Here is a 72,089-nt window from a genome sequence, read left to right as displayed (position 1 = left end):
AAGAGGGAGTTAGATGTGGCCCTTGTGGCTAAAGGGATCAGGGGGTATGGAGAGAAGGCAGGTACAGGATACTGAGTTGGATGATCAGCCATGATCATATTGAATGGCGGTGCAGGCTCGAAGGGCCGAATGGCCTACTCCTGCACCTATTTTCTATGTTTCTAAATAGAGGCCTGATTTTGTACCCCTCGCACAACTAAATGAGCGCTGGGCCCACCACAATGTAGGGCACTTCTTGCGTCGCCTCCAACTCCGGGCCTTTTTCTGTAGGAAGGATTCTTCGCCTCCCAGTGACGAACTCTTCTCTCATCTCCAACATCCCTCCGCCTCTTGGACACTGCGTGCAAGGCTTAGTGCAACTGCCAATGCAACATCAATCGGCTTGACCTCTCCACTCCTCTCCCCCACTCCAATCTTACCCCAACCTCCTTTTACCTGACACGCATTGTCCTGCCTCCGCTCTGTTCCAGCTTTCTCACCACCCCACAACAATCAGTCTGAAGAAGGGTCCCAACCCAAAACATCACCTATCCATGTTCCCCAGTGACCTACTGAGTTACTCCAGCACTTGTTTTTTTAATTGCATCTGACCGATGAATACCAGTGTACAAAATGCCTTCTACACTTCCCTGAGGTGGTTCAGATCAGAAGGTAAACACAAGAAAATGCAGAACCTTGAGGAAGGGAGAAGCAAGCTAGAAGAGAGGAAAGGCAGGGTAAAGTGTGGCAGATAATAGGTGAACATTGGTGAGTAGAGTTTTTGATAGGCATAGAGTCATAGAGTAATGCAGTGTGGAAATGACATGGAAACAGAGAAAAAAGGTGCAGGAGTAGGTCATTTGGCCATTATGCCATTCGGCCCTTTGAGCCAGCACCGCCATTCAATATGATCATGGCTGATCATCCTAAATCAGTACCCCGTTCTGGCTTTTTCCCCATGACTTCAGCCCAACTTGCCCACACTGGTCAACATGTCCAAGCTACACTAGTCCCACCTGACTGCATTTGGCCCATATCCCTCTAAACCTGCTCTGTCCACGTACCTATCTAATTGTTTCTTAAATGTTGTGATAATCCCTGCCTCAACTATCTCCTCTGGCAGCTCACTGTGTGAAAAAGTTACCCCTCCAATTCCTATTAAATCTTTTCCCCTTCACCTTGAATCTATGTCCTCTGGTCCTCGATTCCCCTACTCTGGGCAAGAGACTCTGTGCATCTACCCGATCTATTCCACTCATGATTTTATACACATCCATACGATCACTCCTCATCTTCCTGAACTCCAAGATATAGAGTCCCAGCCTGCTCAACCTCTCCCTATAGCGCAGGCCCTAAATTGAACTGTATGGGGCCCAAAACCGCTCACAATCGTTTTCCATTTCCTGTGATAAAGTGTAGTCGGCAAAAAGAAATGAACCGGTTGTCTGAGAGATGCACATGAAGATTATGTGTAGGAAAGGACTGCAGATGCTGATTTACACCGACGATAGACACAAAATGCTCGGGTAACTCAACAGGACAGGCAGCATCTCTGGATAGAATGAATAGGTAACATTTCGGGTCAAGACCCATCTTCAGTCTGATGAAGATTATGATGAAGGTTGTCTTCAAAAAATCTCACATAGACCAAAGAAGAGTTACCAAGTGGTTCATCGACTGCTAGAAGTGGAGGGATTTTATTTGAAATAGGTTTCAGGGTGACATTCGTGAATAATCATTCAAAGAAAATATATAAAAGTCCTACCTGGCTTTGAATCCAATCCCATTTTGTTTTCAGGTCGTGAAGCAGAACGGCAATTTGGATGCAATTGGTCTTGATGAACGTCAATTCCAATCTGAGGCAAAAAAATGTTAAATACATTCCAAATAACATTCACGCACAATATGTGCTATTGTTAGATACTTCAACTGACTTCATGTTACAGCTGTCAAGCAATGCAAGTAGTCAAAGAAATGAATCAGATATTAGGAGTTTACAAATGTCTATGTAGGTTATGCATACTCCAGATAACTTTGAAATAGCAGTTGTTTTAAGAAGCAGTTGAGTCGGTGGAATGGAATGGTGGGAGATAGATGCAGAGAACCAGGAAACAGAAACCTCCGCCCACTGAGTCCACGCAAACCATCGATCTACTCACACCCATAACGATGAGACAGAGTAAAGGAAGGAAACATAGAAAATAGGTGCAGGAGTAGGCCATTCGGCCCTTCGAGCCAGCGCCCCAGTTTGCATTGACGGTGCCTAAGTAGAGATGGTTCAAATTCCTAGGAGTCACTATCACCAATGACTTCTCCTGGACCACCCGTATTGAACCAACGACCAAGAAACACACCAAAGCCTGTATTTCCTGAGAAGGCTTTGGACAAGAAGTCTTAATGACAAAGAACAGCTGTGAGCTCAAGGTTGCAGCTGTTTAGGTGCTTGGTACATCCTCATCAACCTAAATAAAAGTTAGGGGAATCGAGGTTCTATAAGGTTCTATATAGGTTGATGAGGATGTACCAAGCACCCAAACAGTTGCAACCTTGAGCTCACAGCTGCTCTTTGTCACTGTGTTGAGTAGACATGTTCCCCAACAGTTAACGGCCTATTTTAATAACCTGACCCCATCATTGCTCCCTACACAGTGTTTCCTAGCATTGTGTCAAACAACAATCTCTCCATCAATATGAGCAAGATTCAGACACAGTTTCTTCCCAGCTGTTATCAGGCAACCGAATCATCCTACCACAACCAGAGAGTGGTCCTGACTTACTATCTACTTCATCGGGTACCCTCAGACTATCTTTGATCGGACTTTACTGGATTTACCTTACACTAAACGTTTTTATTGTTTTTAGTGTTTAGTTTTAGTTTTGGAGATACAGCACGGAAACAGGCATTTCGGCCCACCATGACCGCCAACCAGTGATCCCCGCACGTTAACACTACCCTACACATACTAGGGGCAATTTACACTTGTACCAAGCCAATTTACCTACTCACTGTACCTGTATGTCTTTGGAATGTGGGAGGAAACCGAACATCTCGGAGAAAACCCACACGGTCACGGGGAGAACGTACAAACTCCGTACAGACAGCACCCGTAGTCATGATCGAACCCGGAACTCCGGCGCTGCAAGCGCTGTACGGCAGCAACCCTACCACTACCGCCCTTTATAATAATAATAATAATGCATTTTATTTATATAGCGCTTTTCTTTTTAAAAAAAAAATATTTTATTTAAGTTTTAACAGAACCCATACGTTATACATTTTACATTCCTTAGTAAACAATAGTCACTGACCTATAACTTCGATTATACACGTATTGTTCTGTATTTTCTCCCCTCCCCCCCACCCCCCAGTTCAAAAGAAGGAAAAAGAAAAAGCAGAAGAAAGAAAGAAAAAGAAAAACCTGGAGTCCCGAGGGAGTCACTTCCGAGTAATTTCTTTTTAAATTCTTGTTAGGTATCAAAGCAATCCTGAATTTAACTACTTCCTATTCTTAATCCTAGCTTTGCCATGAATGGGTTCCACACCTTCAAAAAGAAGTCATATCCATTTCTCAGATTATACATTGCTTTTTCTAATGGGATACAACTCCGCATTTCTGCATGCCATCTTTCAAATCTTATTTCATTTTGTTCTTTCCATGTGACTGCAACACATTTTTTTGCTACTGCTAATGATATTTTGAGAAATCTTTCCTGATGTTTATCAGGCAGTGTTGAAAATAAATACTGTATCCTCGGAAAAATATTCATCTTAATACAATTCACTCTCCCTATCAATGTAATTGGAAGATTCATCCATTTCTTCAGGTCCTCATCTATTTTTTTTATTAGTGGTTTATAATTTAATTTATACAAATTATTTAACTTATTATCTACATTAACTCCTAAAAACTTAATGCCTTCTTTTTGCCATTTAAACTGACTTTCTCTTTTACATTGATCATAATTGCCTTCAACAAGAGGCATTATTTCAGTTTTATCTTTATTAATTTTATATCCTGATACTTTCCCATATTCTTCCAGTCTGAAATATAATTTTCTTAAGGATTCCAATGGTCTAGTAAGACAAATTAAGACATCATCAGCAAATAAAGTAATTTTGTGATCTTCCTGATTAACTTTAAATCCTTTAATATCTAAATCTGCTCTTATTAGCTCTGCCAGAGGTTCAATGGCCAATACAAATAAAGCCGGTGACAAGGGACATCCCTGTCTACTAGATCTTTCCAAATTAAATGATTGAGAAGATTGGCCATTTGTCACCACTTTGGCTTTAGGTTGTTTATAAAGAGCTTTTACCCAGTTAATAAAACCATTTCCTAATCGGTACTTCTCTAATACTTTAAATAAAAAATCCCATTCTAACCTGTCAAACGCCTTTTCAGCATCTAAAGCAACTGCTACGCTCAATTCCTTTCTTTTCTGTGCTAAATGTAAAATACTTATAAATCTTGCTACATTATCAGATATTTTCCTTTTTTTGACAAATCCAGTTTGGTCCTCTTTAACCAGCTTCGGTAAATATTCTGCCAATCTCCTTGCTAAAAGTTTAGCAACTATTTTATAATCTGCATTCAACAATGATATTGGTCTATAAGAAGGTGCATTTAAAGGGTCTTTCCCTTTTTTTTTAATTACAGTTATAATTGCCAATGAGAAGGAGTCTGGTAATGTAGAAGTTTTTTCCGCTTGATGTATCACTTCCATAAATAGTGGTAACAACAAATCTTTAAATTTTTTATAGAACTCAGGCGGAAAACCATCTTCCCCTGGAGATTTATTACTTGGTAGAGAATATAATACTTCCTCCACCTCTCTCAAAGTAAAGGAGGCATTTAGTCCCATCTGCTCCTCATTAGAGATTGTTGGTAATTGTATCTTGGATAAAAAATTATTTATCTTAATTTCATCCTTTTCAGATTCAGAATGGTACAGATTAGTGTAGAATTGCTTAAATACCTCATTGATTTTTCTAGGTTTATAAGTAATAATGTTCTGATCTGTTCTAATTGAATTTATTGTTCTTGATATTTGTTCTTCTTTCAGTTGCCATGCCAATACCTTGTGCGCTCTTTCTCCTAATTCATAATATCTTTGGTTAGTTCGTAATATTAGTTTTTCTGTTCTGTGAGTATGTAAAGTATTGTATTGAAATTTTTTATTTGCAAGTTGTGTTTTTTTTGTATCTGAAGAAGTTTTCTGTAAGTCTTTTTCTAATACGGTGATTTCTTTTTCTAATCTTTCAGATTCCTTCCTATAGTCTTTCTTTATCTTAGATGAGTAGCTTATAATTTGGCCTCTCAAATAAGCCTTCATTGCATCCCATACAATAAATTTATCATCCACTGAATTTAAATTTGTCTCCAAATATAATTCAATTTGTCCTCGAATAAAATTACAGAAGTCTTGTCTTTTCAATAGTAAAGAGTTGAGTCTCCATCTATACACTGACTGTTCTTTATCTGGCATCGTAATTTTCATTAATAATGGTGAGTGATCCGATAACAATCTAGCCTTGTAATCTATTTGTATTATTCTACCGCTTAATTGAGCTGAAATCAAAAATAGATCTATTCTAGAATATGTATCATGTCTATTGGAATAAAAAGAGTAATCTCTTTCCTTGGGATGGCTTTTCCTCCAAACATCTATTAAATTTAAACTTTCCATTAAATTCAAGGTTGTCTTCGCTGCTCTTGTCCTTGTCGTTGACCTTGATGATCTATCCATTACTGGATTTAAACAAAAATTAAAATCTCCCCCTATCAATATATTTTCATGTGCTTCCGCTAGATTTAGAAAAGTATCCTGCACAAACTTCTCATCATCTGTATTTGGTGCATATATATTCATTAAAGTCCACAATTCTGAGAAAATTTGACAATGTACAATTATAAATCTACCTACTGGGTCACTTACAATATTTTGTATCTTAATTGGTAGCGTTTTCTTAAATAGAATAGCAACCCCTCTTGCTTTTGAGTTAAAAGAAGATGCGACCATACTTCCTACCCAATCTCTCTTTAACTTTTGATGCTCTTTTTCCGTTAGATGTGTTTCTTGCAAGAAAGCTATATCTACTTCCAATTTTTTCATCTGTGTTAAAATTCTCTTCCTTTTTATCAGTCCATTTAACCCATTCACATTATAGCTTAAAAAATTTAATGTGTTATCCATTCATTCCTTTTTTTTTTTGTTTCCTTACCTTGATACCTCTTCCGGTATTTACATTGTGCTGTATTTCAGTGTGCTCCCCTCCATAGTCTAGGTATAAAAACAGAAAAGAAATAAGAAAGATAGAGAAATAGACCCTCCCTCTAATGTTGTTAATAAATGTTGTTAACATTACCCCCCTCTATTATACGAGGTGTGTTCCGCACCACACTTGTGCCCATGATTATGGTGGAGCATCCACATTCTCCAACCCCCCCGATATATCAAGTACTTCTAAAAATTAACAATCCTTAATACAGTTAATCCCCTCTATAGTATACAGATATTATTAATAGTCAATCATTCATGAATCTTCTTAAGCATTTCTCGATGGCAATTCTTCCGCATACTCTTCTGCTTTGACAAAGTCTTTAAAAAATTTATTTTCTCCAGTGTTGATCATAATCTTCAAAGTAGCCGGATGCAGTAAAATAAACCTATAGCCTTTCTTCCATAGAATATTTTGTGCCTTATTAAATTCTTTTTTTCTGCTCAACAAGGCATTACTGATGTCTGGGTAAAAGATTATTTTAGTACCTTCATGTTCTATTGGTTTTCCCTCTCTTATATTATTCCCGACTGTTTTGAAAACCAATTCTCGATCTTGGTATCTTAAAAATTTAATCAACACAGATCTTGGCTTTTGATTAGCCGAGGGTTTCGGTCTTAGAGCCCTATGTGCTCTTTCTATTTCCATCGGACCTTGTTTATCTATTCCCAGAGTGGTCCCTATCCAATCTTGAAAAAAGTTAATTGGGTCTTCCCCCTCCACTCCCTCTGGCAAACCGACAATTTTAACATTATTTCTCCTGCTATAGTTTTCCAAGGCATCCAACTTCTCCGCCGTCTTTTTGCTTTCAATTGCTGCTGCAGTAATACTGTCTTCATTTTTTTCCACTCTAGATTTTAACATTTCATTTTCCATTTGCATATTATCCACTTTATTTGTCACTGTTTGAAATTTCTCCTCCATTTTTTTCAAAGCCATACGAAATTTCTTGTTATCTCTCCTCATTAATTTGTTATCTCCTTCAATTTTCTTCAGCCTGTTAATAATTTCTTGAAGCATCGTTTTCATATTAGTCTCTGTATCTTCTTGCTTTTCTTCCTCTTCTTCATTTCCACTTCCACTGCTAGTGGAGTCTCCCGTTACCTCATCGTCACTCGAGTCCGAAACTCCAGACAAAACAGACAAAACATCAGCAGCCTCTCGGCAAACAGTGGGCTTTTTTGATAACTCACGGCGACTCCCTCGTATTTTGACCCGAGTCAAAGAGCGCTTGCTGGGAGTAGTAGATTCCAGCTTCATACCGGAACCCTCCCCAGACTCACCGCCTGCCGAGGGGTCACCAAATCTAGTCCCCTGCTCCATCAGAGCTGTGGGCCTTCCTTCGATTTTTTTCCTTGATTCCTTTGCTTGCTTCTGTGGCAGTTGTACTCCTCCTTTTACTTTCTTGGAAGGCATCTGTACGTTCTGTATTCTTTCTGATTTAATTTAAAGTACTTGATTCCTTTAGTTCGTCTTTTTTTTAGCAGTTTAGGGCTTTGTTTTCGGGAGTGCTGAAAAGTTATGTCTACTCAGCCAAGCATTGGACACGCCCCCCCTTATATAGCGCTTTTCATATACTCAAAGACGCTTTACAGAGATTTTGAGAACATAGGGAAATGAATAAATAGATAAATAAGTAAATAAATAAATGAACAGAGAAAGGAGACAGAAGGTGAGGTGACCTTCAGTGGTTGAAGGCAGTACTGAACAGGTGAGACTTCAGCGATGTTTTGAATGTGGTGAGTGAGGAGGAGTCTCTAACGGTTTGGGGTAGTGAGTTCCATAGGTAGTGAGTTTCATTATCACCTTATTCCCTTATTCTGTATCTGTACACTGTGAATGGCTCGATTGTAATCATGTATTGTCTTTCCACTGGCTGGTTAGCACGCAACAAATGCTTTTCACTGTACCTCAGTACACGTGACAATAAACTAAACTAAATCTTATTCTTAACCAGATACCGACTTTTAAACAGGCGACACCTCTGCACCTCCTCCAACTTCTGATCGCCCCTCTGGAAATGAGATGTTACTTTACTACCCGCAGATCACTTCTTATATTGCCACTATTGTTCCTCCCCCTTGTTGCTAGCCTATCAGAACTTCCTTTCACAGAAGCTGCCCAACCAGCTGAGTTCCTTCAGCACTTTGTGTTTTGTCCAAATAAGGATAAAGTGAGATGTTGCAATCTGCGGGGTCATTTGAAAAAGGAAATGTGTCGGAAGAAACTGCAGATTTTTTTCTTTTTTTTAAATGACAAAAAATACTTTATTCAAGAAATAAAAATATACTAATCATGTTTCTTCCAAAAATCCATCCAACATTTTCGGAGGCTATACATACATTCAATACACCAATTACACAAAATTGATGTTGAACAAGATTTCAAGATCAATTTATTGTCATGTGTACCAATTAAGATACAGTGAAATTTGAGTTACCATACAGCCATAGTAAGTGAAAAGCAACAAAACACACAGCCACATAAAATAAAATTTACCATAAACATCCACCACAGCGGACTCCACATTTATCACTGTGATGGAAGGTAATAAAGTTCAATCAACTTCCTCTTTGTTCACCGGCGGTCGGGGCTGTTGAACCGTCCGCAGTCGCCGCTGCCGACTGTCCGAAGCCCTCGCGTCGGGATGATCCAAACTCCGGCGTCGGGACATTTGAAACTCTCTCCGCGGCATGGAGCTCCCGAGTCGGCCTCTTCTTACCAGAGACCGTGGGCTTCATGGTGTTAAAGACCACAGGCCCCGCGTTTGGATCTCTCCACAGTCGATCCCCGGAAAAGGATCGCAAGCTCCAAGATGTTAAAGTCCGCTCCGCACCCACGGCATGAAGTACCGGGCCGGTCTCCAGGAAAGGCCACAACACTCCACGATGTTAGACCGCAGTGGGGACGGAGATACGAGATGGAGAAAAACCGCAGCTCCGTCGAGGTCCACAATGAAGATAGGAAAAAGGAAAGTGTACAGTCAAACATTCAAATGATAACTGCTGTTTCACATCTTACTGGAGAGCTGAAGTTGATAAGCTGGCCACCATTCATTCTGCTTTGTTTGTTGTAAGATTCAGACAGTTTCATCCCAGAAGTTATCAGGCAAATGAATCATCCTCCCACAACCAGAGAGCAGCCCCGACTTACTATCTACCTCATGGGGACCCTTGGACTATCTTTGATCAGATTTTACTGGATTTACTTTGCATTCAACGTTTTTAGTTTTGTTTTAGTTTTAGAGATACAGCGCGGAAACAGACAATTCGACCCACTGTGTCAGCGTTGACCAGTGATCCTTGCATATTATCACTATCCTACACACACTGGGGAAAATTTACACTTGTACCAAGTCAATTAACCTACATGCCTGTAAGTCTATGGAGTGCGGGAGGAAACCGAAGATCTCGGAGAAACCCCACGCAGGTCTCAGGGAGAACATACAAACACCCGTAGTTGGGATCGAACACGGGTCTTTCACAAGAGTCTCTGTCTCCACTATCCTCTCAGGAGACTTGACATACATGTACAAAATCATGAAGGAACTATATAGAGTGAATGCACAGAATCTTTTACCCATAGTAGAAACATAGAAAATAGGTGCAGGAGGAGGCCATTTGGCCCTTTGAGCCAGCACCGCCATTCATTGTGATCATGGCTGATCATCCACAATCAGCACCCCATTCCTGCCTTCTCCCATATCCCTTGATTCCGTTAGCCGTAAGAGCTCAGTCTAACTCTCTTTTGAATAAATCCAGTGAATTGTCCTCCACTGCCTTCTGTGGCAGAGAATTGCACAGATTCACAACTCTGGGTGAAAAAGTTTTCCTCATCTCAGTCCTAAATGGCCTACCCCTTATTTTTAAACTACGGCCCCTGGTTCTGGACTCCCCCCAACATAGAGAACATGTTTCCTGCCTTTAGCGTGTCCAATTCTTTTAACAATTTTACGTGTTTCAATAAGGTCCCCTCTCATCCTTCTAAATGCCAGTGTCCAATCGCTCCATACAAGACCAAGCAGCACAGTTTCATTTTCTTGGAAATGCCGTGAGTTACAAGCAGATCGTTTTCAGTTTCGTCGAAACCTCATTAACTGCAGATCCAACTCTAGGTGGAAGAGGTGTGTCAGTGTCCAATGTAAACCTGACTATTGTACTCTCTTTACCTTCACACAGCGCAGTGACGCAGCGGGAGAGCTGCTGCCTTACAGCGCATACAACGCCGGTGACCCAGGTTCGTTCCCGGTCATGGGTGCTGTCTGTACGGAGTTTTCTCCTGGATAAAACCCACGCAGGTCACGGGGGAAACGTACGAACTCCGTGGAGACAGCACCCGTAGTCAGGATTGAACCCGGGTCTCTGGCGCTGTGAGGCAGCTACTCTACCGCTGTGCCACTGTTCAGCCCTGGACAGGGAGAATGTATTGGTAATTTGAAGATGTCAGAGATGATTTAATTGATTGATTTGATGGGGTAAAGATGTAGCTGGAAATTAAGTGGTTTTAATACAGGCAAATGTAAGGAATGTAGAACGGCAAGTTAGAGGTGATGTTGGCTCCTCGTCTTCACGATGCTTGGCTGACTTCTGCAGCTCATAAAATGTCCATGAGATTGAAAGGAAAACTGAAACCAAGGTGTTTCTGGCCACTCCCTCCTCCCTCTCTCATCAGCTTTGTTTGCTGCAAGATTCAGACAGTTTCTTCCCAGCTCTTGTCAGGCAACTGAACCATCCTACCACAACCCGAGAGCAGTGCTGAACTACTATCTACCTCATTGGTGACCCTCAGACTATCCTTGATCGGACTTTGCTGGCTTTACCTTGCACTAACTGCTATTCGTTTACCATGCAAATGGCTCGATTGTAATCATGTATTGTCTTTCCGTTGACAATAGACAATAGACAATAGGTGCAGGAGTAGGCCATTCGGCCCTTCGAGCCAGCACCGCCATTCAATGTGATCATGGCTGATCATTCTCAATCAGTACCCCGTTCCTGCTTTCTCCCCATACCCCCTGACTCCGCTATCCTTAAGAGCTCTATCCAGCTCTCTCTTGAATGTATTCAGAGAATTGGCCTCTACTGCCCTCTGAGGCAGAGAATTCCACAGATTCACAACTCTCTGACTAAAAAAGTTTTTCCTCATCTCTGTTCTAAATGGCCTACCCCTTATTCTTAAACTGTGGCCCCTGGTTCTGGACTCCCCCAACATTGGGAACATGTTTCCTGCCCCTAACATGTCCAACCCCTTAATAATCTTATACGTTTCGATAAGATCCCCTCTCATCCTTCTAAATTCCAGTGTATACAAACCTAGTCGCTCCAGTCTTTCAACATATGACATTCCGGGAATTAACCTAGTAAACCTATGCTGCACGCCCTCAATAGCAAGAATATCCTTCCTCAAATTTGAAGACCAAAACTGCACACAGTACTCCAGGTGTGGTCTCACTAGGGCCCTGTACAAATGCAGAAGGACCTCTTTGCTCCTATACTCAACTCCTCTTGTTATGAAGGCCAACATTCAATTGGCTTTCTCAAGATTCAAGATTCAAGATTCAAGATAGCTTTATTTGTCATCCAAATTGGACGAAATTCAGTCACCCACAGTCCAACAATAAAAGCATTAAATAGGCATTAAAATTACACAACCCCAAAAACACACAAAAAAAGAAACATCCATCACAGTGAGTCTCCTCCAGTCCTCTCCTCACTGTGATGGAAGGCCACAATGTCTTTCCCTTCTCCTGCCGTCTTCTCCCGCGGTCAGGCTGTTGTGGTTGCAGGCCGCGCCGGACGGTCCGCAGCGGCCCGAGCCTAAGGCGAGTCGCAGCCGCTCCCGCAGCCTCCGAAGACGGCCGGCTCCGCCGATGATAAGTCCGATCCGGGGCGGGCAAACACGCTGCTGCTGTTGCTGCACGTCGGGGCGGTCGTGGCTCCCGACATTGAAGCCCCCGCCCAGCTGAGAAAAATCCCGCGGCATATTTTAGGCCGCGCCGGACGGTGAAATGTCCGCGACCCAAGCCCCGCGAACCGGGGCGGGCGAACACGCTGCCGGAGCTCCCGATGTCGGCATCCACGCGGCCCGAGCCTAAGGCGAGTCGCAGCCGCTCCCGCAGCCTCCGAGGATGGCCGGCTCCGCTGATGGTTAGTCCGGTCTGCGGACTCTGCGAACCGGAGCCCTGGAGGCCGCCAGCTCCAGGAGTGGGCCGATGGTAGGCCGCAGCAGGAACGGAGACCCGACCCAGAAAACAAAGGTCGGGTCTCCGTTCGGAAGGGACACCTATTTACAATTTTACAGTTCCCCCCCTCCCCCCCACATACACACATAGTACACAAACACAAAAACACCACATCACAACTACAATTAAGACAAAAAAACAACAAAAACACAAAGACAAATGGACCGCAGGTAAGCCGCAGCTGCTAGGGCAGCGCCGCCATTTTGGGCTTCACTGCCTGCTGTACCTGCATGCTTCCTTTCAGTGACTGATGCACTAAGACACCCAGATCACGTTTCCTAACTTGACACCATTCAAATAATAATCTGCCTTCCTATTCTTATCACCAAAGTGGATAACCTCACACTTATCCACATTAAACTGCATCTGCCATGCATCCGCCCACTCACACAACTGGTTGACTGGTTAGCAAGCAGTAAACCTTATCACTGTACCTCAGTACACGTGACGATAAACTAAACTGTAAACAGTGATTTTCAAACATATCTATCCGTTGCCCATAGGTGCCAGGAAATTGCAGTCTAGGGATGTTGATGGGAATGTGGAGGGATAAACATAGAAATGCAGAGCATAGGGAGAGGCCCTTCAGCCCAGAATACCCCTGCTGTAAATGATGCCGTTATAGTAATACAGTCATAGTCATACAGCACGGATAGAGGCCTTTTGGCCCAACCCATCCATGCTGACCAATACACCCCATCTACCCCAGCCCCATTGGACTGCATTTGGCCCTTATGTCCACAGTCTACAGACACAGGATAAAGGGAATATTGTTTAGTGCAACATAAAGTCCATTAAAGTTCAATTAAAGATAGTGCGAGGTTCTTCAATGAGGTAGATGATAGGTCAGGAGCTCTCTCTTGTTGGTGAAAGGATGCTTCAGTTGCCTGATAAGGATGGAGAAACAAAATAATCTAATCTTTCCCCATCTATTCAATATTACCGCCTATTCCATCGATAGGGAAATGGGTCAAACGCAGGCAAATGCTTCGTTCTCACCTTCCCCCAGCTAACAACGATCTATTCTACATTTTGCTTGACCTTCATCCCTTTAAATTTCATGTTTTCACACCTTGCTGAGGCTCTATAAGATGCTGGTCAGGATGCATTTGGAATAGTGTTTGTGTGTGTAGGTGTGTGTGTGTGTGTGCGTGTGCGTGTGTGTGCGTGTGCATGCGTGAGTGTGTGTGTGTGTGTCTGCGTGTGTGTATGTGTGTGTGTGTGTGTGTGTGTGTGTGTGTGTGAATGTGTGCATGTGTGTATGTGTGTGTGTGTGAGTGTGTGCGTGTGTGTGTGTGTGTATGTGTGTGTGTGTGTGTGTGTGAGTGTGTGTGTGAATGTGTGCATGTGTGTATGTGTGTGTGTGTGTGTGTATGTGTGTGTGTGTGAGTGTGAGTGTGTGTGTGTATGTGTGTGAGTGTGTGCGTGTGTGTATGTGTGTGTGTTTGTGTGAGTGTGTGTGTGTAGAAACTAAAGTATAGGATTAAATTTCATGTTTTCACACCTTGATGAGGTTCTATAAGATGCTGGTCAGGATGCATTTGGAATAGTGTTTGTGCGTGTATGTGTGTGTGTGTGTGTGTGTGTGTGTATGTGTGTTTGTGTGTGCGTGTGTGTGTAGAAACTAAAGTATAGGATATTAAAATATATATATATGTATATATGCACATACTCACACATGTACTCGTTCTCATACACGTACATCTATTATAAACCCACTGACTCCCATTGTTATTTAGACTACGCTTCTTCCCACCCTGCTTCCTGTAAAGAGCCTACCACCTACCCCCAATTCCTCCGTCTATGCCGTATCTGGGCCCGGGATGAGGTTTTCCATACTAAATCATCGGAGGTGTCCTCATTCTTTCGGAAACGGGGGTTCCACTCTTCCATTATAGATGAGTCTCCTCGATATCCCGCAGCTCCACTCTTGCTCCCCCTCCCCCCATTCGTATCAGGGATCTTCACCTTCCACCCCACCAGCCGTCGCTTACAGCACATAATCCTCCGACATTTTCGCCACCTCCAACGGGATCCCACTACTGGCCTCATCTTCGCATCTCCACCCCTTTCCGCTTTCCGCAGAGACCGTTCCCTCCGTAACTCCCTGATCAACTCGTCCCACCTAAACCACCCCCTCCCCAGGTACTTTCCCCAGCAACCGCAGGAGTTGCAACACCTGTCCCTATACCTCCCCCCTCGGCTCCGTCCAAGGACCCCAACAGGTGAGGCAGAGGTTCACTTGCACCTCCTCCAACCTCATCTACTGTATCCGCTGTTCCAGGTGTGGACTCCTGTCCTGCGAGACCAAGCGCAGGCTCGGTGATCATTTCACTGAACACCTCCGCTCAATTCGCCTAAATCTACCTGATCTCCCAGTTGCTCAGCACATTAACTTCCCCTCCCATTCCCACACTGACCTTTCTGTCCTGGGCCTCCTCCGTTGACAGAGTGAGGCCCAGCACAAATTGGAGGAACAGCACCTCATATTTCACTTGGGTAGCTTACACCCCAGCAGTATAAATATTGGCTTCTCTAACTTCAAGTAACCCTTGCTTTCACTTTCTCTCCATCCCTCCCCTTCCCGGTTATCCCTCCATCCCTCCCCTTCCCGGTTATCCCACCAGTCTTACTGTCTCCGTCTACATTTTATCTCTGTTTATTTTGTTGTTACTTCTCCCAACTAACAACGATCTATTCTACAATCTCATTGATCTCCATTCCCTTTATCCTGTTTTCACACATTACACTACCTTATCTATAAACTTCCTTATCTATAAACATCCTTATCTATAAACGTCCTTATCTATAAACGTCCTTATCTATGCAAGGCCCACTCCCCAGACATCAGTCTAAAGAAGGGTCTCGACCCGAAACGTCACCATTCCTTCTCCCCAGAGATGCTGCCTGTCCCGCTGAGTTTCTCCAGCATTTTGTGCCTATCTTCGATTTAAACCAGCATCTGCAGTTACTTCCTACGCATGGTCACACATGCATGTACACACACACACGCACATATATGTATACATAAATGTATGTGTATGTATGTGTGTATATGTAAGTGTGGTATGTGTATATATACCAACAATGAACTTCTTGTTTATTATATTGTTTACAGTGTTTCTAGGGTTACCTGTACATATTCTGTTGTGCTGTTACAAGTAAGAATTTCATTGTTCTATGTGGGACATATGACAAGGAAACACTCTTGACTCTTGACTCAATGACATAAACAAAACTTACATACACAAGATACATTGCTTTCACCTCACCAAACGTCACAGTTTCACCTGTATGCTTGGAAACCCCGAGCAGGTCATTATCAGTTTTGTCCAAACCTAATGCCCTGCAAATCCCACTCTAGCTGTAAGAGGTGTGTCAGTGTCCAATTTAAACCTGACTATCGTAATCTCTTTACCTTCACACGGAGCGGTGGCGCAGTGGTAGAGTTGCTGCCTCACAGCACACACAGTGCCAGAGACTCGGGTTTGATCTCGACCAGGGATGCTGTCTGTATGCTCTTCTCTCCCGGAGAGAACCCACGCAGGTCACGGGGAGAATCTACAAACACTGTACAAGACAGCACCCGTAGTCAGGATCAAACCCGGGTCTCTGGCACTGTGAGGCAGCCATTCTATCACTGTGCCACTGTTGAATGTATTGGCAATTTGAAGATGTTAAGGATGATTTAATTGATTGATTTGCTGGGGTAAAGGTGTCGCTGGAAATTAAGTGGGTTTAATGCAGGCAAATGCAAGGAATGTAGAACGGCAAGTTAGAGGTGATGTTGGCTCCTCCTCTTCACGACGCTTGGCCGAATTCTGCACCTCATCAAATGTCCATGAGATTAAAAGGAAAACTGAAACCAAGGTGTTTCTGGCCACTTCCTCCTCTCTCCCATCAGGCAAAAGGTATGGAAGTGTGAAAATGCACTCCTGCAGATTCAGGGACAATTTCTTCCCAGCTGTTATCAGGTAACTGAACCATCCTACCACAACCAGAGAGCAGTGCTGAACTACTATCTACCTCAGTGACCCTCAGAACTTGATCGGACTTTGTTGGCTTTACCTTGTACTAAACATCATTCGATTTGAGTACAGGAGCAGGGAGGTCCTTGTGCAGTTGTATAGGGCCCAGCTGAGACCACATCTGGAGTATTGTGTGCAGTTTTGGTCTCCTAATTTGAGGAAGGATGTTCTTGCTATTGAGGCAGTAGGTTCACGAGGTTAATCCCTGGGATGGAGGGACTCTCATATGAAGAACGATTGGAACGACTGGGCTTGTATTCACTGGAATTTAGGATGAGAGGGGATCTTATAGAGATGTGTAAAATTATAAAAGGACTGGAAATGCTAGATGCAGGAAAAATGTTCCCAATGTTGGGTGAGTCCAGAACCAGAGGCCACAGTCTAAGAATAAAGGGGAGGCCATTTAAAACTGAGGTGGCCTCCTCCTGCACCTATTTTTTATGTTTCTATGTTTCCCTTACCATGTATACACTGTGAATAGCTCAATTGTAATCATATATTTGTTTCCGCTGACTGGTTAGCACGTAACAAAAGCTTTTCACTGCACCTCGCTACACGTGACAATTAACTGAACAGTAAACATATCTATCGGTTGCCCTTGGGTGCCGGGAAGTTGCAGTCTAGGGATGTTGATGGGAATGTGGAAAGGGTATACATAGAAATGCACACCATAGGGAGAGGCCCTTCAGCCCAGAATACCCGTGCTGTAAATGATGCCGTTAAAGTAATACAGTCATAGTCAAACAGCATGGATAGAGGCCTTTTGGCCCAATAGACAATATATCAATAGGTGCAGGAGTAGGCCATTTGGACCTTAGAGCCAGCTGATCATGGCTGATCATTCTCAATCGGTACCTCGTTCCTGGCTTCTCCCCATACGCCCTGACTCCGCTATCCTTAAGAGCTCTATCTAACTCTCTCTTGAATGCATTCAGAGAATTGGCCTCCACTGCCTTCTGAGGCAGAGAATTCCACAGATTCACAACTCTCTGACTGAAAAAGTTTTTCCTCATCTCCGTTCTAATGGCCTACCTCTTATTCTTAAACTGTGGCCCCTTGTTCTGGACTCCCCCAACATGTTTCCTGCCTCTAACGTGTCCATCCCCTTAATAATCTTATACGTTTCGATAAGATCCCCTCTCATCCTTCTAAATTCCAGTGTATACAAGCCTAGTCGCTCCAGTCTTTCAACATATGACAGTCCCGCCATTCCGGGAATTAACCTAGTAAACCTACACTGCACGTCCTCAATAGCAAGAATATCCTTCCTCAAATTTGGAGACCAAAACTGCACACAGTACTCCAGGTGCGGTGTCACTAGGGCCCTGTACAACTGCAGAAGGACCTCTTTGCTCCTATACTCAACTCCTCTTGTTATGAAGGCCAACATTCCATTGGCTTTCTTCACTGCCTGCTGTACCTGCATGCTTCCTTTCAGTGACTGATGCACTAGGACACCCAGATCTCATTGTACACCATTCAGATAATAATCTGCCTTCCTATTCTTATCACCAAAGTGGATAACCTCACACTTATCCACATTAAACTGCATCTGCCATGCATCCGCCCACTCACACAATCTGTCCAAGTCACCCTGCAGCCTCATAGCATCTTCCTCACAGTTCACACTACCACCCAGCTTTGTATCATCTGCAAATTTGCTAATGGTACTTTTAATCCCTCATCCAAGTCATTAATGTATATTTTAAATAGCTGCGGTCCCAGCACCGAGCCTTGCGGTACCCCACTAGTTACTGCCTGCCATTCTGAAAGGGACCCATTTATCCCCACTCTTTGCTTTCTGTCTGTCAACCAATTTTCTATCCATGTCAGTACCATACCTCCAATACCATGTGCTCTAATTTTCCCCACTAATCTCCTATGTGGAATCTTGTCAAAGGCTTTCTGAAAGTCTAGGTACACCACATCCACTGGCTCTCCCCTGTCAATTTTCCTAGTTACATCCTCAACGAATTCCAGAAGATTAGTCAAGCATGATTTCCCCTTCGTAAATCCATGCTGACTCGGAACAATCCTGTTACTACTATCCAAATGCTCCGCAATTTCGTCTTTTATAATTGACTCCAGCATCTTCCCCACCACTGATGTCGGACTAACTGGTCTATAATTTCCCGTTTTCTCTCTCCCTCCTTTCTTAAAAAGTGGGACAACATTAGCTACCCTCCAATCCACAGGAACTGATCCTGAATCGATAGAACATTGGAAAATGATCACCAATGTGTCCACAATTTCTAGCGCCATGTCCTTAAGTACTCTGGGATGCAGACCATCAGGCCCTGGGGATTTATCAGCCTTCAGTCCCATCAGTCTACCCAACACCATTTCCTGCCTAATGTGGATTTCCTTCAGTTCCTCCGTCACCCTAGGATCTCTGGAAACTAGAACATCTGGGAGATTGCTTGTATCTTCGTTAGTGAAGACAGATCCAAAGTTACGGTTCAACTCGTCTGCCATTTCCTTGTTCCTCATGATAAATTCCCCTACTTCTGTCTTCAAGGGACCCACATTTGCCTTGACTATTTTTTTCCTCTTTACATACCTAAAAAAGCTTTTACTATCCTCCTTTATATTATTGGCTAGTTTACCCGCGAACCTCATCTTTTCTCCCCGTATTGCCTTCTTAGTCATCTTCTGTTGCTCTTTAAAAGAGACCCAATCCTCTGGCTTCCCACCCTTCTTTGCTATGATATAGTTCTTCTCTTTTATTTTTATGCTGTCCTTGACTTCCCTTGTCAGCAACGGGTGCCACTTCCTCCCCTTGGAATCTTTCCTCCTCTTTGGGATAAATTGATTCTGCATTATTCCCAGGAATACCTGACATTGCTGTTCCACCGTCTTCCCTGCTAGGGCCTCCTCCTTCCAGTCAATTCTGGCCAGCTCCTGCCTCATGCCTCTGTAATCCCCTTTGCTATACTGTAATACTGACACTTCCGATTTTCCCTTCTCCCTCTCAATTTGTAGAGTAAAACTTATCATATTGTGATCACTGCATCCTAATGGCTCTTTTATCTCGAGTCCCCTTATCAGATCAGGTTCATTACACATCACTAAATCCAGAATTGCCTTCTTCCTAGTAGGTTCCAGTACAAGCTGTTCTAAGAATCCATCTCGGAGACACTCCACAAACTCTCTTTCCTGGGGTCCATTACCAACCTGATTTTCCCAGTCTACCTGCATCGTGAAATCTCCCATAACCACCGTAGCATTACATTTGTGACATGCCAATTTTAGCTCCTGATTCAACTTGCACCCTATGTCGAGGCTACTGTTTGGGGGCCTGTAGATGACTCCCATTAGGGTCTTTTTACCCTTACAATTCCTCATCTCTATCCATACTGATTCTACATCTCCTGATTCTATGTCACCCCTTGCAAGGGAGTGAATACCATTCCATTGGCTTTCTTCACTGCCTGCTGTACCTGCATGCTTCCTTTCAGTGACTGATGCACTAGGACACCCAGATCTTGTTGTACGTCCCCTTTAACCAACATGACACCATACAGAAAATAATCTGCCTTCCTATTCTTACCATCAAAGTGGATAACCTCACACTTATCCACATTAAAATGCATCTGCCATGCATCCGCCCACTCACACAACCTGTCCAAGTCACCCTGCAATCTCATAGCATCTTCCTCACAGTCCACACTGCCACCCAGCTTTGTATCATCTGCAAATTTGTTAATGGTACTTTTAATCCCTTCATCCAAGTCATTGATGTATATTATAAATAGCTGCATTCCCAGCATCGAGCCTTGCGGTACCCCACTAGTCACTGCCTGCCATTCTGAAAGGACCCATTTATCCCCACTCTTTGCTTTCTGTCTGTCAACCAATTTTCTATCCATGTCAGGATCCTACCTCCAATACCATGTGCTCTAATTTTGCCCACCAATCTCCAATGTGGAACCTTGTCAAGGTAAGTCAAGGTACACCACATCCACTGACTCTCCCCTGTCAATTTTCCTAGTTACATCCTCATATAATTCCAGTAGATTAGTCAAGCATGATTTCCCCTTCGTAAATCCATGCTGACTCGGAACGATCCTGTTACTACTATCCAAATGCTCCGCAATTTCATCCTTTATAATTGACTCCAGCATCTTCCCCACCACTGATGTCAGACTGACTGGTCTATAATTTCCCGTTTTCTCTCTTCCTCCTTTCTTAAAAACTGGGATAACATTAGCTACCCTCCAATCCACAGGAACTGACCCTGAATCTATAGAACATTGGAAAATGATCACCAATGCTTCCACAATTTCTCGAGCCACCTCCTGAAGTACCCGAGGATGCAGACCATCAGGCCCTGGGGATCAAGTCAAGTCAAATTTATTTGTCACATACACATACACGATGTGCAGTGAAATGAAAGTGGCAATCCCTGCGGATTGTGCACAAAAAAGAATTACAGTTACAGCATATAAATAAAGTTAATAAGTTACTACAGTGTAGACAAAAATTTAGTCTCTGGGGTTATAAAAATTGACAGTCCTGATGGCCTGTGGGAAGAAACTCCGTCTCATCCTCTCCGTTTTCACAGCGTGACAGCGGAGGCATTTGCCTGATCATAGCATCTGGAACAGTCCGTTACTGGGGTGGCTGGGGTCCCTCATGATCTTGCTTGCTCTGGATCTGCACCTCCTGATGTATAGGACCTGCAGGGGGACGAGTGTAGTTCCCATGGTGCGTTCTGCCGAACGCACTACTCTGCAGGGCCATCCTGTCCTGGGCAGAGCTGTTCCCAAACCAGACTGTAATGTTGCCGGACAGGATGCTCTCTACAGCCCCAGAGTAGAAGCAATGAAGGATCCTCAGAGACACTCTGAATTTCCTCAGTTGTCTAAGGTGGTAAAGGCGCTGCTTTGCCTTACCCACCAGTGCGGCAATGTGCGTTGCCCATGTCAGATCCTCTGCGATGTGGACTCCCAAGTATTTAAAACTGCTCACCCTATCCACAATAGACCCATTTATCTCCAGTGGCGTGTACGTCCTTGGATGTTTAGCCCTTCTGAAGTCCACAATCAGCTCCTTCGTTTTAGTGACATTCAAGAGGAGGCTATTGTCCTGACACCAGAGTGCCAGATCAGCCACCTCCTCCCGGTAGGCCTTCTCATCGTTGTTGGAGATCCGGCCCACCACCACAGTGTCATCAGCAAACTTGATGATGGAGTTTGAGCTGAACCTGGCCCCACAGTCATGTGTGTACAGGGAGTACAGTAGGGGGCTAAGGACGCAGCCCTGGGACGATCCTATGTTCAGGGTGAGGGAGCTAGATGTGTGTTCCCCCATCCTGACCACTTGGGGCCTGGCGGTGAGAAAGTCCAGGACCCAGGCACACAGAGGGGTGCTAAGCCCCAGTTCCAGCAGCTTCTCAACCAGTCTGCTGGGGATTATTGTGTTGAATGCTGAACTAAAGTCAATGAACAGTATCCTCACATAGCCTCCCTGGCTGTCCAGATGAGAGAGAGCGGTGTGTAGAACCTGGGAGACGGCATCATCCGTGGACCTGTTCGGACGGTATGTGAACTGTAGTGGGTCCATGTTGCGAGGAAGGAGGGCACAGATATGCTTCTTGACTAGCCTCTCAAAGCATTTCATGACAACCGAGGTGAGGGCCACCGGTCGGTAGTCATTTAAACACGCTGGAGAGGCATTCTTTGGCACCGGTACAATGATGAATCTTTTGAAGCATGCAGGGACCACGGACTTGGCCAAGGAGAGGTTGAATATTGTGGTGAGCACTGGAGCAAGCTGAGTAGCACAAGACTTTAGTACCCGCCCAAATATACCATCTGGACCTCCGGCTTTCCTCGTGTTCACACGCGTCAGAGCCCACCTCACCTCATGCTCGGACACCGAGAATGTGTGCACATCCCCGGCGGTGGATCCCCCTCCAGCCTCGCTAGCCAGCGCCCCCTCGGTGCTGTTTTTAGACGGCGAGCTGGTGGTGTTACCCGTCTCAAACCGTGCATAAAAAGAGTTCAGGTCATCAGCTAAGGAGGAGCCGGCACTTCCGGTTGAGGGGGTGCTGGACCTGTAGCTAGTTATTATCCGTAGCCCCTGCCAAAGGCGCCTGGTGTCCTGCTGCTCCATCTGTGACTCCATCCTGTCCCGGTACCTCCTTTTTGCATCCTTCACTGCCCTTCGCAGTCGGTAGGACTCTCCCTTGTAGTCGTCCATGTTGCCGGATGCCAGGCCGGAGTTGTAAGCATCGGTGCGAGCATTCAAGGCCACGCGAATAGACCTGTCCACCCAGGGTTTTTGGTTAAGGAAGATACTGACCCTTACCGTGGGGATGATGGTATCGGCTATTATGGCAATGAAGTCCGTAACCGCTTCCGCAAACTCACTGACGTCTCTGGAACTTGCTTGGAACATATTCCAGTCGATATCGCTCAGTGCATCTTGCAGCATGGCCTCTGAATGGTCAGCCCACCACTTTACGTCCCTCGTCACTGTCTCTTCCCGTACTATCCATTGTTTATACTCCGGCAGCAGGAAAATGGCAGCATGGTCAGATTTTCCAAAAGGAGGGAGAGAAACGGCCTTGTAGCCTTTCCTGAACGGCGTGTAGCAATGGTCCAAAGTTATTTCCCCTCTGGTGACACACGTGATGTGTTGGTAGAAGTTGGGCATGACCTTTTTGAGATTTCCCCTATTGAAATCTCCAGCCACCTGCACAGCCGCATCAGGGTTCTTGTTTTGGTGTTGACACAACACATCGTGTAGGGCCGACAGTGCCACGTCGGTGTCCGCGTGCGGTGGGATATAGACGGCTGTGATGATCACCGAGCTGAACTCCCGGGGTAGGTAGAATGGTCGGCATGAGATAGTTAGATGTTCCAGGTCCAGCGAGCAGGAACGAGAAAGCGTCTTAATATTCCCAGGATTACACCAGTTATTATTGGTCAGGAAGCAGACTCCTCCGCCCTTGGATTTCCCGGATTCTTCCGTTCTGTCCGCCCGGAAAACAATGAAGGACTCGGATGGGCAAATCACCTGGTCCGGCACCAGTGGGGTCAGCCATGTCATTTAACCCTGCACATACCTAATTTCATTGAAGACATACTTGCTCCAGTGGTCTTCACCAGCAAATCACAACAGCCCGGCGGGCGGCGAGGGGAGGACCGGCGGGTGGTGAGGCGAGGCAAGGCCCGGGGAGCAGCGAGGCGAGTCACAGGGGGTGGCGATGTGAGGCCCGGCGAGGCAAGGCCCGGTGAGCGGAGAGGCGCGGGCGGCGAGGCGAGGCCCGGACGGGCGGCGAGGCGAGGCCTGGGCGAGCAGCGAGGAGAGGCCTGGGCGGGCGGCGAGGCGAGGCCCGGATGGGCGGCGAGGCGAGGCCTGGGCGAGCGGCGAGGAGAGGCCTGGGCGGGCGGCGAGGCGAGGCCTGGGCGGGCAGCGAGGCGAGGCCTGGGCGGGCAGCGAGGCGAGGCCTGGATGGGCGGTGAGGCGAGGCCCGGGCGGGCGGCGAGGCGAGGCCCGGCGAGCAGCGAGGCGAGGCCCGGGCGGGGCGGCGAGGCGAGGCCCGGGTGGGCGGCGAGTCCTGGCGAGGGGCAAGGCGAGGCGAGGCCCGGGCGGGGCGGCGAGGCGAGGCCCGGGTGGGCGGCGAGGCCCGGGCGGGCGGCGAGTCCTGGCGAGGGGCAAGGCGAGGCCTGGCGAGCAGCGAGTGAGGCCCAGACGGGCGACGAGGTGAGGCCCGGACAGGCGGCGAGGCCTGGCGAGTGGCGAGGCTAAGCGAGGTGAGGCAAGGCCAGGGAGCGGCGAGGCGAGGCATGGCAAGTGGCGAGGCACAGTGAGCGGTAGAGTTGCTGCCTTACAGCGAATGCAGCGCCGAAGACCCAGGTTCGATCCTGACTACGGGCGCCGTCTGTACGGAGTTTGTACGTTCTCCCCGTGACCTGCGTGGGTTTTCTCCGAGATCTTCGGTTTCCTCCCACACTCCAAAGACGTACAGGTATGTAGGTTAATTGGCTGGGCAAATGTAAAAATTGTCCCGTGTGTGTAGGATAGTGTTAATGTGCGGGGATCGCTGGGCGGCGCGGACCTGGTGGGCCGAAGGGCCTGTTTCCGAGCTGTATCTCTGAATCTCTGAATCTCTGAATCTCCACACTCCTTCAGCTGTCCTCCTCTGACCAACTTCAAGGTTACTGAGTGGCTTCAGTAAAATTGTAAATTGTCCCCAGTGTGTGTAGGATAGTGTAAGTGAGCGGGGATCGCTGGCCGGTGCGGACTCGGTGGGCCGAAGGGCCTGTTTCCGCGCTGTATCTCTGAAATAATCTAAACAATAATACTTCAGGCTGGACGGCAAATTTAACTGGCAAGAACCAGCCTTGTGACTCTTGAGTTAAATTCCCTTTGGACCAGCACTACAATAACCATCTCGTTTCCCCATCCAGTCTCACTGGAATTTCTATTCAGATTTGTCCTTGAAGAAGACTGAGGCGCATTTGAATTTGCAAGATTTATTATCTGCTCATAAATGCGAAGCACAAAATTCCTATTAGCTTTTTTAATAAGCATTCACTCTGGTATAAAATTTGCATAAAATTGTGAGAGGAATAGATCGGGTAGACGCACAAAGTCTCTTGCCCAGAGTAGGGGAATTGCTTACTCTGGACATAGGTTTCAGGTGAAGGGGAAAAGATTTAATAAGAATCTGAGGGGTAACTTTTTCACAAGCTGCCAGAGGAGGTAGTTGAGGCTGGGACTATCCCAACATTGAAGAAACAGTTAGACAGATACATGGATAGGACAGGTTTGGAGGCATATGGACCAAATGCAGGCAGGTGGCACTAGTGTAGCTGGGAGATGTTGGGCGGTGTGGGCAAGTTGGACTGAAGGGCCTGTTTCCACACTGTATCACTCCATGATGACTCTGGTTGTGGGCTCATGCTTTATTCAGTGTCTTGTTAAACTGTCCCCGTGCATTCGTAATAATCAATCACAATCACAATAATACTTTATTAGCCAAGTATGTTTTGCAGCATACAATAGTCATAACAATAAAAAAGCAACAGGACGCACAAAATACATTTTAACATGAACATCAATCACAGTGACTCCTCCGCATTCCTCTGTGATGGAAGGTGGAAAATAGTTCAATCTCTCCCTTCTTTGTCCACCAGCGGTCGGGGGTCTCGAGCCTTCCGTTGACGGGACGATCATTTAAAACTGAGGTGAGAAGAAACTTTTTCACCCAGAGAGTTGTGAATTTGTGGAATTCTCTGCCACAGAGGGCAGTGGAAGCCAATTTATTGGATGAATTTAAAAGAGACTTAGATGGAGCTCTAGGAACTAGCGGAATCCAGGGAAATGGGGAGAAGGCAGGCACGGGTTACTGATTGTGGATGATCAGCCATGATCACAATGAATGGCAGTGCTGGCTCGAAGGGCCGAATGGCCTCCTCCTGCACCTGTTTCTATGTTTCTATGTCTGCCAACCCGTCGCAGTAATTTAAACCTGTGGAGAGACAAGACTGTCAGACCCTCTCTCTGTCTTCCTCTGCCCCCTCACTCCCCTCTACACCCATCAACCCACCACTCCCTCTCACTCCCCCATCTCTTTCCTCTCTTCCTCCCTCTCTCTCTCTCCCCTCTGACTTTCTCTCTCCCTCCCGCTTTCTTTCTCCCTCCCCTCTTTCTCTCCTCTCCCTCCCTTCGTTTTCCCTCCCTGTCTCTCTTCCTCTCCCTCTCTCTCTCTCTCTCTCCCTCTCCTTCTCTCCCTCCCTCTTTCTCTCAGTACCTTCCCTCTCTCCCTCTACCGCTCTTTGCTCTCCCTCTCTCCCCCTCCCCCTATCTATCCCACTCTCTCTCTGTTTGAGATCCTCTCCCCTCTCCCTTGATGGATTCAGAGAAAGGTACGGGGGAGAGAGATAAGAGAATAATAGAGAGGCCGTGAGAGAGATAGAGCGAGTTGGGAGAGAAAAAGAGGAATAGAGGGGAGAGAGAGAAGGGGAGAGAGACATGTGGGGAGAGTGAAAGGGGTGAATGGGGAGAAAGAGGAATAGAGAGAGAGAGAGAGAAGGGGGGAGAGAGAAAGAAGGACAGTGAGAGGGGGAGAGAAAGAGGGGAATAGAGAGAAAGGGGAAAGAAAGAGGAATAGAGAGAGAAGGGGGAGAGAAAGAGCAGAGAGGGGAGAGCGAGTGGGGAGCGAGAATTACCATTGTCCTGGGTCAGAGCCTGGGTTGGGTCCTGGGTCAGAGCCTGGGTTGGGTCCTGGGTTGAGGCCTGGGTTTGGTGGACCTGCGTGGACAATTCCCTGGGTTAGCAGTGTCGCTCCCATCATCACCAGTAGCAGCGCTCCCCACATCTCGTCCAGGCTCTGCTCAGTTTCTGAATCCTTCCGTCTGTGGCCGCCGGGGTGGGGACAGTTCTGTGTCTGGGGATGGGACGGGAGTCGGTATTTATGTCTGTCCCAGTCCCCACCCCCTCCCTCCCTCTCTCCCTCCCTCTCTCTCCCCTCTCTCTCTCCTGACTTACCTGACTTTGTTTATCACACAGTCCATCACTCCAGGCTTTGGCAGAGATTCAGCGCTGTGCAAATTCCTCTTGAACTTTGAATAATGTTGGGGACAGGGCTGCTGATCAAGTCTCCCTGAGGGGGAGAGGTCACGGGGAGAGTTTGTGAGTAACTGGGCAAGTGTGAGGTGTTGCACTTTGGGAGGTCGAATGTAAGGAGAAAGTCTACAGTGAACGGCAAGACCCTGAACAGCATCGATGGACAGAGGCATCTTGGGGTCCAAGTCCACAGCTCCATGAAAGTAGAGGAGAGGGATTCAGGAGCGCAGGTACACTGCTCCCTGAAAGTGGCGTCACAGGTAGACAGAGAGTGTTGTGGAGCAGAGGGATCTAGGAGCGCAGGTACACACACATGGGATTTAGTTTATTCTAGAGATACAGCGTGGATTCAGGCTCTTCGGTCCAATGAATCCGTGATGACCAGCGATCACCCTGTACACTAACACTATCCTACACACACGTTCAAACTTGTTCTATCCATGTACCCGTCCAACTGTTTCTTAAACTTTGGGATAGTCCCAGCCTCAACTACCTCCTCTGGCAGCTCGTTCCATACACCATACCAAAAAAGCAACAAGGCACACTACTACATAAAGATTTGACTTAAACATCCACCACAGTGACCCATCCACATTCTCCACAGTGATGGAAGACAATAAAGTCTTATCTCCTTCTTTCCTCTTTTGCAAGATAACAAGATAAGGATTTTCTTTCAAATACATTTGTGTTGCTGTGCAAGAGGGAACTGCAGATGCTGGTTTACACCGAAGATAGACACAAAAATGCTGGAGCAACTTAGTGGGACATGCAGCATCTCAGGAGAGAAGGAATGGGGCTTCTGAAGAAGGGTCTCGACCCGAAACCTCACCCATTCCTTCTCTCCAGAGATGCTGCCTGACCCGCTGAGTTACTCCAGCTTTTTGTGTCTAACATTTGAACTACTAGTCTTTCATTGCAAAATGTGTGCATATGAAAGGTCTAATGATGCCATTTCCTCAGGACATGTTGGATCATCCTAATCTGCCCAAGTAATTGTGTTCCACTGCACTTTTCTACATTAATTATAAATGGTTGTTATGCTTTCGGTGATTGAGAATTAAATGATTCATCTATCCTGTAAATTGCTGAAATAAATAAATATTCAACTTGATTGTGCAGAATTGTTTTTTAAGACTTAGGGCTTAGTTCTTGCATAGGGTGATCAGAATTCATAAGGGATAGGAGCAGAATTAGGCCATTCGGGCAAACAAATCTACACGGCCATTCAATCATGGCTGATCAACCTCTCCCTCCTAACCCCATTCTCCTGCCTTAGAGTGATAGAGTGATAGTGTGAAAATAGGCCCTTCGGCCCAACTTGCCCACACCAGCCAACAATGTCCCAGCTACACTAGTCCCACTTGTCTGCGCTTGGTCCATACCCCTCCAAACCTGTCCTATCCGTGTACCTATCTAACTGTTTCTTAAATGATGGGATAGTCCCAGCCTCAACTATCTCTTCTGGCAGCTTGCTCGATACATGCACCACCCTTTGTGTGAAAAATTTACCCCTCTGATTCCTATTAAATCTTTTCCCCTTCACCTTAAACCTATGTCCTCTGGTTCTCGATTCCTCTACTCTGGGCAAGAGACTCTGTGCGTCTACCCAACCTAATCCTCTCGTGATTATATGCAAATTTTATACAAGAGTGAATGCTTATTTAGAAAGCTAATAGGAATACTGTGCTTTGCATTTATTGTAGAAGTAGATAATAAAACTTGCAAATCGCAAGAGGATAAAAATTCAAATGTGGCTCAATCTTCTTCGAGAACAAATCTGAATAGAAATTCCGGTGAGACTGGATGGGGAAATGAGATGGTTATTGTAGTGTTGGTCCAAAGGGAATTTAACTCAGTCACAAGGCTGACACTTGCCAGTTAAATTTCTAGTCCAGCCTGAAGTATTATTGTTTAAATTAGTTCAGAGATACAGCGCAGAAACAGGCCCTTCGGCCCACTGAGTCCGCACCGGCCAGCAATCCCCACTCACTTACACTATCCTACACACACAGGGGACAATTTACAATTTTACTGATGCCAATCAGCCTACGAATCTGTACGTCTTTGGAATGTGGGAGGAAACCAGAGATCCTGGAGAAATCCCACGCAGGTCACGGGGAGAAAGTACATACACTGTACAGACAGTTCCCGTAGTCAGGATCGAACCTGGGTCTCTGGCGCTGCAAGGCAGAAATTCTACCGCTGCGCCACCGTGCTGCATGTGTTTCACTCTGGTAAATTCTACTTACAGTTGCAACTGAACCGTCTTCTCAACAAGGGCAACACAGTGGTACAGTGGTAGAGTTGCTGCCTTACAGCGCCAGAGACCCGGGTTTGATCCTGGTTACTTGATATCTCTGTACGGTTTGTACGTTCTCCCCGTGACCGCGTGGGTTTTCTCAGGGTGCTTCGGTTTCCTCCCACACTCCAAAGACGTACAAGTTTGTCAGTTAAGTCCGATCAAGGATAGTCTGAGGGTCACGAATGAGGTAGATTGTAGTTCAGGACTGCTCTCTGGTTGTGGTAGAATGATTCAGTTGGTTAAGAGGGAAAGATAGATCAGCCATGATTAAATGGCTGAATAGACTTGATGGGCAGAATGGCCTGATTCTACTCCTATCACTCATGAACATATGAATAGTTCAGCTACCAGCTTGGAGATACAGCTCACATTGTCCCACTCAGTAAAGGATAGTAAACAGAATGCATTCAATTTCATTCATTTAAAAGCATGTAATCTCAAAGTGAAAATGGCGGCGCAGTGGCGCAGCGGTAGAGTTACTGCCTTACAGCGCCAGAGAGCCAAGTTCGATCCTGACGACGGGTGCTGTCTGTATGGAGTTTGTCCGTTCTCCCCGTGACCTGCGTGGGTTTCTCCAGGATATCCGGTTTCCTCCAACACTCCAAAGATGTGCAGGTTTGTAGGTGAATTGGCTTGGTATAATTGTAAATTGTCCCTAGTGTGTCTAGGATAGTGTTAGTGTGCGGGGATCGCTGGTCGGTGCTGACTCAGTGGGCCGAAGGGCCTGTTTCCGCGCTGTATCTCTAAACTAAACTAAACTAAAGACAATCTATCAGTGAGAGCTCGCTAAAGCTGGTATTTTACGAACAAGGGAGCAACCTATTAGCTTGGTCCTAAAAATTAATTAATTAAATCCTTTTACCCCAGCAAATCTATAGAGCAGCAACGAAACGCACGCGGCTGGCAGCCTTCTATAAATAGGCTTAATAACGCGTGCATTTAAATTTAGAACACCGGGCGGCGCCACCAGCACTGGCTGCCTCGCCAAGTCTGTCAATGGACAATAGATGCAGGAGTAGGCCATTCGTCCCTTCGAGCCAGCACCACCATTCAATGTGATCATGGCTGATCATTCACAATCAGTACCCCGTTCCTGCCTTCTCCCCATACTCCCTGACTCCGCTATCATTAAGAGCACTATCCAGCTCTCTCTTGAATGCATTCAGAGAATTGGCCTCCACTGCCTTCTGAGGCAGAGAATTCCACAGATTCACAACTCTCTGACTGAAAAAGTTTTTCCTCATCTCCGTTCTAAATGGCCTACCCCTTATTCTTAAACTGTGGCCCCTTGTTCTGGACTCCCCCAACATTGGGAACATGATTCCTGCCTCTAACGTGTCCAACCCCTTAATAACCTGTCTGTCCTTTCTACTGCTTTTTATTATTTTAAGTACGTGTTAAAGTATGTTTTAGCGTTTCTTGGTTTGTTTTATGTGGGGGGTGGGGGGGGGTGGAGTTGGGGAAACCTTTTTTTCAATCTCTTACCTCGACGGAGATGCGATTTTTCTCCGTATCGTATCTCCGTCCCCACTGCGGCCTAACTTCATGGAGTGGTGTGGCCTTTCCTGGAGACCGGCCCGGCGCTTCATGCCGCGGGCACGGCGCGGACTTTAACATCTTGGAGCTTGCGATCCTTTTCCGGGGATCAACTGTGGAGAGCTCCAATTGCGGGGCCTGTGGACTTTCACATCGTGAAGCCTCTGGTAAGAAGAAACCGACTCGGGAGCTCCATGCCGCGGAGAATGTTCCAATCCGTCCCGACGCCGGAGTTTGGATCATCCCGATGCGAGGTTTCAGACAGTCGGCAGCGGCAACTGCGGACGGTTCAACAGCCCCGACCACGGGTGAACAAAGAGGAAATTGTTTGAACTTTATTACCTTCCATCACAGTGAGGAATGTGGAGTCTGCTGTGGTGGATGTTTATGGTAAATTTTATTTTATATGGCTATGTGTCTTGTTGCTTTTCACTTTGTATGGCTGTATGGTAACTCAAATTTCACTGTACATTGATTGGCACTTGTGACAATAAATTGATCTTGAAATCGATTAAATTAACATGTGACGGCCTTATAAATTCCTTAATAATGAGAGTGAGAGTGAGTGACAGCCAATAGACAATAGACAATAGGTGCAGGAGTAGGCCATTCGGCCCTTCGAGCCAGCACCACCATTCAATGTGATCATGGCTGATCATTCTCAATCAGTACCCCGTTCCTGCCTTCTCCCAATACCCCCTGACTCCGCTATCCTTAAGAGCTCTATCTAGCTCTCTCTTGAATGCATTCAGAGAATTGACCTCCACTGTCTTCTGAGGCAGAGAATTCCACAGATTCACAACTCTCTGACTGAAAACGTTTTTCCTCATCTCCGTTCTAAATGGCCTATCCCTTATTCTTAAACTGTGGCCCCTGGTTCTGGAACTGTGGCCCCTGGTTCTGGAATCCCCCAACATTGGGAACATAGAAACATAGAAAATAGGTGCAGGAGTAGGCCATTCGGCCCTTCGAGCCTGCACCGCCATTCATTATGATCATGTTTCCTGCCTCTAACGTGTCCAACCCCTTAATAATCTTATACGTTTCGATAAGGTCCCCTCTCATCCTTCTAAATTCCCCTCTCATTCTCGTAAACTCCAGCGAGTACAGGCCCAGTGCTGACAAACGCTCATCGTAGGTTAGCCCACTCATTCCTGGGATCATTCTTATAAATCTGCTCTGTACCCTCTCCAGAGCCAGCTCATCCTTCCTCAGTGGTCTTGACCTCAGTAACTCAGTAGAGACCCTTGAAATATCTTTAATCAGACTTTACTGGACTTAATCTTTCATTAAACATTATTCCATTTACGATACGATACGATACGATACGATAGAAATGTGTTTATCCCAGGAGGGAAATTTCAAGAGAGTTAGATTTAGCTCTAAGGGAATCAAGGATATGGGGAAAAGCCAGAACAGGGTACTGATTTTGGATGATCACCCATGATCACATTGAATGGCGGTACTGGCTCAAAGGGCCAAATGGCCTCCACCTGCACCTATTGTCTATATTTCTATGATCTGCCAACAGTCATAAAAAACACAGAATACAATAAATTAAAGTGACTTGTGGAAAGGCTTGGGGGATGTGCAAAGATTGAGGTGGGGGGGGGGGTCAGTCTCAATCTCTTTCTGTCCCACGACGGAAGGGGCAGTTGTTCAGTTTGATAGCCACAGGGAAGAAGGATCTCCTGTGGCGTTCTGACCTGCATCTTGGTGGAACCAGTTTATCCTGTATCTGTACAATGTAAATGGCTTGATTTTAATCATGCATAGTCTTTCTGCTGAATGGATATCACTCAAACAAAAGCTTGTCACTGTGCCTCGGTACATGTGACAATAATAAAGTACACCAAACTAAACCAGGTCGCAACCTTTCATTTGCTAAGGATTTATTCCCGAGCTCTAGATTTAACTCATTGTGGCTCTTGCACATTTTTGTCTTAATTTTCTCTGCACTTTCTCTGTAACCCTTTGATTTAGTTTAGCTTTTTAGTTTAGTGTGGAAACAGGCCCTTCGGCCCGTCGAGTCCGCGCCGACCAGCACTACACACACTAGGGACAACTTACAACTTTAACTGTAACATTATATTCAGCAAGATAGACACAAAAACCTGGAGTAACTCAGCGGGACAGGCAGCATCTCTGGACAGAAGGAATGGGTGACATTCCTCAGTCTGAAAAAGGGTTGCGACCCGAAACGTCACCCATTCCTTCTCTCCAGAGATGCTGCCTGTCCCTCTGAGTTACTCCAGCATTTGGTGTCTATCTTCGGTTTAAACCAGCATCTGCAGTTCTTTCCTACAATATTATATTCTACAATCTGCTTTGTTTCTCTTTGTGTGATACGTGTTGTACTCATGTATGTTATGACTCATGGATGAGATGAGCTGCCCAGATAGCACGCTAGAGCAATTTTTTTCACTGTATCTCAGATTACGTGACAATAAACCATTAAACCAAACTTGTCAGCTGGCCCAGTAATTGAGGCACCTCCTACATAAGTTGTGTTCAGGCACAGTATCTCTCAGGATGGTGGGCAGTGCTCAGGAAGTGCGGTGTACATTGGAGTGGGGACTTTGGTGAGTGAGGAAATGATTTAAGTTAGTATATTTGCTTGTTGGATTTAGTTTTACTTTCTCAATCTGTAGATATGCATCGTCTTTGGAAGCAGTTTCTCTTACATTTGAAGACAGAGTGTTGGAGGAACTCTGGTCAGGCAGCATCGCTGGAATACACAGAGAGGTGATTATTTGCCTCGGGACACTCCTAGATGAGTTTAGTTTACTTGGTTTATTGTCACTTGTACCGAGGTAGGGTGAAAAGCATTTTTGTCGGGGCGAAAAGCTAGAGGAGAGATGTAACTGGACAAAGTCTGGCAAGTGATAGTCTGATGAAGGGTCTCGACCCGAAACGTCACCTATACCTTCTGTCCAGAGATGCTGCCTGTCCCGTTGAGTTACTCCAGCATTTTGTGTCCATCTTAAATGATAGGTATAGTTTAGTTGAGTTTAGTTTAGTTTAGTTTAGTTGAGTTTAGTTTAGATTAGTTGAGTTTAGTTTAGTTTAGTTTAGTTTAGTTTAGTTTAATTTAATGAGTGTCCTACACACTGTGGACAATTTACGAAGCCAATTCACCAACAAACCTGCACATCTTTGGAGTGTGGGAGGAAACCGGAGCACCCAGAGAAAACTCATGCAGGTCAGGTGGAGAACGTGCAAACTCCGTGCAGACAGCACCTGTGGTCAGGATTAAACCTGAGTCTCTGATGCTGTAAGGCGGCAACTATACTGCTGCACCACTGTGCTGCCCTCTGGATACAGATGAGGGCGGTTTCTTACATTTCGAACATTTCTAACATAACATGTTGCAGTTGTAAAAGGCGTTGGTGAGGCCGCATTTAGAGTATTGTGTTCAGTTCTGGGCACCATGTTATACGAAAGATATTGTCAAGCTTGAAAGGGTTCAGAGAAGATTTACGAGGATGTTTCCAGGACTAGAGGGTCTGAGCTATAGGGAGAGGTTGAGTAGGCTGGGTCGCAGGAGGATAAGGAGTGATCTTATTGAGGTGTATAAAATCATGAGAGGAACGGACCAGGTAGATACACAGAGTCTCTTGCCCAGAGTGGGGGATTCGAGGACCAGAGGACATAGGTTCAAGGTGAAGGGAAAAAGATTAAATAGGAATCAGAGGGATAATTTTTTCACACAAAGGGTGGCGGGTGTATGGAACAAGCTGCCAGAGGGGGTAGTTGAGGCTCCCAACGTTTAAGAAACAGACAGGTACATGGATAGGACAGGTTTGGAGGGATATGGACCAAACGCAGGCAGGTGGGACTAGTGTAGCTGGGACATAGAAACATAGAAAATAGGTGCAGGAGAAGGCCATTTGGCCCTTTGAGCTAGCACCGCCATTCATTGTGATCATGGCTGATCATCCACAATCTGTAACCTGTGCCTGCCTTCTCCCCATATCCCTTGATTCCACTAGCCCCCAGAGCTCTATCTAACTCTCTCTTAAATCCATCCAGTGATTTGGCTTCCACTGCCCTCTGTGGCAGAGAATTCCACAAATTCACAACTCTCTGGGTGAAAAAGTTCCTTCTCACCTTAGTTTTAAATGGCCTCCCCTTTATTCTAAGACTGTGGCCCCTGGTTCTGGACTCCCCCAACATTGGGAACATTTTTCCTGCATCTAGCTTGTTCAGTCCTTTTATCATTTTATATGTCTCCATAAGATTCCCTCTCATCCTTCTAAACTCTAGTGAATTCAAGCCTAGTCTTTTCAATCTTTCCTCATATGACAGTCCCGCCATCCCAGGGATCAATCTCGTGAACCTACGCTGCACTGCCTCAATTACAAGGATGTCCTTCCTCAAATTAGGAGACCAAAACTGTACACAATACTCCAGATGTGGTCTTACCAGGGCCCTATACAACTGCAGAAGAACCTCTTTACTCCTACACTGAAATCCTCTTGTTATGAAGGTCAACATTTCATTAGATTTCTTCACTGCCTGCTGTACCTGCACGCCAACTTTCAGTGACTGGTGTACAAGGACACCCAGATCTCGTTGCACTTCCCCCTTACCTAACCTGACACCATTGAGATAATAATCTGCCTCCTTGTTTTTGCCGCCAAAGTGGACAACCTCACATTTATCTACATTATACTGCATCTCCCGAGCCTCATCCATTGTTAGAGCGAGGCCACACTCAAAGTAGTGGAACAGCACCTCATATTCCACTTAGGTAGCTCACAACCCATGTTTCAGTAACTAAACCAGAAAAAATAACCCCAGTCCCTCCCCTCAATATCTCCCCCTTACTTCCCTGTTCCTCACCGAGATGCATTTCCATCCTTCCCATCCCCTCATTCCTTTTCTCTGGCTTCACATTTCCACCACACCTGTCCTTTTATCTCTTTACCTCACATTGTTTTGTCTTTTCTTCTCAGGCCTTTTCCCAACCACCTGCCAGTCAAGGCCCCCCTCCTCACCTGTATCCACCTATCACTCACCATAGTTTGTCCCACCCCTACCTCTCTCCCTCCTCTCTTCCCCCATGCCCGCTACAATCAGTCTGATCCTGACCTAAAAGAAGAATTAGAGAGGACCTCATGGAAACTTACAGAATAGTGAAAAGCCTGGATAGAGTGGATGTGGAGAGGATGTTTCCACTAGTGTGAGAGTCTAGGACTAGAGGTCATAGTCTCAGAATTAAAGGACGTTCGTTTAGGAAGGAGATGAGGAGGAATTTCTTTAGTCAGAGGGTGGTGAATCTGTGGAATTCTTTGGCTGTGGAGGCCAAGTCAATAGATATTTTTAAGGCCGAGATAGATAGATTCTTGATTAGTAAATAAATTAATAAATTAATTAGTAAACAACTGTCAGAAATGTTGCCTGACCTGCTGAGTTACTCCAGCACTTTGTGGCTTTGTTTGGGTGGGGTAAGACTTGGTTCCTGGTGTGGCACTCCCCAGAATCCTTTAAAGGTCACGAGTCAATTGTCATAGGTACCGTCAACGGAACAATGAAAATGGTACCTGCAGCAGCTTTACGGGCCTGTAAACGCAATACGCATTGATAATATGTAATAAACAAAAATGAATTCCATTAATAACCGCAATACTAGTGCAAAACAAGTCCAAACTCCAAATACAGTCCATAGTTCAAAGGGTTTCGAGTTTAGGATTTAGAGATAGCAACAGGGCCATCGGTCCACCGAGTCCATGCTGATCATCAATCACCCATACTAGATCTATGCTATCCTTCACACTAAGGACAGTTTACAGAAGCCAATTAACCTACAAACCCACACGTCCTTGTTTTGAGACATAACATGGAAACAGACCTTTGACCCATCGAGACCACACCGACCAACAATCACCCATACACTGGTTCTATGTTATTCCAGCTTTGCACCTTGTACACAAGGGGCAATTTTACACAAGACAATTAACCTACAAACCTGCACGTCTTCGGAGTGTTTAGCGAAAACCGGAGAACCCAGAGAAAACCCTTGTGGTCTCTTGTAGAACGCACAAACTCCGTACACACAGCACCCATAGTCAGGATCGAACTCTGGTCTCTGGCGCTGTAAGGCAACAAGTCTACCTCTGAGCCACCGTGCCACACACTGCTGAAACAGAAGCTGTTTATAAAAAATATTCCTGCTTAAAGTCTGCACATTCTACATAGATATTGGAAATTAATTTTATTTTTATCTCTACCTCAAAATTGCAAGAATGTTTGAAATCACGTTTGGCCTCCTTGTTCAGTTATTGAATTGGAACTGGACTCTAATGGAGGATCATTAAGAAAGAAGCACAAGAAACTGCAGAGTCAGGACAAAACATAAAGTGCTGGAGTAACTCAATGGGTTAGACAGCATCTGTGGAGAAAATGGACAGGTGACGAAGGGTCCCGACCTGAAACGCCGCCTGTCTTAAAAGACATTTGGACAGGTACTTGGATAGGATAGGTTTAGAAAGATATGGGCCAAACGCTGGCAGGTGTGGCTGGTGTAGATGGGGCATGTTGGTCAGCGTGGGCATGATGGGACGAAGGGCCTGTTTCCACGCGGTATAACGCTATAAATCTCTCCATTTCTTCCAGAGAGCTGCCTGACCAGCTGAGTTACTCCAGTCCTTTCCTGTGTTGAATGCCATTAAGGATTTACGATCCCAACTTTAAGTATCCTGTCCTTCCAAATTCCGCCCCAACATCTCATTGACTCATAGAGTGATACAGCATGGAAACAGGCCCTTCGGCCCAACTTGCCCACACCGGCCAATATGTCTCATCGACACCAGTGCCACCTGCCTGCATTTGGCCCTTATCCCTCCAAACCTGTCCTTTCCATTTACCTGTCTGTTTCTTAAACGTTGGGATATTCCCAGCCTCAACTACCTCCTCTGTCAGCTCGTTCCATGCACCCACCAACCTTTGTGTGAACATGTTACACCTCGGATTCCTATTAAAATCTTTTCCCCTTCACCTTGAACCTATGTCCTCTAGTCCTCGATTCCCCTACTCTGGGCAAGAGATTCTGTGCATCTACCTAATCTATTCCTCTCATGATTCTATACACCTCTATAAGATCGCCCCTCATCCTCCTGCGCTCGAAGGAATTCCCTGAAGGTGGAATCTCATGTGGATAGGGTGGTGAAGAAGGCGTTTGGTATGCTTGCCTTTATAAATCAGAGCATCGAATATAGAAGTTGGGATGTAATGTTAAAATTGTACAAGGCATTGGTGAGGCCGAATCTGGAGTATGGTGTGCAGTTCTGGTCGCCAAATTATAGGAAGGATGTCGACAAAATGGAGAGGGTACAGAGGAGATTTACTAGAATGTTGCCTGGGTTTCAGCACTTAAGCTACAGAGAGAGGTTGAACACGTTGGGTCTTTATTCTTTGGAGCGTAGAAGGTTGAGGGGGGACTTGATAGAGGTTTTTAAAATTTTAAGAGGGACGGACAGAGTTGACGTGGGTAGGCTTTTCCCTTTGAGAGTGGGGAAGATTCCAACAAGGGGACATAGCTTTAGAATTGAGGGACAAAAGTTTAGGGGTAACATGAGGGGTAACTTCTTTACTCAGAGGGTGGTGGCTGTATGGAATGGGCTTCCGGTGGAAGTGGTGGAGGCAGGCTCTATTTTATTATTTAAGAGTAAATTGGATAGGTATATGGATAAGAGGGGATTGGAGGGTTATGGTCTGAGAGCAGGTAGATGAGACTAGGTCAGAGAGAGTGGTCGGCATGGACTGGTAGGGCCGAACGGGCCTGTTTCCGTGCTGTAGTTGTTATATGGTTATATGGTTATATGGAATAGACTCCCAGCCTACTCAACCTTTCCCTACAGCTCAGACCCTCGAGTCCTGGCAACAGCCTCGTAAACATTCACTGTACCCTTTCCAGCTTGACAACAACTTTCCTATAACACAGTGCCCATCACTGAACACAATACTCTAAATATAGTCTCTTGCCCAGAGTAGGGGAATCGAGGACCAGAGGGCAGAGGTTCAAGGTGAAGGGGACAAGATGGAATCCAAGAGGTAACTTTTTCATACAAAGGGTAGTGGGTGTAAGGGACAAGCTGCCAGAGGAGGAAGTTGAGGCTGGGACTATCCCATCATTTAAGAAACATGGATAGGACAGGTTTGGAGGGTTATGGACCAAGCGCAGGCAAGTGGGACTAGTGTAGCTGGGACATTGTTGGCCGGTGTGGGCAAGTTGGGCCGAAGGGCCTGTTTCCACACTGTTTCACTCTAAGACTCTATAACATTGTGCGGTCTCACCAACAACTTTTACAACTGCAACATGACCCAACTTCAATACCCTGGCGGATGAAGGCTTATGTTCCAAAATCACTTTTGACCACCTCTTCTACCTGCGACTCCACCTTCAGGGAACCATGCACCTGCAATCCCAGATCCCTCTGCTCTACACCACTCCCCAGAGCCTGACCACTCACGGTGTAGGTCCTGCCCATGTGAGATTTTCCACGAAGCAACTCCTCGCATCTCTCTCCCAGCTTCTTGTCCAATCGGCCTCTTAGCCTTGGCTTATTGTTTGAAGTTACACGCAACACTTAACAATGATAAAGACAGAATATAACAGCACTAAGAACATATTTTAACTGTGATGTTTGGTGTACTGTGTGGGCTGGGAGGGCCCGTTGCTCCTCCCAAACAGCAGGTGGCGCTGCACAGGACCAAGGGAGATGTTTTGTACATAGTTATCTGGGCTGTACACAGTGTGAGTGTGCAGTCAGATTGTGTGGTTGCAGCCATTTTAGTTATCTTGCTGCCGGTCTCGACCGGAAACGTCACCCATTCCTTCTCTCCTGAGATGCTGCCTGACCTGCTGAGTTACTCCAACATTTTGTGAATAAATACTGTAATAAAGACTTCTGTTGTACTTTGAAGACTCGTAAAGTTTCATACAGACATAGAACAAGAACACGAAAGTGGTGTCAGGAACAGGAGACTTTGGATTGTGTCCAAAGACCCAGATAAGAGCCTATTTTTCGATTAAAAAAAAAACCATGTCTCTGCAATTTGATCGTTTTCGATCCCGAGCGAGAAAGGTGGTCATCGTATTTAATGCGCGCTGAGTTTTATTTTGAAAGTATGGGAATTTACGACTGACCTGAGGAAGAAGGCTCTCTTGTGTTCATCAATGTCTCCAGAAACATTTGCACTATTTCAAAATTTACTTACAGAAGAAGTAACTGAAGTTTCATATGCTGAAACCACAACGGTTTTGCAGCTGCATTACGAAGAAATTAGAAATTTCCTCGCAGCTCGCCTTGATTTCTACTGGACAGTGCAACAGGAAGGGCAATCTATCACCGAATTTCGTGCCGAACTTCGCACCAAGGCAAAGGCATGTGATTTTAAAGCTCAATGCTGCGAAAAGTGGCAAGACAATGCGTTGCAGGATAGAGTGGTCATGGGCTGCAGGCACGCATTCATCCCGCAGGCGATTCTCAAGGAATCGGACGCCTCATTGAAGAATGTGCTGCAATGTGCTAAGATGGCCGAGCTGCTAAGTAAAGAACTGCACAAAATGGCCGGCGATACAGCGTCGAAGCTCCGGAAGCAAATCCGGAGAAGAAGGGGCAGTTTCAGAAGAGCCGTTCCCCTGTGGAGGAAGGATCGAAACCCTGCTACCGGTGCGGCTCAACTGCTCATCACCGTGAGTGCCCGTATATCGAGTCCGTTTGTTAAGCCTGGAACCGGAAAGGTCATCTCCAGGCAGTGTGTCGATCCGTAGGAAAGCGGAGAAAGGGCAAGAAAGCGCAAAACACAGTCGACCAAATCGCGGAGACCATTTCTATTGAAGTGCTCGGTGTGTCCACGATCACCGACAAGCCGAGGATTTCGCTGTGGGTCTCGAATGTTGATCTACAGTTCCAGGTCGACACTGGTGCGGCTGTGTTGCTAGTGGGTCAGGACATCTGGGAGAGGATCGGATCGCCGAAACTGAAACCGGCCAACATCTGCCTTTTTGGATAAGGACGACAGGCCATTCCCACGAAAGGCAAATGCACTGCCGCTGTTTCCTGTAATTGTATGACACAGATGTTGCTGCTGATTGTCGTTGGTAAAGAAGATACATCCCTGTGTGCCATCGACTGGATCCGTGCTTTCAAGCTTGACATGAACGCCTTGATCTACGATGGATCAACTATGTCATTGTCATCTACCACGGACTGTAACATGGTCAGCAAGTGCGAGGACAACCTGCAGAAGGTTCATGACCAGTTTCCAGTCATTTTCGCACCTGGACTCGGGCATTTCACAAAGATGAAGGCACGGCTCATACTCGAAGACGATGCCGGCCCTAAGTTCTTCAAACCAAGACCAGTTCCGTTCAGTCGGATGGACGCCGTCGACAAGGAACTCTGCCGTCAGTCTGCAAAGGAGCACTCGGGTAATATGGCCGCCGAAACAACAGCAGTAACACCAGCAAGCAAGCAGCGACTGCCTCTGGAAGCGGATATGGCTTCAGGAGATCTATACGATGTGGAGAAGATTGTCGACAAAAGGCAGCAACTCTACCGCTGCGCCACCGCCGCCATATGATGGAAAGGCTATGGAAGTAATGAAGACACTTGGGAACCAGAGCATCACCTTCTTCACTGTGAAGAATTTATTGATGAGTTCAATGGACTCAATGCTTCCAAAGAAAAGCGAACTAATAATACTCTTCAGAAGCAAAAGCGGGGTTCAATGGCTAGAGATGGAAAAGCATGCTCTGGGGGATAACAAGAAAATCGTAGCTACGAAAACAGTGCATTACAGGACCACTGCAAGCGGAGTACAGATTATGTCTTACAGAAAGACTGATAACTCGTTTCCGAATGGCGATGCTAGACGCAGCAAAAATGCATTACAGTTTGACAATGCCCCAAGGCGACTCATTCAGGAATAGAGATGTTCAAACTGGAAAGGGGGAGTGTGATGTATGGTGTACTGTGTGGGGTGGGAGGACCCGTTGCTCCTCCCGTGCAGCAGGTGGCGCTGCATAGGACAAAGGGAGATATTTTGTACATAGTTATCTTGGCTATACACAGTGTGTGAGTGTGTAATCAGATTGTGGGGTTGCAGCCATTTTAGTTGCCTTGCTGCCAGCATTGAGTTACTGTAATAAAGACCTGTTGTAGCTTGAAGACTCGCAAAGTTTCATACAGGCATAGAACAAGAACACAAAATTAACTTTTATTTTCCCCCTTCAGATTGGAGGAACATATTGAAGACGTTTACCTGAATTAATTTTTCTAGATTGGGGTTGAGTCTTTATTTCCTCGAGATGGAACTGTTTTCAAATACAGGTGATGTAAACATTCTTTTCAATTTCAAAGTTTCATGAAATCAGGTCACGTGTCAAGAGTGTTCAAATGTCACCTTGTACCAACAGCAGGACAATGAAATTCTGACTAGCTGAAGCTTAACGTAAATGTAATGGCACATTCAAAACCGAAAACAACATTTCAATAATCCACTTCAACAGTAGAAGCCAGTATGCTAATTTCCATGACATCAAGGATTATTTAAATCAATTTACACAGCTCTTTAACATAATTGCAATATCAGAAACTTGGATCAACAGTGTAAGGGACATGGATTTTGAACTCGAAGGATATGAACTGATTTGTATGAACAGAAAAAACAAAAATGGTGTTGGTGTAGCTCTTTATGTAAACATGAATTATAATTATAAGGTGGTGGAAGAAATCTCAACTGTGGTGGATAATGTACTTGAATGTGTTACAATAGAAATATGTATGGGAAAAAAAAATGTAATTGTGAGTTGTATATATAGAACATCTGGGTCTAATATAGACACATTTAAAGACTGGATGGAGGAACATTTTACAAAAACAAAACATAAAGTTATGTTTATCTGCGGCGACTTCAATATTGATTTGCTAAATCCAAATAATCATAAAATGACTGAGGAATTTATCAATACATTGTACAGTATCAGCCTTTATCCCAAAATCACCAGACCCAGTCGGATTACTTCCCATTGTGCTACATTAATTGATAATATATTTACTAATGATATAGATAACAATACAGTAGGAGGATTATTAGTAAATGACATCAGTGACCACCTTCCAGTTTTTACAGTTTATAACAGCAACTACGGAAAAAAAAAAGCGGTACAATAAACAAGAATACCGAAGGGTTAGGACAGAAGAGTCCATGGTTGCACTTAAAAATGATTTACTTGCACAAAACTGGGAATTAATATATAAAGAAAATGATATTGATAAAGCTTATGACAAATTTTTAAGAATATTTAAAATACTATATGATAAAAATTGTCCAATTGAAACAATGACTTAGACGAAGGGATTAAAAGTACCATTAGCAAATTTGCAGATGATACTAAGCTGGGGGGTAGTGTGAATTGTGAGGAAGATGCAATAAGGCTGCAGGGTGACTTGGACAGGTTGTGTGAGTGGGCGGATACATGGCAGATGCAGTTTAATGTAGATAAGTGTGAGGTTATTCACTTTGGAAGTAAGAATAGAAAGGCAGATTATTATCTGAATGGTGTCAAGTTAGGAGGAGGGGGAGTTCAACGAGATCTGGGTGTCCTAGTGCATCAGTCAATGAAAGGAAGCATGCAGGTACAGCAGGCAGTGAAGAAAGCCAATGGAATGTTGGCCTTCGTAACAAGAGGAGTTGAGTATAGGAGCAAAGAGGTCCTTCTACAGTTGTACCGGGCCCTGGTGAGACCGCACCTGGAGTACTGTGTGCAGTTTTGGTCTCCAAATTTGAGGAAGGATATTCTTGCTATGGAGGGCGTGCAGCGTAGGTTCACTAGGTTAATTCCCGGAATGTCGGGATTGTCGTATGTTGAAAGGCTGGAGCGATTGGGCTTGTATACACTGGAATTTAGAAGGATGAGGGGGGATCTTATTGAAACATATAAGATAATTAGGGGATTGGACACATTAGAGGCAGATAACATGTTCCCAATGTTGGGGGAGTCCAGAACAAGGGGCCACAGTTTAAGAATAAGGGGTAGGCCATTTAGAACGGAGATGAGGAAGAACTTTTTCAGTCAGAGAGTGGTGAAGGTGTGGAATTCTCTGCCTCAGAAGGCAGTGGAGGCCAGTTCGTTGGATGCTTTCAAGAGAGAGCTGGATAGAGCTCTAAAGGATAGCGGAGTGAGGGGGTATGGGGAGAAGGCAGGAACGGGGTACTGATTGAGAGTGATCAGCCATGATCGCATTGAATGGTGGTGCTGGCTCGAAGGGCTGAATGGCCTACTCCTGCACCTATTGTAAAAAAAAAAAAATTTAAAAAATATTGTAGAGAAATAAAGTATAAAGATAATCATTGGATGTCAAAAGGATTGCTAAATGCCTGCAAAAAGAAAAACACTATACAGAGAATTCATTAAACATAGAATTATAGAAGCAGAAAATAAATATAAGAAATATAAAAACAAGTTAACTAATATCATGAGAAATCGTAAGAAAGAATATTATAATAAACTATTAGAAAACAATAAACACAACATTAAGGGTATATGGAATATATTAAACAGCATAATTAGAAATAACTCTAGACAGATTAATTACCCGCAGTATTTTATAGAAAATGATAAGACTCTAAATAACATGGATGACGTGGTTAATAAATGTAATAATTTTTTTGTAAGTGTTGGACCTAATTTAGCAGAACAAATCCCAGATGCGGTGACATCTAATGATAATCTTATAGAAACAAATCCAAGTACATAATGTTTCTTAAACCGGTAGAAGAAATGGAGATTGTAGATATTGTTAATAAATGCAAAAATAAAACATCCACTGATTATAATGAGACAGATATGAAAATAGTAAAAAAAGGTAATTGATGGGATTTCTAAACCACTAACACACATTTTTAACTTATCATTACAAACCGGTCAATTTCCCAATAATATGAAAATAGCTAAAGTTATTCCGCTGTATAAAACTGGAGATAAACACCACTTCACAAATTACAGACCTGTCTCTCTTCTCCCACAGTTCTCTAAAATTCTGGAAAAACTTTTTGTCAACAGATTAGACAATTTCATAGATAAGCACAATTTACTCTCTAATAGTCAATATGGATTCAGAAGTAACCGGTCAACATCACTAGCTTTAACAGAACTCATTGAACAAATCACAAATTCTATAGATAAAAATAAATATGCTGTTGGGGTATTCATTGATCTAAAAAAAGCATTTGATACAATAAATCATGAAATATTAATCAATAAATTGGAACTGTATGGGATTAGGGGGTTGGCTTTAGAGTGGGTCAGAAGTTATTTAAAGAACAGGAAACAATTTGTGAAGATGGGAGAATATCAGTCTGGATGTTTGGACATTGTGTGTGGAGTCCCCCAGGGGTCATTGTTGGGTCCTAAACTCTTCATCATCTACATCAATGATATATGTAAATTATCAAAAATATTGAAATTCATCCTATTTGCTGATGACACTAACATTCTTGGTTCTGGTGAAAATTTACAGCAACTTTTGGACAGTATCACTTCAGAATTTTGCAAAATTAAAAAATGGTTTGACATTAACAAATTATCACTAAACTTGAGCAAAACAAAAATTATGATATTTGGGAACAGTAAAATAAACAATCAAGCACAGGTACAGATAGAGGGTGTTAACATAGAAAGAGTAAATTAAACTAAATTCCTTGGGGTGATAATAGACGAAAAAATTTGCTGGAAATCTCACATTAAACATATCCACAGTAAACTATCTAGAAGCATTTCAGTTCTGGCCAAAGCAAAACATTTCCTAGATAACAAATCACTTTGCATTCTGTTCTGTTCACTAGTTTCACCTTATTTAAGTTACTGTATAGAGGTGTGCGGAAGTACATATATAAGTTCACTACAACCACTATTCATACTGCAAAAAAGAGCCATTAGAATAATTCATAATGTCGGTTTTTGTGAACACACCAACTCATTATTTATAAAGTCTAAAATAATCAAATTTTATGACATTGTGGAATATCAAACAGCTCAATTCATGTACAAAGTGAGAAACAATTTGCTACCAAGTAACTTACAGGAAATGTTTTATGAAAGAGAGGGGGGGTATAATTTAAGGGGAACATTAAATTTCAAGATTCGCAATACTCGAACAACAATGAAAAGATTTTCTATATCAATCAGTGGAGTAAAGCTATGGAACAGAATGAATGCGGAATTAAAACAATGTTCAAACATCATCCAGTTTAAAAACAAATATAAACACATGATTTTGTCTAGGTACAGTGAGGAGGGGGATTAACAGTCACCAGGGGTCGACATATAATAACACATCATTATTTAAATAGGTATATCTATATGAACATATAAGGGTGTATGAGTATTTTTGTATTAATATTTGACTTATTATACGGGTGGGTGACTATATTTATATTTATATTTTGTATGTAAATGGTCGGGTATATGTATATATATGATTGGCCTAATGTATGTATATATATCAGATGTAGTTAATATAGACATTATTGTGTAAATAGGTATATTCATATGATTGTAGGGGTGAGTGAGTATATATGTAGTTATATATGTATTTTAGGTATTAGTTATTATAGATAATACTTGATAAATATTGATTAGGGAATGGGGGTAGGATTAAATAAGTTCACACTTCTTCCTACTCCTTTTCGCACATGTAAAGACGTTAAGTAATGGATGAAATTCTTTATATTTCTTCTGTTTTTTTTGTTTATTTTGTTTTTTAATTGATGTCTTTTAACATGTACGAAATAAAATGATAGAATGAAAAGAATGAATGAGATTACATTGATAATATATGATAAACAAGAGTAAGACGAAGTAGTGTTAGTGTTCGTCTGAAGAAGGGTCTCGACCCGAAACGTCACCCATTCCTTCTCTCCAGAGATGCTGCCTGCACTGCTGAGTTACTCCAGCATTTTGTGTCTATTTCCGATAAAGTAATAAGCGTGATACTAGCATAGAAGCAAAGAAACAGAGCATAGTAGGCCATTCAGCCCTTCGAGCCAGCACCGCCATTCAATATGATCACGGCTGATCATCCAAAATCAGTACCCTATTCCTGCTTTCTCCCCATGGTGTGTTTATGCTGCTAGATATTTCAAACAGCTTTTCTCATACCTATGAGAAGAAAATGAATAGCTTTGATTTAAGTCCACAATGGATGTGGACGGATCTGACAAAGATTCATAATATTCCATGTTTACTCCATCGATTCAAGGTCGATGTAGTGGAGGACAAAATGTGTAGGAAGGAACTGCAGAGACACAAAATGCTGGAGTAACTCAGCGCGATAGGCAGCATCTCTGGAGAAAAGGACATTTCAGTCTGAAGAAGGGTTCCGACCTAAAATGTCTCCTACTCCTTTTCTCCAGAGAGGCTGCCTGACCCGCTGAGTTACTCCAGCCGTTTGTGCCTCTCTTAATTAGTTTAGTTTAGTTCGGAGATACAGCGTGGAAACAGGTCCTTCGGCCCACTGAGTCCGCGCCCACCAGCGATCCCCGCGCAATAATGCAATCCTACACGCACGAGGGACAATTAACAAATTTTACCAAGCCAATTAACCATCATACCTGCATATCTTTGAAGTGTGGGAGGAAACTGGAGATCCCGGACAAATCCCACGCACGTCACGGAGAGAAAGTACAAAATCTGTGCGGACAGCACCCGTGGTCAGGATCAAACCCGGGGTTCTGGAGCTATAAGGCAGCAACTCTACCGCTGCGCCACTGTGCCGCCCTATGTATTCGAAGAGTTTTGCCCAAGCAACCATATGGAGTTATAGAGACACATAGCTTAGAAATAGGCCCTTCAAAGCAACTTGTTTCATGTGCCCATCCAAATAAACAAGATATGAAATCTATGACTAATAGAACATAGAAGAGTACTTACTGCACATGAAAGGGTGGCACGGTGGCGGTAGAGTTGTTGCCTTACAGTGCTTGTAACGCCAGAGACCCGGGTTCCATCCTGACTATGGATGCTGTCTGTACAGAGTTTGTACGTTCTCCCTGTGACCGCGTGGGTTTTCTCCGGGATCTCCGGTTTCCTCCCACACTCCAAAGACGTACAGGTTTGTAGGTTAATTGACTTGGCATAAGTATAAATTGTCCCTAGTGTGTGTAGGATAGTGTTAGACAATAGATAATAGACAATAGGTGCAGGAGTAGGCCATTCGGCCTTTGGAGCCAGCACCACCATTCAATGTGTGCGGGAATCGCTGGTCGGTGAGGACTCGGTGGGCTGAAGGGCCTGTTTCCGGGCTCTATCTCTAAAACTAAAACTAAAACATCGTGAACAAGTAACTTCAGCCCACTATGTTGGTGCCAAACATGATGACAAATTAAACTAACTGTCTGCGCGTGATCCATATCCCTCCACTTCCATTCGCTGCGAATCCAGGTGCCTATCTAAAAGCCTCTAAATGCCACTATCGTATCTGCTTCCATCACCACCCCTAGATGCCTGCACCCACCACCCTCTGTGTAAAAAAAACCTGACCCACACATCCCCTTTAAACTTTGCACCTCTCACCTTAAAGCTATGCTTTCCAGTCTTTGACAGTTCCACACTAAGAGAAAGGTTCTGACTCTCTACCCTATCTATGCCTCTCATAATTTTATCTACTTCTACCAGGGGCAGCACGGTGGTGCAGCGGTAGAGTTGCTGCCTTACAGCGCCAGAGAACACGGGTTCAACCCTGACTACGGGTGCTTGTCTGTACATTCTCCCTGTGACCTGCGTACGTTTTCTCTGAGATTTTCAGTTTCCTCCCACACTCCAAAGACGTACAGGTTTGGTGGTTAAAATTCGGATTTAAAAAAAAATTGTCCTTAGTGTGTCGGATAGCGCTAGTGTACGGGGTGATCGCTGGTCTGCGTGGACTCGGTGGGCCGAAGGGCCTTTTTCCATGCTGTACCTCTAAACTAAACTAAACTAAAGGTCTCCCCTCAACTTCTGACTTTTCAGAACAAAAACAATCCAAATGTTTTCAACCTTTCCTTATAGCTAATCACCCTAATCTGGGCAGCATTCTGACAAACCACGTTTGCCACCACTACAAATGCTCCACCTCCTTCTGACTCAATCTGTAAAACAGTGCATTCTAGAAGTTTCTGGGACAATTAAATATGCAACACACTGAGTTGATCGAAGATTTAGTCATTACTTCGAAAATCTCACTCATTTATACTGTATGATTAGATTCTACATTCACTTTGTAATAGGGGTGCCAACTATCCACTCCCAAATACAGGACAAGGTGAAGTCACCGTCCCGCGCCCCACGTAACCTCACCCAGCCAGCGGCCATGTGCTCCCGCTCCACCGATGGTGGCGGCCCGAGCCGGGAGGCGGGTTGCTACGCAACCGTCGTTAGGCGGGGCCCGGGCCTCCGGGCCTACACTGTCCAGAATGAAAATGTCAGAAACCTAGAGTGTCGGGGTCTAAACTGTCAGGACCTACAGCGTCGGGGCCTACAGCGCCCCCCCCGGGCCTAATACGGGACAAGGGCGGTCCCGTACGGGACAAACCAATTTAGCCCAAAATACGGGATATCCCGGCTAATATGGGACAGTTGGCAACCCTACTTTGTAAGATAAGAAAATAACTGCAGATGCTGGTACAAATCGAAGGTATTTATTCACAAAATGCTGGAGTAACTCAGCAGGTCAGGCAGCATCTCTGGAGAGAAGGAATGGGTGATGTTTCGGGTCGAGACCCTTCTTCAGACTGAAGTAAGACTTTGTAAGATAATAATTGGTTGTTTGGAAAAGAAAGTCTTTTATATCCATGGATAGAACATCACTGGTAACAGCCCCATAATTTAAAACAAAATTACGTGACAGTTCAAAGTCCACAGCCATCCGGAGTAGTAGAGGGAATGAATAAAACATTGAAGAAAAACAGGATGAGAGCAATCCAACTAAATACTGGTTTGCAGCATATGAGTGTTCGGTCTAGTTTAGTTTAGAGATATAGCGCGGAAACAGGCCCTTCAGCCCACAAAGTCCGTACAGCCCAGTGATCACCCCGCACACTAGCACTATCCTACACACACTAGGGACAATTTTACTTTTCTACCAAGCCAATTAACCTACAAACCTGTACGTCATTGGAATAGTTCGAGATTATTCGTACTATTAGTCATCGACCACAGTTTCGGATGTAAGACAATCTGTAAGACAATGGAGGCACAAGAAATTACAGATGCTGGAATCCTGAGCAAAACACAAACTCTTTTCCCTGGAACACAAGAGGCTGAAGGGAGATCTTGTCGAGGTGTATAAGATCATGAGGGAAATGGATAGGGTGAATGCACAGCTTCTTATACCTAAAGTAGGGGAATCGAGAACCAGAGGACATAGGTTTAAGGTGAGGGGGAGAAGATTTAACAGGAATCTGAGGGGTATCCTTTACACACAAAGGGTGGTGGGTGTATGGAACAAGCTGCCGGAGGAGGTAGTTGAGGCAGGGACTATCGTAAAGTTTAAGAAACAGTTAGACAGGTACATGGATAGGACAAGTTTAGAGGGATATGGACCAAACGCGGGCAGGTGGGACTCGTGTAGCTGGGGCATGTTGGCCGGTGTGGGCAAGTTGGGCCGAAGAGCCTGTTTCCGTGCTGTATCACTCTAATGAGAATGATCAGCCATGATCACATTGAATGGGGGGTGCTGGCTCGAAGGGCCGAATGGCCTACTCCTGCACCTATTATCTAAGTCTATGACTCTATGACTCTTTCACTTTATTAAGATCATCCTAATATCCATTGCATTGACCAGCTGACCCTTTATTATTTGTATGCTATTAACTGGAACATTTGGCAATATTAATTGCAGTGTATGAGTACAACATGGAATATTTTGTACGGTATTTTTTGTTGTCAGATTGGAAGAATCTGTTGAAGACATTCATCCAATCCAACTGTGTCCAGGTGGGAACTGGACTGATCTTTCACCTCATGATGGAGCTCCTTTCTAAATCAGGTACTGCAAACCTTGTCGTACATTGTTCTTCTGCTGACGACGTAACAATTATTTACCTTAAAGCTGCCTTCATTCTTCATATATAAAAATCTCCCCCACTTCAAACTTTAGATGAATTGTGTTTTGAATTTCAAAAACAAGAGGGCACTGTTAAAGACTAGAGGGCATAGCTTTGAGCGGTGCCTGCTCGAAGGGCCGAATGGCCAACTCCTGCACCTACTGTCTATTGAGATAAGAGGGGCAAGGTTTAAAGGAGAAATGCAGGACAAGTTATTTATACAGATGGTGGTGGCTGCCTGGTCTGATAAGAACTTGTTGGATATGCAGAGAATGGAGGAATAGGGCTCATCAGCACACATCAGAGATTAGTTTCTTTTAGCATCATGTTCGGTACAGACGCTGTTCTCGATTATAATCATGTATCGGCTTGCCGCTGGCTGGTTAGCGAGCAACAGAAGCTTTTCACTGTACCTCGGTACATTTAACAATAAACTAAACTGAACTGCTATATCTACATGATTTGGACGTAAATATAGATTCCCTACAACTCTCACCAACTTCTACAGATGCGTCGTAGAAAGCATTTTATCAGGATGCATCGCAGCACGGTTTGGGAACAGCTCCATCCATGACTCACAAGAAATAGCAGAGAGTTGTGGACGCAGCCCAGACCATCCCACAAACCAACCTCCCTTCCATCGACTCAACTCGATCTTCACCTCGCGCTGCCGCGGCAAGGCCAGCAGCTTAATCTAGGACCAGTCTCAGCTCGGTCACTCCCTCTTAGAAACATAGAAACATCGAAAAAAGGTCAGGAGGAGGCCATTCGGCCCTTCGAGACAACACCGCCATTCATTGTGATCATGGCTGATCATCCACAATCAGTAACCTGTGTCTGCCTTCTCCCAATATCCCTTGATTCCACTAGCCTCCTAGAGCTCTATCTAACTCTCGGGCACAGTGTCTGGATACACGGGCACAGTGTCTGGAATCACAGAGACCGTGTCTGGATACACGGGCACAGTGTCTGGATACACGGGCACAGTGTCTGGATACACGGAGACAGTGTCTGGATACACGGAGACAGTGTCTGGACACACGGAGACAGTGTCTGGATACACGGAGACAGTGTCTGGACACACGGAGACAGTGTCTGGATACGCGGAGACAGTGTCTGGACACGCGGGCACAGTGTCTGGATACACGGAGATAGTGTCTGGACACACGGAGACAGTGTCTGGATACACGGGCACAGTGTCTGGATACACGGAGACAGTGTCTGGATACACGGAGACAGTGTCTGGACACACGGAGACAGTGTCTGGATACACGGAGACAGTGTCTGGACACACGGAGACAGTGTCTGGACACACGGAGACAGTGTCTGGATACGCGGAGACAGTGTCTGGACACACGGGCACAGTGTCTGGATACACGGAGATAGTGTCTGGACACACGGGCACGGTGTCTGGATACACGGGCACAGTGTCTGGATACACGGAGACAGTGTCTGGATACACGGAGACAGTGTCTGGACACATGGAGACAGTGTCTGGATACACGGAGACAGTGTCTGGACTCACGGGCACAGTGTCTGGATACACGGAGACAGTGTCTGGACACACGGAGACAGTGTCTGGACACACGGGCACAGTGTCTGGATACACAGAGACAGTGTCTGGATACACTGAGACGGTGTCTGGACACACGGGCACAGTGTGACACAGTGGTGGGAGATGCACTGAGTCCTTCTCCCAGAGTAAGCGAATCGAGGACCGGTGAACGGTCACGGTGGCGCAGTGGTAGAGTTGATGCCTTACAGGGAATGCAGCACCGGAGACCCGGGTTTGATCCCGACTACAGGCGCTGTCTGTACGGAGTTTGTACGTTCTCCCCGTGACCTGCGTGGGTTTTCTCCGAGATCTTCAGTTTCCTCCCACACTCCAATGACGTGCAGGTTTGTAGGTTCATTGGCTGGGCAAATGTAAAAATTGTCCCTAGTGGGTGTAGGATAGTGTTAATGTGCAGGGATCGCTGGTTGGCGCGGACCTGTTTCCACGCTATTTCTTTAAACAGACGTAGGTTTGAGTGGAATAGATTTAATAGGAATCTGAGGGGTAACCTTTTCACACAAAGGGTGGTGGGTGTATGGAACGAGCTGCCAGAGGTAGTAGTTGAGGCTGGGACTATTGCAACATTTAAGAAACAGTCAGACAGGTACATGGATAGGGCAGGTTTGGAGGGATATGGGCCAAACACAGCCAGGTGGGACTAGTGTAGATGGGGCATGTTGGCTGGTGTGGGCACGTTGGATTGAGGTTTCCATGCTGCATCACTCTATGACCCACACCACCTTGTCCATTCTCCATAAATGCCCCATCTAAGCTGGTTGCATCTGCTTGCATTTGGCCCATATCCCTGTGAATCTTTCCTATCCATGTACCTGTCTTTTAACTGCTGTTATCGTACCTGTCTCAACTATCTCCTTTGATTTGGCATAATTTATTGTTGCAGCTGTAAGAAAAGTTAGTTCGGCCATATTTCTGTGGAATTCTCTGCCTCAGAAGGCAGTGGAGGCCAATTCTCTGACAAAATTTGGCATATTTTGTGCTGTTCTGGTGACCAGAGAATATGTGGAGACTGTTGAAACTCATCCCATTAACAACCAAATCCAAGTGTTTGTGACTCAATGCTTGGGGCAATGCATCCCATTCCACACACTCACTCCCATCACCTGAACTCAAATGACCAGTGTCGTGTTTGTTAGTCCAATAAGCAAGTCTTTTATTCTAAAGAAGGGTCTCGACCCAAACGTCACCCATCCCTTCTCGCCAGAGATGCTGCCTGTCCCGCTGAGTTATTCCAGCATTTGGTGACCATCTTTAATAGAAGGGAGGTTGGTTTGTGTGACGGTCTGGGCTGCGTCCACAGTTTGCTGCAATTTCTTGCAGTCTTGGATTGAGCTGTTGCCAAACCAAGCTGTGATGCATCCCGATAAACTGCTTTCTCTGCTGCATCTGTAGAAATTGGTGAGAGTTGTCGGGGACATGCCAAGCTTCCTAAGTTTTCTAAGGAAGTAGAGGTGTTGGTGTGCTTTCTTGGTCGCTGCTTCAATATGGGAAGTTACTCCAGCATTTGGTGACTATGTTCGGTTTAAACCAGTATCTGCACTACCCTCCGACACTAAGTCCTTTATTGTTTGAATGCCTATGACTTGTGACATTTGACAAAGTGAAGTCAAGTGCAGAGATGAAAGTTTCTTTGGAATATATTTTAACCTCATGTTTTGCTTCAGATTGGAATGAATTATTGACGAATTTCATCTGTATCAGTTGTCTGCAAGTCGGAGCCGTATTTATGTTTCTCCTTTCAAAACCAGGTGATGTAAATGGTTTTATACATATGTTGTTGAACTTTCAGAAATATAGAAACAGAAAATAGGTGCAGGAGGAGGCCATTTGGCCTTTCGAGCCAGCACCGCCATTCATTGTGATCATGGCTGATCATCCACAATCATTAACCCGTGCCTGCCTTCTCCCCATATCCCTTGATTCTGCTAGCCCCGAGAGCTGTATCTAACTCTCTTTTAAATTAATCCAGTGAATTGGCGTCCACTGCCTTCTGTGGCAGAGAATTCCACAAATTCACAACTCTCTGGGTGAAAAAGTTTTTTCTCGCCTCAATTTTAAATGGCCTCCCCTTTATTCTTAGACTGTGGCCCCTGGTTCTAGACTCCCCAACATTGTGAACATTTTTCTTGTATCTAGCTTGTCGTCCTTTTATAATGTTATACGTTTCTATAAGATCCCCTCTCATCCTTCTAAATTCCACTGAATACAAGCCCAGTCTTTCCAATCTTTCCTCATATGACAGTCCTGCCATTCCGGGGATTAACCTCATGAACCTACACTGCACTGCCTCGATAGCAAGGATGTCCTTCCTCAAATTAGGAGACCAAAACTGCACACAATACTCCAGATGTGGTCTCACCAGGACCCTGTACAACTGCAGAATTACCTTCTCCCCTCTCACATCAGGTAAGAGGTACAGAAGTGTGAAAACTCACACCTCCAGATTCAGGAAGTTTCTTCCTAGCTGTTATCGGGCAACTGAACCATCCCATCACCAATGAGTGGTCCTGAGCTTCCATCTACCTCAGTAGAGACCCTCGGACTATCTTTAATTGGACTTTATCGGTTTTTATCTTGCACTAAATGTTATAACCTCCTTCATGTATCTGCACACTGTGGGCTGCTTGGTTGTAATCATGTATAGTCTTTACGCTGACTGGATAGCATGAAACAAAACAGCTTTTCACCGTACTTTGCACTAAACTAAACTGCACTGGGTGAAGGTCTGATTAATGAATTTGCAGATGACACTGATGTTGGTGGAGTTGTGAATGGTGAGGAAGGTTGTCGGAGGATACCGCAACATATCAATCAGTTGGATATTTGTGTGTAAAAATGGTAGATGAAGTTTAATCCAGACAAATGTGAGCTAATGCATTTTGGAAGCCGACTCTTCGGAGCACAGATATACAGAAGGACCTTGGGGATTCAAGCCCGTAGCTGCCTAATGATGGCAATAAAATGAATAGAACTTTAACGAAGGGATACAGCAGTTTAGTTTAGTTTATTTTAGTTTAGAGGCCCTTCGGCCCAACGAGTCCGTGCATTATCGTGACCCGCGTGGGTTTTCCGTGGGTGCTCCGGTTTCCTCCCACTCTCCAACGACGTACAGGTTTGTCGGTGAATTGGCTTTGGTAAAATTGTAAATTATCCCTAGTGTGTAGGATAGTGCTAGTGTACGGGATCGCTGGTCGGCACGGAGTGGGTGGGCCGAAGGGCCTGTTTCCACGCTGTATCTCCAAACGAAATTAAATTAAACGTCTGCTTCCACCTTTTGAAACATACCTAAATTCCCATTCCACTTCCATTGTGTTATAAGGGTATAAGGTCATAAGTGATAGCAGCAGATTTAGGCCATTCGGCCCTTCGTGTTGGCCCACTGGAAATTGGAGGAACAGAACCTCATATTTCGCCTGGGCAGCTTGCAGCCCAGCGGTATGAACATTGACTTCTCCAACTTTAGATAGTTCCTCTGTCCCTCTCTTCCCCTCCCCCTTCCCAGATCACCCACTGTCTTCCTGTCTCCACCTATATCCTTCCTTTGCCCCCCCCCTGACATCCGTCTGAAGGGTCTCGACCCGAAACGTCACCCATTCCTTCTCTCCTGAGATGCTGCCTGACCTGCTGAGTTACTCCAGCGTTTTGTGAATAAATACCTTCGATTTGTACCAACATCTGCAGTTATTTTCTTACACTATTCGATCATGGCTGATCTATCTCTGCCTCCGAACCCTATTCTCCTGCCTTCACCCCATAATCCCTTGACACCTCATAGAAACATAGATGCAGGAGGAGGCCATTCGGCCCTTCGAGCCAGCACCGCCATTCATTTGTGACCATGGCTGATCGTCCACAATCAGTAACCCGTGCCTGCCTTCTCCCCATACTCCTTGATTCCACTAGTCCCTAGAGCTATATCTGACTCTCTCTTAAATCCATCCAGTGATTTGGCCTCCACTGCCTTCTGTGGCAGAGAATTCCACAAATTCACAACTCTCTGGGTGGAAAACCTCCTGATATCTACTTCCCTCTGCTTGGCAGAGTTGCTTTGTGACGTTTCGAAGCACTTGGCAATGTTAAATGTGTCTATGGGAATGGTACTTGGAAATGTTTTTAACTTTACATTTTCCCTCAGATCGGAAGGACTTGTTCAAGTTGTTCACCACTAACGTTTTGATACAAATTGGAGTTGGCTTTTCCATACTTCTGATAACAGAACTGATTTCAAAAATAAGTAAGTAAACATTTTAGATTTATTTTCTCAATTAACAATGAATATGTGAAAATGTTAACCACAACAGAGTGCAGAATATAGTTCTCAATATTGTAGAACATCAGTTCCATGGGTAAATGAGGTCTTCTTTAGACTTTAGAGATATAGCGTGGAATCACACTATTTGGCCCATCGAGTCCGCGCCAACCAGTGATCACCCCGTACACTAACACTGTCCGACACACACTAGGGGCAATTATACCGAAGTCAATGAACCTATACGCCTGTACGTCTTTGGAGTGTGGGAGAAAACCGGAGCACCCAGAGAAAACCCACATGGACACGGGGAGAACGTACAAACTCCGTACAGACAGCACTCGCAGTCAGGATCAAACCGGGGTCTCTGGCGCTATAAGCCAGCAACTCTACCGCTGCGCCACCGTGCCACACTGAATCAAGTTTGTTTCTAATTTATCAAAGTTATTCTGAATCAATTTTATGTTTGAATTTTTTTTAAATGAGATTGTTATTGATAGGTCATACAGGAACCTGAAGTTAAAATAGGGAATTATTATTGAATCATAGGCTCTTGAAGAGAATTGGGAATAACATTGAAGAAGTAAAAGTGATGCAATGTGCAGGAAGGAACTGCAGATGCTGGTTTACACTGTAGACGCAAAATGCTGGAGTAACTCAGCAGGACAGGCAGCATCTCTGGAGAGAAGATATAGGTGATGTTTTGGGTCGAGACCCTTCTTCAGGTCCTTGCTGCCTGATCCACTGAGTTACTGCAACACTTTGTGTCTATCTTTGTGTCTATCTTTGCAGTTCTTTATCTCAGTCTGAAGACGGGTCTCGACACCCATTCCTTCTCTCCAGAGATGCTGCCTGTCCCGCTGAGTTACTCCAGCACTTTGTGTCTCTCTTTGGTATGAGCCATTATCTGCAGTTCTTCACCCATTCCTTTTCTCCAGAGATGCTGCCTGTCCCACTGAGTTACTCCAGCACTTTGCGTCTTAAGGTGATGCAGTGGTGTTTAACAGAAAGTGGAGGGTTAACTGGTAAAGCAGACGGAGAGAAAGAAGAATGTGAAAGTGATAAGGTTTAGATTTCAGTTTATTATTGTCGTGTTTACCAAGTACAGTAAAAAGTCTTGATAAGGTAGTAAAGAGGGAGCAAGCAAAAGCACTTTCACTTTTAAGATCATTTTCTAAATATATCCAGAGTAAACACATCACAAGAAAGGGCAGGTCATTTGCAGGTATTTGTCATCATAGTGGAGACACATAATAGTCATGCAGTCATACTGCATGAAAACAGGCCCTTCAGCCCAACTTGTCCACACCGACCAACATGTCCCATCTACACTTGTCCCATCTACCTGCCGTTGGCCCACATCCCACTAAACTTGCCCGATCCATGTACCTGTCTAATTGCATCTTAAACACCATGATTGTCCCTGCCTCAACTACCTCCTCTGGCAGCTCCTTCCACACACACACACCACCCTTTGTGTGAAAAACTTACCCCTCAGATTCCTATAAAATCTTTCCCCCTTTACCTTGAACATATGTCTTCTGGTTCTCGATTCCCCCATTCTGGGCAAGAGACTGTGCATCTACCCGATCTGTTCCTCTCATGATTTTCTACACCTCCAAGATCTTCCCAAATCTGTCTGACATACTAAATAAATAGACATCAAAATAGGGAAGAAGATATAACACTATATTGGAGCGGAGGATGCGGAGGGATCATATGGAGGTGTATAAGATCATGAGGGGAATAGATCATGTAGATGCACAGAGCCTTTGCTCAGAGTAAGGGAATCAAGAACTAGTGGACATAGGTTTTAAGGTGAGGAGGGGGGGGGGGAAGATTTATTAGGAACCTGAGGGGCAACTTTTCCATACAGATGGAGTGGGGTATATGGAACAAACTGCCAGTGGTGGTAGTTGAAGCAGGTACTATACCAAATTGCCTGATGGGAGAAGAGGGAGTGACCGGGGTGAGACTGGTCCTTGATTATGCTGGTGGCCTTGCTGAGACAACGTGAAGAATAGATGGAGTCAGTCTAAAGAAGGGTCTCAACCCGAAACGTCACCCATTCCTTCTCTCCAGAGATGTTGCCTGACCCGCTGAGTTACTCCAGCATTTTGTGATTCCTTCGATTTGTACCAGCATCTGCAGTTATTTTCCTGCGCATAGATGGAGTTAATGTCAATTGCAGTCAATAAATGCAGCTAGGAACATGCCTTACATTAATCTTGTGTTTTAAAATGTTTTAATCATTTTTTTCCGTAGATTGGAAGATATTTCTGATGACATTCATCTGCACCAGTTGCTTTCAAGTTCTCGCTGGGTTTTTCTGGCTTGTTTTCATGGCAATGATCTCAAACACAGGTAAAGTAAACCATTTGATTCCTTTTACTTTAGTTTAGTTTGGAGATACAGTGCGGAAACAGGCCCTTCGGCCCACCGAGTCCACACCGACCAGCGATCCCCGCACATTAACACAATCCTACACGCACACTAGGGATAATTTTACATTTACACCAAGCCAATTCACCTGCAAACCTGTACGTCTTTGGAGTTTGGGAGGAAACTGAAGATCTTGGAGAAAGCCCACCAAAGTTTAGTTTAGTTTAGAAATACAGCGTGGAAACAGGCCCTTCGGCCCACCGGGTTCACGCCGACCAGCGATCCCCGTATATTAACACTATCCTACACCCAATAGGGACAATTTTTACATTTACCAAACCAATTTACCTACATACCTGTACGTCTTTGGAGTGTGGGAGGAAATCGAGGATATCGGACAAAACCCACGCAGGTCAGGTCACAGAGAGAATGTACAAACTCCGTACAGACAGCACCCGTAGTCAGGATCGAACCCGGGTCTTTGGCGCTGTAAGCGCTGTAAGGCAGCAACTCTATGCTGTGCCACCCGCAGATTCTGTATAGATTCATTCACAAAATGCTGGAGTAACTCAGCAGGTCAGGCAGCATCTCGGGAGAGAAGGAATGGGTGACGTTTCGGGTCGAGACCCTTCTTCAGACTCTGCCTGTCTGCTCTGGAGAGATGGGAAGTGATCCCCATTTATGGACCTCTGCTATGGGAGGAGTGGGGTTGAACAGTAAGATAGGCAGGTAGAGCATCTTTCTGGACGATAATATCTAAAACTATGAGGCATGAGAGGAATAGATTGGGTAGACACAGAGTTTCTTGCCCTGAGCAGGGGAGTCGAGAACCAGAGGACATAGGTTTAAGGTGAGTGGAGGGGGGGAGGGGGGAGGAGGCTGATTTTATAGGAACCTGAAGGGTAACTTATTTACACAAAGGGGTGGTGAGTGTATGCAACAAGCTGCCAGAGGAGGTAGTTGAGGCAGGGACTATCGCAATGTTGAAGAATCATTTGGGCAGGTAGATTTGGATAGGACAGGTTGAGAGGGATATGGGCCAAATGCAAGCATTTGGGGCTAGTGGGGCATTTGGTCGGCATGGGCAAATTGGGCCGAAGAGCCTGTTTCCACACTGTATGATACTAAGACTCTACGCATAGAAAGAGTAGACAGTCTGAACCTTTTTCCCAAATAGAAATATCAAATACTAGAGGGCAGAGGTTTATGGTCAGAGGGGAAAAGTTTAAAGGTTTACGGTGGCGCAGTGCCTTACAGCGAATGCAGCGCTGGAGACCAGGATTCGATCCCGACTACGGGTGTTGCCTATATGGAGTTTGTACATTCTCCTCTGTGACCTGCGTGGGTTTTCTCCAAGATCTTCGGTTTCCTCCCACGCCCCAAAGACGTACAGGTATGTAGGTTAATTGGCTTGGTAAAAGTAAAAATTGTCCCTAGTGGGTGTAGGATAGTGTTAATGTGCGTCGATGGCTGCTTGGCACGGACCCAGTGGGCCGAAGGGCCTGTTTCTGTGCTGTATCTCTAAACTAAACTGTGACAGATACCCAGAATGCACTGCCGGGAGGACCACAGCTAACGGTCCTTCCGCTGCTGGACATTGAGGGGCTGTGTCTCATGGGGACAACAGACATACAAGGGAAGAGATGTGGGGAGCGAGTTTTTAACACAGTGAGTGGTGCGTTCCTGGAATGCACTGACAGGGTATGTTGGTGAAAGCAGATGCATGTGCCATTTCAGAACCTGTTATATAGGCACATGGTTATGCAGTGGATGGAGGGGTATAAATCGCATGCAGGCAGAGATTAGTCTAACTTGGCATCATGTTTGGCACCGATGGGGCAACACGGTGGCACAGCGTTAGAGTTGCTGCCTTACAGCGCCAGTGTCCCGAGTTCGATCCTGATTACGGGTGCTTGTCCGTAGGGAGTTTGCACGTTCTCCCCGTGACCAACGTGGGTTTTCTCTCGGACGTTTCGGTTTCCTTCCACACTCCAAAGACGCGCAGGTTTGTAGGTTAATTTGCCTTGGTAAAAACTGTCAATTGTCCCCAGTGTGTGGGATAGTGTTAATATGCAGGGATCGCTGCTTGACGTGGACTCGGTAGGCCGAAGGGCCTGTTTCCGCGCTGTATCTCTAAACTAAATCTAAGATGTCTCAGTTTTCTATTTTCATCCCAAATCCTTTCCCAATTCCTGGAAGAGTTTCTTGCAATATATGCTTCCTTGTTTTGGCATCTTGTTTGGTTTTGGTCATGTGAAGTAACACTGTTAAATCAGGTGTATAAACGCTAATGGGAGTGGTTGTTCACATTGTATTTTCCTCAGCTCAAAACAACGTGTTGGAAACCTTCATCAAAACGAACTGTATCCAAGTTGTAGCAGGCATTCTCTTTCTCATTGTCATGGAATTGGTTTCGAACGCAGGTAATGCCAGCCATCTTATGTTTTCTTCGAATTGGCTGAAAAGCAAGACTGCTAACCTGCAAATCTTTTCAATCTTCCAATATAAAATCTCTCCCATTTCCAGAGTTACGCAAACTGATTGTTCAACCAAATGTACCACTGTCGAGTGACCTGTTTGAGAAATGGGCCTCAGGTAAGCATGTAGTTCCTTCACACACACCAAATGGACAGGCCAGAGGGAGAACCATGAGCGACATTAGTCGTGAGTACAACATAGAAAAATAAACATAGCACAAAAAGTAAGGAAATTTGTGTTTGGTAGATTATTTCTTTGTTGTAACAATGCTTCTTGGCAATAAATCTTATACCGTTGGAAAGCCTGTTTATTTCCCTTTTAAATGGTGCCACATTTGTAAGGAACATGCATTTGTGGGATGAGCAGCAGAGCTGAGTATGTGGGTTGCACCCATTAAAAATCTGCCAAATCTTCTCTGCCAATGCCAAACAGCTTATTCTGCCATTGACTTTTGTTCGGTGTTCTTTGGTGGATTGGATGATTGAAGTCTGAAGAAACAAGACATATTGGCAATTTAACAATTTATTCATTTAATAAACAGGAGCCTCAGTAGCGTGTGGAAGAACCGTACACAGCCACAACAGCCTGGCACCTCCTCCTCATGCTGGTCACCAGCCTGGTCACACACTGTTGTGGGATGGCATCCCATTCTTCAACCAGCATTTGTCGCAAGTCAGCCAACGTGGCTGTGTTGGTCACTCTGGCACGAACAGCACGCCCAAGCTGATCCCACAAGTGTTCAATGGGGTTGAGGTCAGGACTGCTGGCAGGCCATTCCATCCTCTCCACTCCCAAATTCTGGAGGTAGTCTCTGAGAAACCCTGCTCTGTGGGGGCGAGCATTGTCATCTTGGAGGATAGAGTTTGGTCCCAGACTGTGGAGATATGGGATTGCCACTGGTTGCAGAATCTCATCTCGATATCTCTCTGCATTGAGATTGCCTCCAATGATGACAAGCCTCGTTTTTCCAGTGAGGGAGATGCCGCCCCACACCATCACACTGCCTCCACCAAAAGATGTTACTCTATCGGTGCAGCAATCAGCATAGCGTTCTCCACGTCTTCTCCACACTTTGACCCTATGATCCAACTGCCGTAGGCAGAATCTGGACTCACCGCTGAACATAACGTTCCTCCACATGTTCAGGTTCCAGTGCACGTGTTGCCGACACCAGCGCAAACGGGCCTGACGGTGAAGGGCAGTCATGGCAGGCCTCCTGGCAGCCCTATGAGACCGGAGGTCGGCTGCGTGCAGTCTGTTCCGAATTGTCTGGGCAGAGAGCCGTCAGCCATATCGTCCTGCAAACCTTGACCGCAAATCTGTAGAAGACAGCCTACGGTTCCTAAGTGCTGACAGGGTGAGGAAACGGTCTTCTTCAGGTGTCGTCTTCTTGGGACGCCCACTTCGCGGCCTGTCTCTGACATCCCCCGTTATATGGAACTTGGCCTTCACTTTGGAGATGGTACTAGGGCTCACTCCAAATAATGCCGCAACTTGGTTTTGCGGAACACCAGCTTGAAGTTGCCCTATCGCACGGGCCCTATCCAGATCAGTCAAACGTGGCATGCCGATTCTTGGAGCAGACAACTACTGACCACTGTAGCAGGGCCCATGCTCACAGATGCTGCCAATCAGGTGCCAATCAAGGTGTTCCTTACAAATGTGGCACCATTTAAAAGGGAAATAAACAGGCTTTCCAACGGTATAAGATTTATTGCCAAGAAGCATTGTTACAACAAAGAAATAATCTACCAAACACAAATTTCCTTACTTTTTGTGCTATGTTTTAGGTGCAGGATTAGGCTATTCGGCCCTTCAAGTCAGTACCGCCATTCAATATGATCATGGCTGATCATCTAAAATCAGTTACCCATTCCTGCTTTTTTCCCCATTTCCCTTGATTTCTTTAGCCCCAAGAGCTAAATCTAGCACTCTCTTAAAAACATCCAGTGAATTGGCCTCCACTGCCTTTTGTGGCAGAGAATTCCACAGATTCACAACTCTTTGAGTGAAGATGTTTTTTCCTCATCTCAGTCCTAAATGGTCTACCTCTTATTCTTAAACTGTGACCCCGATTCTGGACTCCCCCAACATCGGGAACATTTTTCCTGCATCTAGCATGTCCAATCCTTTAAGAATTTGATATGTTTCTATAAGATCCCCTCTCATCCTAAATTCCAGTGAATATCATGTATTGCGAAGATTAGAGATGAATCAGTGTAGTTTTAGCACAGAAGACCATTTCACTAATGGGTCTCTGCCACATTCTGACGGGGCCACTTTCCCCACTCTCATATGAATTAATCACCCTTAAATACCCATCCAATTTCTTTTAAGGCACCCTTTCAATATCTGCATCTTTCTGTTGTGATTCTTTGGTGACCATTTTTTTCCCCCTCAGATTTGAATAATTTATTGACGACATTCCTCATTTCCAATGGTGTCCAAGTTGCAGCTGGTTTCATCTTTCTTGTGCTGAAAGAACTGTTTTCAAAAACAGGTAATGTAAACAGTTTTACAATATAAATCTCGAGGAAACAGTAATTCGAGAACAATCTTCCACTCAAAACACCTTTTATTTTAACAAGCTCATGGCTGACCTTCTATTTGAAATCTATTTTCCTGCCCTGTTTCCAATTCCCTTCATTCCTCCGACATCTTTGGGTCGGTACGGTCGTGCAGCGGTAGAGTTGCTGCCTCACAGTGCCAGAGACCTTGGTTCGATCCTGACCACGGATGCTGTCTGTACGGAGTTTGTACGTTCTCCCTGTGACTGCGTGGGTTTTCTCCGGGTGCCCTGGTTTCCTCTCACATACCAAGGCCATACAGGTTTGTAGGTTGATTGGCTTCTGTAAATTGCTCCTCGTGTGTGGGATGCGAAAATGGGATAACATAGAACTAGTGTACGGATTACCGTTGGTCGGTGCGGACTTAGTGGGGCAGAGAAAGCCAATTGAGAGAAGGGGTAGGACAATGCATGGGAGGCAATAGGTGAACACAGACAAGGGGGGTTTTGTTAGGCAGTTGATTGGACAGAGGCCGGAGGTGAGAAAAAAGGTGTGAGATAAAAGGATTGAAGAGTTGTGAATTGTGAAGACAGAGGAAGAAATGTATGTGGGGAGGGAGGGGGACGGCAGAAATAGGTGGGGAGCAGAGGAAAGGGAAGAGGGGGAGAAAATGAAGCGGGAGAGGGGAGTTGTTATACATTACCTAAATCTGGAGAATTCAATGTTCTTACTGAACAGACACAAAATGCTGGAGTAATTCAACGGGACAGGCGTTGAAGGGAAGGATTGCGTGAAGTTTTGGAACGAGACCCTTCTTCAGACTGAGAGGCAGGGGAGATGGAGACATAGAGGTGTGGAGGATAAGGTGTGAAAACGAGTGATCAAAGGGGACGGAGATCAAGGAAAATGTAGAATGGATCGTTGTTAGCTGATGACAGACATAAATGCTGGAGTAACTCAGCGGGTCAGACAGCATCTGGGGAGATAAGGAATCGGTGGCGTTTCGGGCCGAGACCTTTCTTCATACCCGGCTGAGGGGAAGTGCCAACGAGGCGTACAATCAGTAAAATTTAATGAGGAGGACAGTGGAACTTACCATTCATTTCTTACCATTGAGTTGCAGCTACCCAAACAGAATATCAGGTGCTGTTCCTAAGTAGCTCTTTGTGCATTTATATTAGTGCACTCTAAACTCGTTCTATGGTCTCCATTTCTCTGCTCCCATCAAATTCAGTTTAACATCACAAGTACAATCTAAAGGGCCTGTCCCACTTAGGCGATTTTAAGGCGACTGCCGGCGACTAGGCTGTCGCCGACAGTTTGCCGGGGTGACGCGGGCATGATCATGAGGAGTCTTCAAAGAATCGTAATGGATCTCAGCGCAGGGGACTGACCCTTGGAGTGGCCCGATACCCAGGGACCGCCACAGGACCCTCCTCAAGAACCGGAGGTACGAAGCGGACAGGAGGGCGCACGAGGTGACCGGCCCAGGTGTGCACCACGCCCAGCGCAGGGACCGGCGACCAACCAACAGGTGGAGGGGACGGAGTAGACACTGGCGGGGGTAACGTGGACGGAGGGCGACCTCGCACAACTGGCACCGGCCAATCAATGACCACGTGTGCCGGCTTCAGCTGTGCAACCGAAACGGTCTCACTGTGACCCCCCATGTCCAGGACAAATGTGGATGAGCCGTGTTGCAGGACCCGGAAGGGGCCCTTGTATGGCCGCTGGAGGGGTGTCCGATGAGCGTCCCTGCGCAGAAAAACGAACTGGCAGTCCTCCAGAGCAGGAGGGACGTGCGGATGGAAGGACCCATGACGAGACGTGGGCACAGGCGCCAGCTTGCCCACCGTCTGCCGGAGACGTTGCAGGACGTCCGAAGGCTGCTCTACTTGACACTGTGCCGGTGGGATGCACTCGCCGGGAACCCATAAACCAACTCGGCGGGGAGGAGGCCAAGTCCTCTTTGGGTGCGGTGCGGATCCCTAGTAAAACCCACGGCAGGGCGTCCACCCAGTCTAGGTCAATGAGTCGTGCCTTCAGGGCAGCCTTCAGCTGGCGGTGAAACCGTTCCACCAAGCCGTTCGCCTGTGGATGATACGCCGTAGTGTGGTGTAGACGAACTCCCAGGAGGCGTGCCATGGCCGTCCACAGTTCCGACGTAAACTGAGGCCCCCGGTCGAACGTTATGTCCAGCGGCACCCCGAACCAGGCGATTCAGTGCGCCGCCAAGGCCCGACCGCAGGTGGCCGTCGAGGTGTCCGCCAGCGCAATGGCTTCAGGCCACTGCTTGAAGCGGTCAACCACGGTGAAGAGGTGGGTCAAGCCCCAGGACAGCGGCCCCACGATGTCCACATGAATGTGGTTGAACCGCTGCCGAGGGACGCCGAACCCCTGCAGAGGCACACGCACGTATCGCTGGATCTTGGCGGTCTGGCACGGGATGCAGGTGCGTGCCCAGTGTGCGACCTGCTTACGCAGCCCGTGCCACATGAAGCGGGAAGCTACGAGGGCCGTCGTCGCTCGAATGGAGGGATCATCATATCATATATATACAGCCGGAAACAGGCCTTTTCGGCCCACCAAGTCCGTGCCGCCCAGCGATCCCCGTACATTAACAATATCCTACACCCACTAGGGACAATTTTTTAAAACATTTTATCCAGCCAATTAACCTACATACTTGTGGGCCAGACCGTGGAGCACCTCGAAAACCCTGCGCCGCCAGGCGACGGGGCCGATGGGCTGCGGCAGGCCAGTGGAGACGTCGCACAGCAGCGTTGCGCCCCCAGGACCACAGGCAATGTCCTCCAGCTGCAGGCCCGAAACTGCCGTGCGGTAGGTGGCTGTTTCCTCGTCCACCAGCTGTGCGGCTGCTAGGGTGGAATAGTCAATACCACCGGCCGCTTGGAAAATGGCGTGGACCGCGGGTCTAGATAAGGCGTCGGCCACCCTGTTGTTCTTGCCCTCCACGAAGCGGATTGAGGTGGTGTATTCCAACACGTACGCCAACTGCCTCTGCGGCCGCGCAGACCACGGATCTGAAGCCTTGGCAAACGCGAAGGTGAGCAGCTTGTGATCCGTGAAGGGCCTCCCCTCCAGGAAGTACCGGAAGTGGCGTACGGCGAGGTACAGGGCGAGGAGCTCACGATCAAAAGCGCTGTAACACCGTTGGGCGCCGCTGAGGTGCCTGCTGAAGAAGGCGAGCGGCCGCCAGCACCCGTCAATGAGCTGCTCCAACACCGCCCCGACCGCCACATTAGAAGCGTCCACCGTCAGAGCGGTTGGGGCATCCTCCCTGGGATGGACGAGCATCGTGGCCCCGGCCAGGGCATCCTTGGTATGCTCGAATGCCACTCCTGCTTCGTCGGACCACTCGACCTCTTTACGACGGCCAGTCATGAAGTGGAAAAGTGGGCGCATGATTCCGGCTATCGCCAGCAGGAAGCGCTGATAAAAAGAGACTAACCCCACAAATTCCAACAGGCCCTAAACGGTGGTCGGACGGGGGAACCGGCGGACAGCGTCCACCCTGGCCGGAAGAGGTACCACCCCTTGTGGGGTCACCCGATGGCCGAGGAATTCGATGGCCGTCACCCCAAAACGGCACTTGGACAAGTTCACAGCCAACGCGTAATCGCTGAGGCGCTGACACAGCTGACGGAGGTGGGTGCAGTGCTCCTGCCTCGTGCGGCTGGCCACAAGTATGTCATCCAAGTACACAAATACAAAGTCCAGGCAACGGCACACACAGTCCATAAGCCGTTGGAAGGCGTGTGCGGCATTCTTCAACCCGAATGGCATCCTCAAGAATTCAAACAGCCTGAACAGTGTAATAATGGCCGTCTTATGGATGTCGTCGGGGTGGACCGGAATTTGGTTGTACCTGCACACAAGGTCCACCTTGGAGAACACAGATGCTCCGGCCAGGTGGGCATTGAAGCCCTGGATGTACGGGACCGGTTACCTGTCAGCGACGGTCGTTTCATTCAGGCGACGGTAGTCCCCACATGGGCGCTAACCCCCGTCCGCCTTGGGGACCAAGTAGAGCGGTGAAGCCCATGGGCTATCGGAGAGGCGCACGATGCCCATTGACTCCATCCGGCGGAACTCCTTCTGAGCTAGACGTAGCTTGTCCGGAGCGAGTTGCCACGCTCGGGCGTGCACGGGCGGTCCGGTGGTGGGGATGTGGTGCTCCACCCCGTGCTTGGGGAGTGAGGAGCGGAAGTGGGGTTCGATGATATCTGGGAAATCCGCCAGGGTGCGCTCATAAGTCGCATCCACCGACGACAGGGAGACCGGCTAGTGCACCAGGCACTGCCGCCTGACATCCACGAGCATTGAATACGTTCGCAGGAAGTTGGCGCACAGCAGCAGCTGGGAAACGTCGACGACGACAAACCCCCACGAAAACCAGCTCTGGCCAAAGTTAAGGGCGAGCGTGCGGACCCTGTAAGTACTGATAGGGCTCCCGTTCGCCGCAGTGAGATGATGAGCCGCATTTGCCCACACGGATGTCGGCGGTGGAAGGAGGCAGGACGCTCACCTCCGGTCCGGTGTCCAAGAGGAACCGATCCCCGGTGCGGAGATCCCAGCGAACACGCGATGGATCTGGCTGGCCGCCGAAGGAATCACTGACGGCCGGCCCCTACGTTTCCCGGGAAGGCACAAGGTGGGCGACATTGTGACTGCGTGGGTTCACCTCATCCAGGCCACTAAACTGGTGACCCCACGCGTCGTGATGAACCGCAACAATGCACAACCCGGTCCCGCCAACCTTGATGCCGTCGCGCTATAACTTCCAACTTTGTGGACGGAAGAGCCTGATGTCTGGTTCCAGCAGGCAGAGGCACAGTTTTCTGTGTGGGGCATGACGGTGGATGAAACCAAATATTTCTACGTCGTCGGCGTTCTGGTCCAGGTGGATCTGGAGGTGGATCTACGTCATTTTAGTTATTTTAGTTTTTTTATTGAAACAGGCCCTTCAGCCCACCGAGACCGCAACAACCAGCGATCCCCGCACATTAACACAATCCTACATACACTAGGGACAATTTACACCAAGCCAATTAACCTCCAAACCTGCACATCTTTGTAGTGTGGGAGGAAACCGAAGATCTCAGAGAAAACCCACGTGGCCACGGGGAGAATGTACAAACCCCATCCAGACAGCACCCGTAGACGGGATCGAACCCGGGTCTCCAGCGCTGCAATCGCTGTAAGGCAGCAACTCTACCGCTGCGCCACCGTGGCCGCCTCATCTATCTCTCCGGTAGGGAAATGAAGAACTAGAGGACATAGGATTACGTTGAGAGGGGCAAGACTAAATAGGAACCTGAGGGGCATCTTTTTCATTCAGTGTAGTCCGTACATGGAACGACCTGCCAGAGGAGGTAGTTGAGACAGGCACCGTAACAGCATTTAAAAGATACTTGGACAGATACATGGATAGGATGGTTTTAGAGGAATGTGAGCCAAATGTGGGCAAATTTGGTCGGCATGAATGAATTTAAGTGCAGATTATTTTTCCGTGCTGTTTGACCCTGTAATAGAGGTCTATAAAATCATGAGAGGAATAAATCGGATAGATGCACAGAATCTTTTGCCCAGAGTAGGGGAATTGAGGACCAGAGGACATAGGTTTAAGGTGAAGGGGAAAAGATTTAATAGGAATCTGAGGGCTAACTTTTTCACATGGAGGGTGGTGGGTGTATGGAACGAGCTGCCAGAGGAGGTAGTTGAGGCTGGGACTATCCCAACATTTAAGAAACAGTTAGACAGGTACATGGATAGGACAGGTTTGGAGGGATAAGGACCAAACGCAGGCAGGTGGGATGAGTGTAGCTGGGACATGTTGGGCTGAAGGGCCAACTCTATGACTCTAAATGGTACTTGTTTAGATGGGCATCTTGGTCGGCATGGATGAATTTAATGCAGATCCTTTTGCCGTGCTGTATGACTCTATTATTCATATGTTAACTCGTCATTATATTTTAGCACTACTGAGATTAATGTTGATGTTAATTGACCTCTTAACTGAAAAACAATTGCCCCAGTATGTAGGGAGTGGGTGAGTCAGTGGGATAACATAGAACCCGTGTGCGCAAGTGATCGATGATCGGTGTGGACTAGGTGGGCAAGAGGGCCTGTGTCCGTGTGTATCTTTTAATCAATCAAAAGTGGATGGGGTGGTCAAAAAGGCTTTTGGCCTTCAACTGTCAGAGTATTGAAACATAGAAAATAGGTGCAGGAGGAGGCCAATCGGCCCTTTGAGCCAGCACCGCCATTCATTGTGATCATGGCTGATCGTCCACAATCAGTAACCCGTGCCTGCCTTCTCCCCATACCCCTTCATTCCACTACCCCCTAGAGCTCTATCTAACTCTCTCTTAAATCCATCCAGTGATTTGGCCTCCACTGCCCTCTGTGGCAGAGAATTCTACAAATTCACACCTCTCTGGGTGAAAAAGATTCTTCTCACCTCAGTTTTAAATGACCTCCCCTTTATTCTAAGACTGTGGCCCCTGGTTCCGGATTCGCCCAACATTGGGAACATTTTTGTATTGAGTATAGAAGTTGGGGGGTCATGTTGCAGTTGTATAAGACGTTAGTGAGGCCGCATTTAGAGTATTGTGTTCAGTTCTGGGCACCATATTGTAGGAAAGATGTTAAGTTGGAAAGGGTGCACGGAAGATTTACACAGATGTTTCCAGGACTCGAGGGTGTGAGCTGTAGGAAGAAGTTGAGCAGGCTGGGACTCTATTCCTTGGAGCGCAGGAGGATGAGGGGTGATCTTATAGAGATGTGTAAAATCTTGGGAGGAATAGATCAGATAGAGGGACAGAGTCTCTTGCCCAGAGTGGGGGAATCGAGGACCAGAGTGCATAGTTTTAAGGTGAAAGGGGAAAGGTTTCATAGCAATCTGAGGGGTAACTTTTTCACACAAAGGGTGGTGGGTGCATGGAACAAGCTGCCAGAGGAGATAGTTGAGCAGGGACTATTGCAACGTTTAAGCAACAATTAGACAGCAACAATTAGACATGGATAGGACAGGTTTGGAGGGATATGGGCAAACACAGGCAGGTGGGACTAGTGTAGATAGGGCAAGGTGGCCGATTTGGGCAAGTTGGGCCGAAGGTCCTGTTTCCATGCTGTAGCACTCCATGACTATCATTCAATGTCATTTGAAATATCAGCTCCTTTTCCATGAAATGCGCATATTTTTTTACTTTTGCTTAGTATACAGCATTGAAACTGGCCCTTCGACCATACCAAGTCCACATTGACCAGCGACCCCCTCACACTAACAATATCCTACACACACTAGCAACAATTTACATTCATACCAAAGCCAATTAACCTGCGCGTCTTTGGAGTATGGGAGGAAACCGGAGATCCCGGGGAAAACCCACGCGGTCACGGGAAGAATGTACAAACTCCGTACAGACGGCACCCGTAGTCGGGCTTGAACCCGGGTCTCTGGCGCTGAGGTAGCAACTCGGCCGCTGCATCACCGTGCAGGCCCGCGTGGTGCGTGAAATCGAACGAATAAAAAAAGAATTCTTCTCAATTTTCCAGGAAACACTTTGGCCGACTTTCCCATCCTGTTCCTCAAGTGGACGAAGCAGTCGGCCGCATACATCACGGAGCTACAAATGATAGCCGACTCTATTGACGATTGTCACAGAGGCTTCACCGTCGTGAGTGTAGCTGCCTCCTCCGCTGGCCTGGCCGGAGGGATTCTGGCCGTCGCGGCGTTACTTGTCGTTCCTTTCACAACAGACGGCTGGGCAGTGCTCGCCGGCGTGGGAATGACGTTGGGTACGGCCGGGGGGGCCATAAAAGTGGCCTCCATC

At 46.0% G+C, this 72,089-nt stretch overlaps 1 protein-coding gene across 1 annotated transcript; it reads left to right on the top strand.

Moving 5' to 3' along the window:
• The first annotated feature begins 42,224 nt into the window (after positions 1-42,224).
• On the top strand, positions 42,225-66,167 carry LOC144598353 (uncharacterized). The gene is made up of 9 exons (XM_078408418.1): positions 42,225-42,286; positions 50,885-50,983; positions 54,279-54,362; positions 56,750-56,848; positions 59,129-59,227; positions 61,570-61,668; positions 61,772-61,840; positions 64,125-64,223; positions 66,010-66,167. Exons 1-9 carry the CDS (start codon positions 42,265-42,267, stop codon positions 66,165-66,167), a joined length of 828 nt encoding a protein of 275 aa, XP_078264544.1. The 5' UTR covers positions 42,225-42,264.
• Positions 66,168-72,089: the final 5,922 nt, after the last annotated feature.

This window comes from Rhinoraja longicauda, chromosome 1, assembly GCF_053455715.1.
Source record: "Rhinoraja longicauda isolate Sanriku21f chromosome 1, sRhiLon1.1, whole genome shotgun sequence".
NCBI lineage: Eukaryota > Metazoa > Chordata > Chondrichthyes > Rajiformes > Arhynchobatidae > Rhinoraja > Rhinoraja longicauda.
This window is presented reverse-complemented; position numbering and strand designations above follow the sequence as displayed.

Excerpts from the sequence above, each read along its gene's own strand:
- LOC144598353 (XM_078408418.1), top strand. The coding sequence starts at position 42,265 with ATGGAACTGTTTTCAAATACAG. Across the intron at positions 54,363-56,749 it reads GTTTCTCCTTTCAAAACCAG|ATCGGAAGGACTTGTTCAAG; the intron begins GTGATGTAAATG and ends ATTTTCCCTCAG. Across the intron at positions 61,669-61,771 it reads GGAATTGGTTTCGAACGCAG|AGTTACGCAAACTGATTGTT; the intron begins GTAATGCCAGCC and ends TCCCATTTCCAG.